General features: G+C 29.4%; 4 protein-coding genes and 1 long non-coding RNA gene across 5 annotated transcripts in view; all 5 read right to left on the bottom strand.

Moving 5' to 3' along the window:
• Positions 1-5,961: 5,961 nt before the first annotated feature.
• Positions 5,962-10,135, bottom strand: LOC126839840 (uncharacterized). Its single transcript, XR_007685977.1, has 4 exons — positions 10,070-10,135; positions 7,558-7,605; positions 7,009-7,098; positions 5,962-6,117 (listed from the first exon to the last, which is right to left on the bottom strand). It is a non-coding gene; the product is annotated as an uncharacterized LOC126839840 (long non-coding RNA).
• Positions 10,136-10,653: 518 nt separating this feature from the next.
• Positions 10,654-13,317, bottom strand: LOC126839805 (uncharacterized). The gene is made up of 9 exons (XM_050575220.1): positions 13,250-13,317; positions 12,517-12,586; positions 12,408-12,437; positions 12,265-12,312; positions 11,692-11,760; positions 11,519-11,548; positions 11,395-11,430; positions 11,211-11,264; positions 10,654-10,715 (listed from the first exon to the last, which is right to left on the bottom strand). The coding sequence occupies exons 1-9, from the start codon at positions 13,292-13,294 to the stop codon at positions 10,654-10,656; spliced, it is 444 nt and encodes a 147-aa protein (XP_050431177.1). The 5' UTR covers positions 13,295-13,317.
• A 2,086-nt stretch (positions 13,318-15,403) lies between these two features.
• LOC126839804 (uncharacterized) lies at positions 15,404-21,987 on the bottom strand. The gene is made up of 14 exons (XM_050575219.1): positions 21,848-21,987; positions 20,748-20,817; positions 20,641-20,670; positions 20,498-20,545; positions 19,906-19,959; positions 19,514-19,543; positions 19,390-19,425; positions 19,224-19,277; positions 18,780-18,809; positions 17,589-17,678; positions 17,217-17,246; positions 16,613-16,660; positions 16,026-16,127; positions 15,404-15,705 (listed from the first exon to the last, which is right to left on the bottom strand). Exons 2-14 carry the CDS (start codon positions 20,809-20,811, stop codon positions 15,404-15,406), a joined length of 918 nt encoding a protein of 305 aa, XP_050431176.1. The 5' UTR covers positions 20,812-20,817; positions 21,848-21,987.
• Positions 21,988-31,938: 9,951 nt separating this feature from the next.
• On the bottom strand, positions 31,939-42,097 carry LOC126839842 (uncharacterized). The gene is made up of 15 exons (XM_050575264.1): positions 42,063-42,097; positions 41,893-41,975; positions 39,979-40,048; positions 39,870-39,899; positions 39,742-39,774; positions 39,027-39,080; positions 38,610-38,639; positions 38,486-38,521; positions 38,305-38,355; positions 36,403-36,471; positions 36,041-36,085; positions 35,641-35,676; positions 34,779-34,826; positions 34,198-34,287; positions 31,939-32,228 (listed from the first exon to the last, which is right to left on the bottom strand). The coding sequence occupies exons 3-15, from the start codon at positions 40,040-40,042 to the stop codon at positions 31,939-31,941; spliced, it is 876 nt and encodes a 291-aa protein (XP_050431221.1). The 5' UTR covers positions 40,043-40,048; positions 41,893-41,975; positions 42,063-42,097.
• Positions 42,098-63,496: 21,399 nt separating this feature from the next.
• Positions 63,497-66,599, bottom strand: part of LOC126839803 (uncharacterized) — a 46,878-nt gene continuing 43,775 nt past the window's right edge. Inside the window, exons 14-16 of the mRNA XM_050575218.1 lie at positions 66,016-66,051; positions 65,426-65,527; positions 63,497-63,777 (exon numbers count right to left, since the gene is read on the bottom strand). Coding sequence (XP_050431175.1) covers positions 63,497-63,777; positions 65,426-65,527; positions 66,016-66,051 — 419 coding nt within the window. The remainder of the gene's footprint in view (positions 63,778-65,425; positions 65,528-66,015; positions 66,052-66,599) is intronic.

The raw sequence follows: 66,599 nt of genomic DNA, 5'->3' as shown, positions 1-66,599 counted from the left end.
ACAAAACTGATTCAAAATGCAGGTACAAAAATTCAGAACGAATTGTTTAAATTGGTTAATGACATCTATATAACTGGAGAAATACCAGAAGATTTTAAAAAAAACATTAAAAAAACATTATAATTACTCTCCCCAAGAAAGCAACGGCTGAAAAATGCAATGAATATAGAACCCTGAGTCTGATGATACACTCAGCTAAAATCCTAGTAAAAAAAATAGGTAACCGGATAGAACATAAAATTGAAAGACAATTAAGTAATGATCAATTCGGATTTAGAAGAAACAAGGGTACTAGAGAAGCGATCTTAAGCCTAAGAACATTAATTGAAAAACAGATCGAATTTAACAACGATACATTTATCGCATTTATCGATTTGGAGAAGGCATTTGACACAGTTCCCTGGAAGGAACTTTTTAAGACATTAGAAGAAATAGGCATTGATTATAGAGACAGACAGTTAATATAAAACATATACAAAGAGCAATTAGCTATAATAAAAGTGTCAGACAAGTCTGCAACAGCCAAAATAGGAAAGGGAGTAAAACAAGGGTGTCCACTGTCACCAAAATTATTCAATATTTATGTAGAACAATCTATCAATGAAATTAAAGAAACATTCACCAGAGATTAAATTGGAGTGATAGTAGGAGGAGAATTGATATCATTTTTAAGATTCGCCGATGATATAGCTCTTGTTGCAAGCAGCGAAAACGATCTCAAAAGAGCGTTAGAAGAAATAGCAAGGTGCTTCCAAAATTATTACCTTAAAATCAACTGGAATAAAACCAAGGTAATGATGTGTCAAAAAAAGAATCGTATTCATAGATTAAGAATTAAAATTGATAACCACACTCTCGACCAAGTGGAAAACTTTAGATATCTAGGTAGTATAATTAGTCAAGATGGAAAATGTACTATGGAAATAAAAGCAAGGATCGCTCAAGCAAAAACAGCATCCATGAACAAAAGAAACCTACTGTGCTCTAAAAACATGAGTATACGTATGAGGAAACGGCTGATAAAGGTATATGTGTGGAGTGTCGCACTTTACGGATGCGAAACATGGGTATTAAACAAAGCGGAACGAAAGTTCCTCGAAAGTTTCGAGATGTGGTGCTGGAGAAGAATGTTGCGAGTAAGCTGGGTAGAAAGAAGAACTAACGAAAATGTTTTAAACGAAATAAATGAAACCAGGAAGATACTTAGCACCATAAAAGAAAGAAGATGGAATATGATTGGTCATGTCTTAAGACACGAAGAAGAGCTCCTGTATATTATAATAGAAGGGAAGATGAATGGCAAAAGAGATCGAGGACGACCAAGAACGTCTTATATCAAAAGGATGATTTCCGATGCGGGTCTAGCAAACTATAAGGAGCTGAAGAGGTTAGCTGACAATAGAGATGAATGGAGAAATTTTGGAAAATTGCAAAACCAACCTTAGGGTTGATCACAAAAAAAAAAAAAAAACTGATTATCGACCAGTCAACATTTTTAGTACATTATTTTCAATTTAAAAAGGTAATAAAATATATACGTTACTATAAAAACTAAGTTTGGAGGGGGGTACAAACAAAAAAAAGTGAAAAATTGAGATCACATTGTATAACACCAATATGTAAAAAAATATTTAATTTCTTATTAAACCCTATGAGATATTGAGTGGTTCACGATAATAGAATCACTCTGTATATATAAGCAAACTTGTATGTATATATAAATTATGTAAACTAACTTTGCATCAACATGTTTTTATGTGATTCAGAACAATAAAACAACAAGCACCAAAGCATACGGCGTGAACTTTTATTTAGAGTATGTGCTGTTTGGACGAAAGCTTTTATCATAAACAAAGCAGCGAGAAACTACGAACAATTATTCTTTTTTATTTAAAACTACGAATACGTTTTACTTCTAAGTAAATTATGTTAGTTCATATATCAGCAATAAAATAAAATAAAAACATATTTTGCAGCGCAACATTGTTAGTTTATTTACAAAACTGTTTTTTAATATCGATGCCGTGCTACTATTCCTATGGTGTGTTTTTTTTGTATCTGCAATCACGATACCATGTTTTACTATGGCCGATTAACTTAAGATATCCAAAATTATATGTGATTTGGTAACTTTAGTAGGTCAAAAGTAGAAAAAGTCAACTTCTTTACCACCAGAACTGAGAAAAACCTATAAAAAAAAGTTGTCGGTTTTTCAACATTCTATAACATAGCGAAAAATAGTCAAAATCTAGACAAAATTGTAATAGAATGTTTATCAGCCATGCCCTTATACTCAAATAACCTCAAATCCAAGTTTCAATAATCCTGCACTCCCGCAGGATTTCATTTTTCAAAAATGGTATTTGATATTAAAAATAATTTAAAAAGAAAATCTGATAGTATTATACTTACTTATGGCTTTGATGTATAATGAAATGGACTAGTGGATTAAATGGTGTCGAAAGCGTATATGCTGAAAAAATATGAAAATTAGAAAAACATAGTTTTTCAAAGTTTAATAATATTTAATATTACATACTTAAACAATTGCAACGATAGTTAAACCGACTACTTAAAGGTTTTTTTACGACTAGTCGAATAGAATCAACTATGTCGACCGAAAATAAGCAATGCAAATGTGTTTTTCATTTTTGTTTTTGCGATTACTATTAACATAAGCAACATGGTCATTTTTCGTTTTGACTAACATATTTACATTACTTCTAAGCGTAGTTTAAACGTTTTACTAACCAGTTATTGATTTTACAAAACCCTGTGATCTTTAAAATCATAAAACAAAAGCCAGAGCAGAGGCGATAACTTTGATATTTAGGTTACTACTAAGAAGGCTATATTATTTTTCTCACATTGGACCATCGGTTGTTTTTAAATAATAAAATATGCAAATTGCAAAAAGTTTAAAGTTTAAGAAATTAATAACTTTAGTAAATAAGATAAAATCAGCACATTAGGGGAATAGACACTGTAAAAAGCTAGCAAATTTATGTCAAATCAATATTACTATTAAATATCAAATCAAAATGCGAATGCAGCAAAAAACCAGCGAAGCGATTTTAATTTTTATAAAATATACCAATTATAAGACAGTAATATTTATTTTAAAACACATAAGTTAACTTTGCACATGTTTTTTTTTTTTTTTTTTGTTATTGTTGTTTTTTAATTATCAAATTATATAAGAGTTTATTATTACTTTTTTTTTTTTAGAAATATTAACATTATTTGAAAAATGTATTATCCGAGCTGGGTGATAAGATTATTTGGATGTTTGGCTGTTCACTGTGGTATCTAGAGTAGTATAAAGAGGCAACTTCTGTAACGGTTTTTTTTTTAAGTCTTTGTGTTATTGTTTATTGGTGACAAACCAAGGCGCCTTAGTAACAATTCGCAGGCATATCGACTGAAATGCCTGGATTGTTCTCGAGTTAGATGACTTAGATGTACCCCGGAAGAGAACTCTGTAAGACCTATGTATGGGTTGGAGTAGACATTTACCCACCTTTTCCACAACGACCCATTTCACAATAATATATATTTTATTTATTTTTTATTCTTAGCGGAGAACATTTAATAAACGGGCTTACGCCCAGTACCACGGACCAAAAATTGTGTTAAATTGTATATATATTTGTTATTATTTCTCCTTGTCTCTCTTTTTTTTTTTAATTTGACGTGTGATCCGCTAAACATGTCTCCGTCAAAAATGGATCCCCGACAAATATCTAAACCGGTCTACTACTCCAGTGTGCGCTGAGTCATCAGGATGGTTTGTTGTTAAGGCTTCAAAATCTTGGAGTACTAGCTGAGATCTAAATGTTAGGTGTGTTCCGGTAATAATGACAATGTCTATATTATTCTCATTTAAGACTAATAGAAGTTCATTTAGTATATTATTTTTAATACCGTTAGCGTTCCATAAAAGTATGGCGAGTGAATTGGGTTGAGTGTTATTCACCATTTTTTTTTTATTAGTACCATTAAATGTTAAAAATAGTAGCTTCTTTTACACAAGTCACTCCATAATTATAGTTGACTATTAATTTTTTTAATTTAAAAAAAATTAAGATTTTATGATATGTGGTAGCTTTTGATTTCCAGTTTCTTACATGAATGAAATCATTTTAACAAAAAAAGTAGCAATATTTGTTTTTATCAATTAAGCAAATTGTATTCATATTTCGTTAATATTTGTATTTATGGTAGATCAAATGTCAGATTTAATTTAATTTAAAATGTCGAAACTCATGGTGACGTTTTTCTAGACTCGTGTATACATATACAATTTATACTGCACCAGTACAATGTACATGGAATTTGTATTATCTATTACACTGATGATACACAGTCATTATCATGCAAACGGTTTACACTAGACGTGCAATCAGATGGAAAACACTATAGTGTAATCAGTGTTCGATACTGATAAGCCTACTTCCCGTAGAATATTATCATTTATCAATTCAGTAATCAATAACAATTTATCAATCATACTTTCATCATTTTTCGAAGATTATTGAACATTAATTTAGTTATGATATTTACCAATCTTAAATAAATCATTTTTTCCGGGGGGCTTTTAAAAATAATTTTATGGGGACATGAGTCCGGAAATCCAATCGTTGAAAAACTAAAAAATAAAATAACTAACGTTTGTCAAAATATTTCAAAGGATATATTAAAAAATGTAACCTCTAGTGAGGTAAAAAAAAAGAATAGAGTTTTGTATGACATCAAATGGGCAGCATTTTGAACATTCAATCAAATACAAATAACTAATTATTTATAGAAATTTTGAATTAAATTTGTCGTTGTTTTTTTTTTGTACTTTTTTATGTATTTCTGTAAAAGGTAACAAAGTTACATAATATTATTATCTCCGTTAAGTGTCTACCGCGGTTATAAAGGTGGTATCTAAAAGTTTTTACTTTACAAAGTTGAAATGTTGATTAGCAAATCTTGATGATGTAATGGCACGTTGGAACAAAAGTCAATACGGTTTAGTATGAATAGCGAGGTAAAAAAAACTGGTTTTTATATGCCCAATCGGCGACGAAAATATTGCAGTGAGTATTATTTATGTCTTATTTTATTATTTCTGTAAAAATAGAAAAGGGAAGAATATTTCCTTTTTTAATTTTTTTACCGAAATTTAAAGTTAGAAAATTACACTAACGGGACTATAATCACATTATAATGAGTAATAACAAAAAAAAAAAAATCAGAAAATTAACTTTAACCGAGTACATTTCAATGTTGCTCTATGATTGTGAATCAACAAGTATGGACGTTTCAATTATACTATTCTATTATTAACTTGAAATTATTTATAGACTTCTGTCAAAACATCAAACAAATACAATTATGACCCTTACAATATCTATAGGGAAAACTAACGAAGACTTACAATAAATAATACATGTACGTTATTCAATTAATAGAATAACATAGATGCCTAGATGCGAATCTGTGGATAATAGGATCAAACCAGTACAGCTCAAACCGAGCACAGTATAAACCAGCACATCAAGAAAGTATTATACTAGGACATGAAGTCTACTTCCGGTCAAAATAAAACCATAGATACGCAATAATAATAATAACTCGCAACAAATGGGTTTTAAATCACGAGGAAAAGAGTTTATTTTAGAATTTTTTTTATTTATTTTTCATATGACAAATAGCTGATGATTTTAAAGATAATAATTCTAATATTACTGATAACTAAACAACAATACCACATAATAATACCAATAAATAAATATATGTAAAATGAAATAAATGAGTGCAATGTGCAAAAAGTATTTATTTATTTATATTCAGGTGTAAACTCAACTGGAATACCGGAACCCTCTTGTAGTTGTACATTTAGTTCTTTTATTTGACTATTAATGTCATTTGCTCTCACTTGATAATATATGCCTCCAAATGATCTGTATTTTAAAATATTTTTAAATGTACGCCCTAACATTTGTACTTCGCATACATCACCATTGCTTATATAGAACGTGTTTGAAGTCATTTTTAGACTAACCCATATTCCTAACAAAACACAAATCTTATCAGCAGGATACTTCTTGTCCTCCTTGACGATTTCAGCTAGAAAATCAGAATACAGTTGTTAAAAATTGCCAAATTTTCTTTTTTGTACAAGACACAATTACTAAACGTAAATAAAATAAGTAACACAATTACATATAATATGTATAATAGTAAAAACGCAGCTTTCTGAAAAAAACTATGTTTTTGTTTTATTTATTTTTGTTAATTGTCATTAAATATGAATTTTGTATTTTATAAATGTGTGTTTTTTGTGTTGCCCAAAATTAAAGAATTTCTTTTAGAAAGCTGAAAAAATGTATTTTAAATGTGCAAATTTCAAACTGGGGTCCCCACAAACAAGCTTAGAAAACCCAAAAAACGAGGTGAAAATTCATAAAAAAGTCCAAAAAGTGACTACAATAATCAAAATAGTTGAAAGAATTAAGAGTAACAATAGGACAAATTCCCGTTTAAGATAGTAGCAGAACAGAAGGGAGGGAAAATTAATTTAAAAATAATTATCCAAAACTAGTTCTCGACCAGTAACATTTGCAGCAAGTTATTCTTGTCATTAAAGCTCTTGAAAAAAGTTTAAACGTTATATTAAATTGTGGGATAGTTAGGGTATAGTTATTTTTCAAGCTATTGACAAAACGGAAGGGAGGGAAAATTAATTTGAAACTATTTATCCAAAACTAGTTCTCGACATTTGCAGTAATTTATTCTTGTTATAAGAGTTCTTGAAAAAAATTTAAACGTTGTATTAAATATTATGTATGTTACTAAATATTATAAAATAACAAAAAAACTACAAATTTTTAATTAGTTAAAACATATTGGTTGTGTTAAGTAGCCTAAAAACTACTGTGTTATCCATAGTGAATCATGCGGTAAAAAATATATGTTGTTGAAAAAAATATAGCATTAAAACTCTATAATTATTATCACCTAGTTTTTGGGTAAGTACTTTTATTATAACATTTCCAGTAATATCTCTTCTCGCCATTCCAAGTTTTTCCAATTGTGCAGTTTCAAGATCTGCATAAATGTATGTATAAATAACTGGTTTGAAAATATAATATTTAATAATATATCCGTATTTATTTTAAAATTAAATGTCTTAATAAGTACAAACAGAGTGGGAAGGAACGAAAAAATATATGGTAATTAGAATATCAGCAGTATTGATGGAGCCTAGAAGATCTGAACACATAAAATAGAGATCAGCCAAGGTAAAGAAGCTATTAAATAATGTTAAGAAAAGTTGAAGTCGATGAAGAGGGTGCTGTATTTTTAGTAAAAAGGCGATATAGGCTAAAAACGTATTCTGTATTCGCTCAATTCTTATCCTATCTTTAAAATGGTGTTAAACTACTACTCCATTCTAGAACCCTTAATGAAGTCTCCCCAAATAAAACTAAATTGTTGTATGAACAAAATTTTAAACAAAGCAAATTTTATTTTTCAAACAGGATATAAGTTATATTTACTACTAACCAGTAGCTTCGTAAATTCTATTTTTCTCATCGTCATTCGCAGTACTACCTGTAACAAAAAAACAAATCAATTATGTAGTTAATCGAATCGGTTTGATATATTTATCCATAACAGTGATAAAAATGAGAATAATATGAACAATTAATGAATGCGAAACATAGCATTAACATAAAACCCATGTCTTTTGAGGACCTTTTATCCTTACGCATTTGAGTGATCTCTAAAATGTTGAGAAGGTGAAAATACGATGTTAATATCTTTAACAGAAAAAACTTGTTGTAATGAAATACCATGAAAGAAATATTCGCGAAACTGATGTCAAAATATGACATTTTTTCAACATACAGTGATAGACGGTCTCATAAAGAAAAAAATTATGTTTAGTCTGTAGGAGGCAATAGTTTATGTTTATATTTATGCAAAAACAGTAACTTCTTATGTTTGCAAAATTCTCTCTGTTGAGTTTAATAAAATAAAGAGAATTATACATTTGGATACATGTTGCTATAAAATGTTATCCAAATTTTCAAACTGATATGTTAAAAACAGAATAAGAACTAAAATTTGAATGTTTGTTTGATTCATCCTGAAAAGTTGCAAAAAACTAGATACGACCCTTTTCGTTTGGGCAGTCGATATAGTTATTTAAACCCGGTTTGTTGTTTTCATTTATAACAGTTCAATTCATCAATACCAAATATAGTATTAACATAGAGCCGACAAAGCCCCCTCCCGTTCTAGAAATAAATTTAAATGTATCTGTTATACTGTAAAATAAAAAATTAAAGTATCACTAAAAAAAAAAAAACAAATTATCAGTATAATTAAAAATAAATTGATTGTATTATCCATAAAGAATCATGCTATAAAAAAAGTGTAAAAATGTAATATCTTTAAAATTGTATATTTATATTTACCTAATTTTTTAAATCTTCGAGTAAGACAATTTTCATGTTTGTTACTTTTGGAAATGTTTTTACCTTTAAAAAATTATATGGTATAATGAGACGTATGATACAAAGATAGAAAATATATAATATGAAACAAAACAGAAAATTACAATAAAAACGCTTGAGCTAAGGAATTTAAAATATATAAACAGCATTGGCACTATGCAACTTTCTATGAATACGATGGTTGCGGCCAAAAGAGAAGATGACACTAATTGGTTATTCATTTTATGTTTTGTGTTATCTCTCATACTAGAATATAACAAATCGGCGACTAAGAAAACTCTATATTTCTCATACAGACCATACTGTCTATTCAAATTAAATTTAAATTATTTACAGTATTCAGGTTATGCGTTTCAAGCACACCAGACACTCAGACTTATGCTACATTAATTGGCCTTTTAAATAACTACTATAAGCCAGTAAGGTCCTACATTGCTGCAAGACATGCGTTTTATTAAGCCAAAAAACGTACAGTTTAAACAGTTGCTGAATGGGGTGCTTTATTCAAAAACCATGCATCTAAATGCAATTTCTATCAACGCACGCCTATGTCATTTTCGTAGTGGGTATGGATCCAGGGAAAGTACAAACCCGACTACTTGAACAAGATGCTTCTAAAAAAAGCACGAAATTCACAAGCCTCTCAGAAAAAGTTACTGCCAAAGAGGCTACTATGAAAGATAAATATAATTGAGAAGACGAAGTCGACCAGAGGCAATAGCGCAAGTTCAAACCAGCTGATCGCCAGACAACTTCAAATAAACAAAGTTTTAGGATATGTGGTCGTACAAACTAACCACAAAGGGATTGTTGGTTCAAGGACTACAGCTGCATCATCTGTAATCAAAAAGGTCATTCGGCTCATATGTGCAAAGAAGCTTAGAATGATAAGCAAAATTACTGTCGCAAACTAAATTTTTATCTGAAAATTCAAATGATAGTGTTTCGATTATTATTTGACGCTGAATGCAAATTTCCACCTATAGAATTAAAAAGGACTTCTTATAATATTTGGTATTCAAAAATCGAATGATAATATGTATGGCAGGAAATCAATATTAATAACTGACCATAAACCATTTATAAACATATTCGGAGGGCAAAAGTGTATTCCAATTTATGCTGCCAATCATTTACAAAGATGGCAAGTTTTCGACATTAAATATGTAAATTCAGAAAACAAATGTTACAGTCTACTTAAAGACTAAAAATATAAAACATGGAACATGCTTTAGCCTGCTTGCTCCTGAACAGTGATGATTTCTGATCTATAATCTCCTAGCGACAACGCATTTTATATGTTACATACGTTTAAAGTAGGCGCGCTACTTTCGTATCGCAATCAATGCAAAATATAGTATTAATATTAAGCCGACGGCTCTTTAAGGACGTGTCAGCTACTGCATTTATGTGACAAGCATAATATACAGGAGGCCAAGATGTTCAATAGAAAAGTTTATTAAAAAAAGTGGATTGTGTTATCCATAAAGAATCATGCTGTAAAAAAAAAGTGTAAAAATGTTATATCGTTAAAATTGTATGTATTTTATACTTACCTAATTTTTTAAAACTTCGAGTAATACAATTTTCAGGTTTTTTTCTTTTGGAAATGGGTTTACCTTTTAAAATTATATAATATAAGCTGGTTAATAATACAATAATTAATAGTAGGTATATTCAGTCCTTATACGCATTTATTACACAAATAACGCATACAAAGTACAATATATGAAGAACAATAAACAGTATAATAAAAAGGATGATACAAATTTAGAAAATATAATATAATATGTAACATGAAATATATAAAGAATCGTTCGTGCAAACAAACAATAAGTTTTATTTACTACTAATGAATAACTTTGTAATTACTATGGTTTTTTTCATCACGCGGAATACAAGCTTTAACGAAAAAAATAATTCAATTATGTAGTTAATCCAACCAGGTTTGTTGAATTTATTCATAACAGTTTCAATTAATCAATGCCAAGTGTAGTATTAACAGAAACATAACCGTAAATATAATAGTTGTTATATGTTATTGAGTCTCCCCAACTAAATTTTACTAAATTGATTGTAATTCTTGTGTAAACTAAAGAAAATATAAAATAAATTATATCGTTCAATCAAGCCATAAGTTCTATTTACTACTAACAAATAACTGGCAATAACTTTGGTTTTTATCATCAGCCGCCGTGATACCTTTAAAAATAATTTAAAAAATGATTTAGTTAATCAAATCCGGTTTGTTGTATTTATCCATAACAGTTTCAATTAGTCAATGCCAAATATGGCGTTAATATTAATTAACTATTGAAAAACAGGAACATAAAACAGTTATACAGCTACTTAAATCCGGTTCTTGTGTTTATCTAAAACAGTCACTCGAAAAATTAAAAAACTTTGACCAGTTAGTAAATGCAACGTTTTTTTACTGGCATAAAATGCAAGTTGCAACGTTTGAAAAAATGCTTTCTTTACAATGAATTTCATAATAATCTAGTTTTTTTCATTACAAAAGTTCTTATGAACTATTATTCCTTGATGAACCTAATTCTATTCTGTATACAGTGAAATTGTTTAAAAATTTGCTTGAAATACCAAGAAATATAACAATCTAATATTTTTGTATATTGTTTACATTAACGGTTTAAGATGCTTATCAGTCTTAAAAAAATTTTAACTGAAAATATTCACCTATTGTTTCCAATAATTTCTTTTGCAAAGTATATTTTTCTGTGTTTATGGCATCTAAATTTTAAAATAAAATAAACTTGCATGTACATATTTGCTTGTAATAAAAACCAAAAATATACATGTAATTATTTGTTAAGCATTAAAAATATGAATTTCGAAATATATTAAAGTAAAAATTGATTACCTTGTAGAAGGTCAAAGTTGTGAGTTTGCGCACGTTCTGAAATTAAAACGAAAACTTTGTATACTTAATGATTATTAAAAAAATGTGTGGAAATGTTTCCATAAAAGGCTATTAAAAGTATTACCCGGTACAGTGAACATTTGATTGTAATGCTCTGAAATTAGTAATACAAAAGTTAATGGTATTGAATTTAATTTTCTATTCTATCCAAAGGGTTAATGATACATTTTTGTTTTTTATATATATATATTTCTTCTATAACCAAGATTTTTTTTCTTATCACATAATTATTATTACTCATTTCACAGTGTCCTGTATTTATCATGTCTGTAAGTACATGCTCCAATCCATCTATAAAGGTTTGACCTATAGAAAAGTTCCAAATAAAATAAAAAATTATTATAAAAATCATTTGAAATAATTACACTATACATTAAGCGACTACCCTTTTTGGGGTAAATTGTCAAGTTCTAGAGTCAGGTGTGTCACGGTAAATTATAGTAACTTTTATTGAAGGGTCATGTCCATGTGCGATAGTGCACAAACCCAATCGAGAATATAAAACTACTACTTTATGAAGATGCCACTCCGCTCATGTTTTAAGAAGTTGGGTGTTGGAAATTATTTACAACATTTTTACATAACAAAGTCAAAGTTCATAACTTTCAGGTGTTAGAGGTAACTTTTTTTTTTAGTCATTTTGTGAAAACACTGTATCATGAAAGCCACCTCATATTTTTATACCGTAAAAATGCATGGATGGAATCCTCTTAAATATTTAAATAAATTGATATTTGATTTACAAATAATTTGACACTTAGGCAATCATTGCACAACAATTTCATATTAGTATATTAATTATTATCTTACTTTCAATAATTTGAACTTTATGTGCAGAAGCTTTCCGGAGTTGCTCGTCTGTAGTAAATGTTTTTAAAAAATAAGTTTGTATAAAAATCGTACAATTTAAGAACTCACTAAGTTAGTCTGTATAATTATAAAATATTACTTACTTGAAATTTCAACCAACTCTATATAATCCACTGTAAAGAAAAAGTAAATAATTTTTTTTTTAGATTTTTATCTTCCTAGTGTGTGTAAGTATGAAAATAAAATACTTACTTATACTTATATCTGCCAAAACATTTACGCAGATAAATGATAATAAAAACCAGGAAATTTTCATTTTTATCTAGAAAAATAAATCTTAGGATAATTCGAGTTAATTTCAATTACTTAAGAGGAATTTTTTTAGATGTATTATGTAGTTGAATTGGGTGTATTCTGGGACGGTATAGTTAGAGGTCGAGTTAAACAAAAATATACAGGTTCCACCTATAGGCAGTTAGATGTATTTAAAAAAATAAACGCAAACATTTGCAGAAATGGAATTATAAACCAAAATACCATGTATTATGTAGTTAGTAGGTCGATGTAACACTTAGTAAGCATCTTTTATGTTTCGTGTACACCAAGTATTTAATTATTGTTATTTGGAGCCCCCCCAAAGTACCAACAAGATGAAATTTGTATTTTATAGAGTTGCTAATCGAAGGAATTGGTTCAGTATTAAACAAGTTACAGTGTATACAAATAAAAAAAAAGCCCACTCATAGTAAAACCAATACCTTCGCTGCTCTGCGTCGAATCTAAAATATATATTCTATGACTGTGCTAAAACAATTGCTACAAGTAATTTACTACAATGCTAAAAAACAATTTCAATCGAAGTTAAATACATTATATTACGATAATGTCTCCATAAACCACTTGTATTATTACAACCAAATTTAAAAAAGTGAGCCTACGCTTTTTGGATTCACAGCTGTTAGTGTACTATGTTATAATATATTACAGCGAGATCCATCTGGTTGAAGCCACTCATTTTTTTGGAAAACATAAAATGTTTTTAAATAATTTTTTCTATAATTTTAGGTGCTTGAGTATTTTTATTTAAAATTACGACTACGTTCGACTTCTATGTAAATTTTGTTTGTCCATATATCGGCAATACATTAAAACAAAAACATAATTTTCAGCAAAACGTTTTTGGTTTATTTGCAAAGCTGTTTTTTAGCATCGACGCCGAGCTAGTATTCTTATGGTGTGTGGTTTTATTTTATCTGCAATCACGATGCCATGTTTTACTATGGCCCGATTTACTTTGGATATCTGAAATTATATGTGATTTGGTGACTTTAGTGGGTTAAAAGTAGAAAAATTCAACTTCTTAACCACTAGAATGGAATAACTCTGGTTTTCAACTTTCTGTAACTTACATAAATATGAAAATTAGAAAAACATATTAAAAGTGTTTTAAAGTTTTAATAATATTACTTACTTAAGCAATTGCAACGATAGTTAAACCGACTACTTGAAGGTTTTTTTACGACTTGTCGAATAGAATCTACTATGTCGACGCAAACAATGCAATGTACATATGTTTTTCAGAATTGTTTTTGCGAATACTATTAACATAAGCAACATAGTCATTTTTCATTTGACTAACATATTGACATTATTCCTAAGCGTAGTTTCAACGTTTTACTAACCAGTTATTGATTTCCAAAAAAATTATACTCAAAAGAATGGGAAAATAAGCAATTACCAAGACGAATACCTGTTTGGATCAAATAAGCGACTTGCTGCTTAAACAAAAAATTAGTTAAGTAAAGTAAAGTGGATAATCCTATGAAGGTATTGGACTTCTTTTTAATTAGTTGATAAACAATAAAAACAAATCAGATTAAGGCTAGATACGTTTTCTTTATTTAATTTTTTTTACCGTAATTTTGGAAAATTAGACTAAAGGTAGAACTCAGATGGGACTATAACATAACAAATTTGCTCTTATATATGTATTTATATATACATATATTGAAACTTTTTTTAGTATTGAAAAATATAGTAAATTATAAAACAACCAAATAATTTTCATAATATTCATATTTTTTTGAAAAATTATTGTCTTACAGCAGAGAGATCCCCAGTATAATATGTAAATGTTTAGTTAAAGTATGTGTAGTATGGATGAAATACTTTTATCATAACAAAACGCAATTAACTACGAAATTTTTCTTGTAAAATTTACTATATTCAATTAATAGCAAAAAACAAAAAAACTGAATAATTTAGTAACATTCATGGTGTTGTCTCAAGTACATATTTCGACTGCCCAACGAAAAGGGTCGTATCTCGTTTTTTGCAACTTTTCAGGATGAACCAAACAAACATTTAAATTTAAATTCTTATTCTGTTTTTAACATATCAGTTTGAAAATTTAGATACATGTTATAGCATGTTATGATAATATTTAGCTGATATGTTGAAAAACAGAATAAGAATTTAAATTTAAATGTTTGTTTGGTCCATCCTGAAAAGTTGCTAAAAACGAGATACGACCCTTTTCGTTGGGGCAGTAAATTTAATTATTATGTTAATTGAAAATGTAATGTTTATGTTTTAATATATAAAAGTCGTGTCACCACCGAGATAATAATGTTAAATAAAAAAAAAATCTAAAATGTTTTACTTCATAATCGCACATTAACTCAAAATAATCGGGTTCATAATAGCATTCGAAGCGTTACCGATATGTCTGTATCTACGTCTACCTTATACACCCAAAACTTTTGTTTATTAAGGAAAACCCTAAAAACATTCAATAACAAATACAATAGTTCTTATAAAATTGAATATTGAACTGATAACATTATAAATTATTATCTTTCTTCGGGCAAAAAATAGTCAGGCGAGAGCCTACCGTCTTCCTCCTCATAGGTTACCAATCTAGACCTCAAAACTTATTCCCAGTAAAAAAAATGTATAGGTACGCAACAATAATAATAATAACTCTTAAGCAACAAATTATGAGTTTTTAATGGTGAGCAAAACAATTTATTTTAGAAAACACATTTAATTAATTAATAATTTAAATGTTAATGCAGTATGCAAAAATTATTTATTCATTTATTTATAATTTTAAAGTATTATAAATTTGATTACTAGTCTAAAAAGTTATACATGTTGCTTGTTTCTCAAATTTTGGGATACTGGAATCGTCGAGTAGCTGTACATTTAATTCTTCTATTTTAGTATCCATTTTATTGACATTTACTTGCCAATATATGCTCTTAAATGGTCTGTATTTTACAGCATTCCAGTCCTTATCATATACTATACAAATATCAATATCCTGCACATGACGTACACTATCAGCCGTTAATGAAGCTGTTTTTAAAGTAAACCACATTGCTATCAAAGTACAATTTCTATGAACTGAATACATCTTGTCATATGAAATCAGTCCAGCTAAAAATTAAGAAAATAGTTGTTAAAAATTTCCAAACCTTATAGAAAAAACAAAAAAAAAAAAATTTATAGAAAAGCTAAAAATAAATTGGTCAATGCCAGTATTATAATTATAACATAAAGCCAATAAAGCCCCTACGCTCTAAAAATATTTTTTTAATATTGTGTAACATTGAAAAAGAACAAAATTTAAAACGTCTCCAAAAAGAAAAACCACAAATTTTCAAGCAGTTAAAAAAAAATTGTTACTTTATCTTTAATAATTAATCACGCTGTAGAATTTAGCTGTTAATAAAAAACAAATACCATTAAAAATGTACATTTATATTCACCTAATTTTTGAGTTAGTACATTTCTTATAGCTTTTCCAGTAAGAAGTCTTCTCGCCTTTCCAAGTTCGGTCAATTTTAAAATTGCTCTACCTGCATAAATATGTATAGCTGGGTTTAAAATATAATATTTATTAATATATTCGCTTTTTTTTTAACTTAACGCCTTAATGAGTACAAAAAGAGTGGGAAGAAACGTAAAACGATATGGTAAAAAGAATATCAGAAGCGTTAGTAAAGTCTAGAAGGGGTGCACAAATAAAATGAAGATCAGCGTTAGTCCGAAAATTAGCTAAGGTAAGAATATTAAAGAAAGTGTGGACAGTGATGTAATTGTGAAGAGGGTTGTGTGTTTTTAGTAAAAAGACGACACAGGCTAAAAATATTTTCTGTATTTGCTAAGTTGTCCTCTGGATCTTTGTTTGGTAATGGTACTAAAAGACTACTCCATATTCTAGAACCCCTGAAAGAAGTCTCCCAACTAAAAATTTATTTTATTGTAATTATTGTGTAGACAAAAAAATATATAAAGCAAATTGAATATTTCAAAAAAGTCGTAAGTTCTATTTACTACTAACGAGAAGTGTTGTAAACTCTTTCAAATTTATCATCATGTGCAGAAATACCTGTAACAAAAAAACAAAACAATTATATATAATCATAATTAATCAAAACAGGTTGTTGTTTTCATACATAACAGTCACTCTAAAAATGACATAGTTTACCAATTATTTAATGTATAATGTTACGTGAAACCAAACACATTTAAGTGATCTTCAAAATTTAGGATATAACAAAGAAAATAATCTTGCAGGAGTGGTTTACGATTTGTTAAAAAATCTCACAATTTGACCAAGGAGATAAATCCAGTCAAAAAAAAAATTAAGTTCAGTTGTAGGAGGCATCAGTCCACAGATAGGGTAATACTGAATACAAATATTTATGTCGTAGTAGAAGGATCAGAAACCGCTTCGTGAGCTTAAGTGTATTGTTAAAAATTGATTCACGCCGTTTAAAATATTACCGTAAAAGTAATAGTCGTTATATGTTATTAAGTCTCACCAATTAAAATTGTATTTTATTGTAGTTATTGTGTAAACAGATAAATACATAAAAAACAAATGTATCTTTCAAACAAGATAAAATGTATATTTAATACTAACGAATTACGAATGTAATTACTTTGGTATTTATTATCAAATGCAGGAATATCTGTAACAATAATATATACAAATTTTTATTGTTAATCAATCTGATGTATTTTATATTTATATAAAATTATATTTATCCTTAACAGTTCTAATTAATCAATGTCCAAATAATATAGGTAGTATTAACATAAAACCAAAAAAAACCCTCAGCTATAGAAAACAATTTAAATATCGCGTAATATTAAAAAATAACATAAATTATAGTGTCTCCAAAAAGAAAAACCAAAAATTATCAATCAGTTAAAAAAATATTGATTATGTTATCAAATATTATGAAACACCTGTAAAAAATAGATGTTTTTAGAAAAGCAGTACCACTCAAACTCTATACATAAATACTCACAAAATATTTGCTTAAGTAAATTATGTAAAGCTTTTCCAGTAAGAAAACTTCTCTCCTTTTCACGTGTAGTTATTCTTAAAATATCATTACCTGCATAAATTTATAAATAACCGCGTTAAAAATACAATATAAATTAATATATTCGTATTTAAATTTTTATTTTAAAACTTAACGCCTTTATAAGTACAAAAAGAGCGAAAAGATATGGTAAATAGAATATTAGGAGCATTGATGGAGTTAAGATTGGTTGAAAAAATAAAATAGAGATCAGCGTTGGTCCAACGATCAGCCAAATTAGGAATGTTAAGAAAATAGTGGACAGCGATGCAGGCGTGAAGAGAGTGCTGTATTTTTAGTAGAAAAGCGGAATTGGCGAAAAAGTTTTGTATTCCTTCAGTTTTTATCTGGTCCTTTATTGGTAAGGGTACCAAATGACTACTCCATATTCTAGAACAAAGTGGACTAGAATATAATGCAAAGCACTGACTCTAGATAAAATATCATTTTATAAAGACTATGGCTTTTAAGGCCTTGTTAGTGATGCAGTACATCTTCAAAATTGAGAGGAGGCGTGCAAAGGAGGCCAAGAGCTTTAATATTGAGTACTGTAAAGTAAGTAATGATGCACGAGAGAATTGTAGCTGCTGCAGAATGTCAGAATATGACAGAATATTTTTCAAAAATACAATAACAGTTTAAGGAGACGAGTCCAGTCAAGAAAAAAATGAGCTCGATACCTAAGTAAATGTTCCTGTTATTGAGTTTACGAAATTAAATAGGATTAAGGTGGTCCTCCTGCGAGAAGCCTGGGGAGACAGTAGATGGATCAGAAACCGCTTTAGTGCTTCGTTTTCTATCGGAAAGGCGATATGTGATCCAAAAGATTAGGGGTTTCCAATGCCAATTGGCACAGGGTACTACTGTCAATGGAGCTACGACTCAAGTATAGCTTTTGGTCTGTCAAGTCACAGGTATTCGTTAAGAGGAACGGAAAGCGCCAAATTGCATACAAGTAAAGACTAAAACAATACCTAACCGTAAACATAATAGTTGTTATATGTTATATAAGTCACCCAACTAAATTTTAATTTATTACCAATATTGTGTAAACAATTTAATAAATAAAGAAAATTTGATCGTATAATTAAGCCATAACTTCAATTTGTAACTAACGAATACATTTGTAATTACTTTCGTTTGGAATAACCGGCATAGGAATACCTGTAACAAAAATATAAAATAATTACACAGTTATTCAACCCAGTTGTTAAATTTATCCATAACATTCAATCTGAAAACTAGACTAGTTTGCCAATTAGTGAATGCAAAATATATTATTAACATGGAATTATTGTTTAGCAAAGTTTGAATGATTAATTTATTAACATAGAATGTTATAAAAATATAATATTTATGTTTATTTTTTTTTTTTGTTCATTATATTTCAAAAAGAGTTCTTGTGATCTATTATTCCTTGATGAATCTAATTATAATCCGTATATTTTGAAATTGTTTAATTATTTGTTTTAAATCTCTAAAAAATGTAATAACCTAATATTTTTTGTAGTTTGTTCACACTCACAGTTCATGTCATTTAAAAAATTTTAACTACAAAATTGAACATTTTATATTTACCTAATGTCTCAAATATTTTCCGTTGCAGAGAATGTGTTTCTGTCATTATGGATGCTAAATTTGAAAATAATATAAACTTGTAATAGAAACCAATGTTGTACATATAATTCTGTGCGAAGTATCATAAATATGAAATTTAAAATTTATAAAAGTGGTAATTGATTACCTTGTAGATAATCAAAGTAGTTAGTTCGTGAAAGTTCTGAAATTAAAGCGAAAACATTATACACTTAATGATTAACAAACGACTGTAAGGAAGTATTTCCATAAAATGCGATTAATATTATTACCCGGTACAGTGAACATTTGATGAAAAGACTCTGAAATTAGCAATACATAAATTAATGGTATTAAGTTAACTGTCGAAGAATAGTAGTAGAAAAGTCGAAGTAGAAAAGTTAGGAAAAAGTAATATGTGTCTTAGTAATTCGGAACGGAATAAGATAAAATAAGATTTTTATCACTTAATATTTGTCCTAATCCTTTTACTATCGTGGACGTGCAATTACATCATAATCACTTAAAAAGTCTGAAACAGGTTACCATTACAGTGATGGATGGGACGTATTGCATTTGGAAAACTCAATGGCAGTGAAAAGGTTAAAATATCCTTTTTAATGTTATTCGTATACAATTATTGTATTAGCAAGATTTGTTTTTATTAAAATATAATAATTATTACTCGTTGGACAGAAATTTGTATCTAAAGCGTATATAATTACACGCTCCAATCCATCTAGAACAAACAAATGAAAGTTTGAACAGAAGAAAAGTTTCAAGTAAAATCAAATGTTCATAAAAATCATTTGAAAAAATTACACCATGTATCAAGCAACTCCCCTAATTGGGGTAATTATACCATTCCTAGAATCAGGTGTGCTATTAGTTAATTACAGTAACTTTCAGTGACGGCTCGTGCATATATGCGATGGAGCACGGCCTAAATAGAATGTATAATACTACAAATTAGACACTACCCATTTATTAAGAAGTTAGGTGTTCACAATTTTTAACAAAATCTTCACTTATATACCCAGATAAAAATTAAAACTTTCAGGTGATATAGGTAACTTTTTTGTAAGATAACCTTTGAAGTGCTCTATCACAAAAGCAAACTCGTGTTTTTTACCATAAAATGCCATGTGTGGCATAAAAACTAATTATTTTACTATCATAACTTAAAAAAAGTGTTTGGCACACTGGTAATATATTATAACTCGTGCAATCACTTATAAAATAATTATTATATAATAGTAGATTAGTTATTATATTACTTCCTATAGAACCATCGTTATAGTCACAAGCTTCCTTGATATGCATGTCTGTAGTAAATGTTTTTAAAAAATAGGTATGTTTAAAAACAGTAAAATTTAAAAACATACACGGTTAATCTGTAAGGTTAAAAAATATTACTTACTTGAAAGTTCAACCATATGTATATATTCTGCTGTAAAGAAAAGTAAAATATTAATTTTTAGATTTTTAACTAACTTGTATTGGTAAGTATGAAAATAAAATACTTACTTATACTGACATCTGCCAAAACATTTACGCAGATAAATGATAATAAAATGCAGGAAACTTTCATTTTTATCTGCAAAAATTAATAAACATAAATGCAATTTATACATGGCTCAGGCGCTACCGGTGTGGTCCAGATGAGAAGGTATTAGTTGAAAAAGATGTTTAATTTTATTAATTTTATGTAATTTGACTAGAGACATACCTACACAAAAGATACACTATACTTCCCAGTGGCAAAACTTAACCAAGCAAAGTGCTTATTACTCGTGGCCCATGATGATTTTTATCAAACATTTTTATAGTATAAATGAAAAAGAATAATGTTTTGGACAAAGAAGTCCTTAGAAAATAAATTATACATTTTTAGCTACTACTATTTATTTTTTTAGATATACTGCTTATACCAAAATTTTCTAACTAACTAGAAGATAATGTGTTCTGATATTACCGTTAATTTTCAAAAAATGTTATTTATATTTTAAACAAACTAAAATACAAGATAAAAAATAGGTTGAACTTGAGATGTGTTTTAAAGATACGAAATTGAAAATAAAAATTTTGCATCAGAAACGCGCATTTAAAATTTAGGTATATTATGATGTTTGTCTTTATTTCGGTAATACAGTAAAATAAAAACATATTTTGCAGCTGAACGTTTCTAGTTTATTGGCAAAGCTGTTTATTAGCATCGATGCCGAGCTAGTAATTCTATGGTGTGTGTTTTGTTTTTTTGTATATGTAAACACGATAACATGTTTTACTATGGCCCGATCTACTTTAGGTATCCAAAATTATAAATGCATTGGTGGGTCAAAAGTAGAAAAAATTAACTTCCTTACCCCTAAACCAAAAAATTACATACAACAATTTTTTTTTGAGTTTTTTGACTTTAACTTTCTAAAAACTTATAAAGAATGGTATTTGGTTTTAAAATTGATTTTGATATTATATTGTATAAAGAAACATAGACTTGTAAATATAATATACCATATATAAAATATAATATTTTTGTATACTATATTAGATAAATGTATTTAAAATTCACAAGTCTTAGTTTGAAAGCATATTTCCTTTTGAAGTCTTATACTGGTATTACTTACTTATGGACTTGAGGTATAATGAATCGAAGGTCTAGATGCGGATAAAAAATATTCTATAAGAAAAACATACTGAAAGTGTACAGTTTTAACTTTTTTTGAAGTTTTGTTAGTAATACTTACTTAAACAATTTCAACGATAGTTAAACCGACTGTTTCAATGATTTTCTTACGACTTGTCGAATGGCATCTGTTATGTCGACCGAAACAATGCAATGTAAATATTTTATAAAAATTTGTTTTCGCGAATTTATTAACATATGCAACATAGTCATTTTTCGTTATGACGAACATATTTACATAATTCCGAAGCGGAGTTTAAACATTTACGAATCAGATATAGAATTAAAAAAAACAAAAACCATTTTAGAGGTGGTGGGTCATATTAGGCATGGAAAAAATTAGGTATGCATCAATTTATTTTCAATACATATTTTTTATAAACTTGTTATTTGATTTTATAGGTCTCCGATAAAAATAAACAATACTATACATATATTGTTCATTGCTATCTATTAGAAATATATATATATATATATATATGATATATACAGGGCGATCCACTTATCGCGAACCACTTAATATCTCATAGGGTTTAATAAGAAATTACAATTTTTTTTTTCATTTTGTTTTTATACAATGTGATCTTAATTTTCGAGGGGACCTGTTTAGCGGATCATACGTCAAATTAAAAAAAAAAAAAGACAAGGGGAAATATTAAAAAAATATATTCTATTTAATACAATTTTTGGTCCGTGGCACTGGGCCCGTTTATTAAATGTTCTCCGCTAACACGAGAATAAAAATAAATAAAATATATATATTGTGAATAATATATATTTTATAATATGGGTCGGTTCGGGAAAAGATGGAGGAAGCGTGATTCCGCGGGCGAGGCGGAAACCGAACAGGCCGGGCAATGTCTACTCCAACCCACATTTTCTTACAGAGTTCTCTTTTGGGGTACATCTAAGTCATCTTACTCGAGAACAATCCAGGCATTTCAGTCAATATACCTGCGAATTGTTACTAAGGCGCCTTGGTTTGTCACCAATAAACAATAACACATAGACTTAAAAGAAAAAACCCGTTAAAGAAGTTGCCTCTTTATACTACTCTAGATACCGCAGTAAACAGCCAACCATCCAAGTAATCTTATCACCCAGCTCGGATTGTAAATTTTTCAAATAATGCAAAAACAACAATAACAAAAAAAAAAAACATGTGCAAGTTTTTCTGTTTTTATCCCCTCCCAACTTAGTTTTTTGATAGCAACTTTTGGAACTTAAATGGTAACGTAAATATTTTATTAACTTTTTAAATTGAGAATAATGTAGTAAACAATTTGACTGGTCGATAACCAGTTTCACAAAACTATTTTTCAAGTTATAATAGTTTTAAAGTTAGGACGGGAGGGGAAGAGCGGTTAGGAAATGTGCGCAGATAAAAATAATACTACACTCCACCTTTCCTCCTGCCCTTAGCTTGATACTTCAATGACTTCAAAAATAGTGTTGTTAGGATTGAATCACTTTAATTTCAATACATATGTCTTCTAAACGTGTTATTTGATTTTATAGGTTCAAAATGACATAAAGAACAAATAATATGTAGCATAGAAGTAAATTTGTCTTAATCAGCTATACATTTTTATAAACGGGCAATCAATCTAATCAGGTCTACCCTAACACAAAAAATTAATTTCTAAGCACATAATTGCCATTAGGTACAATGCTCTTGTTGATATTTGTATATTTATCTCTAAACATGGACCTCTATTACTTAATCACTTACTACTACTACTAGGTAAATGGACATATGTCTTTTTATCTGTGAACATGGACCTCCGTTATTTTTCTCTAAAACATAAAAATAAAATCTAAAGTAACGTTTAGTAGTTTTTTTATTAATACGCTCTATAAGGTATTGATGTAAGCAGACCAATCTAATGAAATACTACTACTAGGTAATACTCACTTACATATAATACCTACTTTCTTACTGTGCTTGGTTTGGACTGTACTGGTTTGACCCTACTGTCCACCGATTCGCATCGAAGCCTTTATGTTATTCTATCAATTGAATATCGTACATATATTATATTTTGTAAGTCTTCGTTATTTTTCTCCATTACATAAACATAAAATCGAAATTAACGTTTAGTACATTTTTAATATGCTCTAAAAGTAACTGATGTAAGCGGACAAGTCTAATGAAATTATTTTGTTTTTTAAGACGATGATTTATGGCTAAGTTCCACAATTAATCAAACTATAATATTTTTAAGCCTAAAAATTATTTTTAAATATTATTACTTCATTAATTGTTAGTTGTGATTTGGTTGAAACATATTCAAGGGGTCATATTTACAAAAATATATCAAAAAACATCACATTCGTTATTATAATCATCCATTAATATACTGTTTACATTTTTCTACATACACAAAATTTATTATATTCAAATGACTATAGTTTATTTGAAACATGTTTTTATATTTATAAATTATTCTCCCACTTCTTATTTAGTAAAATACTCGATGTTGCAAACATTTTTTATGTTAAAAAATATATATGGTTAAACTAGAATGTGTATAAAATGGGCATGGGCGGTAAAGCCCCTTTTTAGCTTCCATAAGGGTTCTTTGGAAACTCTCGACCATCATATTCGTCTGTGGGTGCTAAGGCGTTGTCCGTATGTGTTAGATACCAAATGAAATCGTTAGAGCGTTGAAAAGATGAGATCAAACTGCCGGCCTTTATTGGTAGTCACTACGTCGGGTAGGCCAAAACGTGTGAACCACTGGCTGATAAGGGTGAGAGCTAATATGTTGCTTAGCTTGTGTACACACGTCGAGAACTTGACGTGGCGAAAAGCATCGCAGCTTCCGCCGCCGCCATCAGTTTTCCGACTGAAAGGAACAGGGGTCCAGGCAGTGCCGTGCTTTCTCACCGAACCGTCGGTGGAAGATGCACCAAACGTCGTAGCGCAGTGGAGACCGTGAACGCAGGCGTGCAAACGAGCGAGACCGCCTGCCATCACGAGAGGAGCGGCTCCGGAGTGCCGGGGTTGCGGCCAAAGCGGCGATCTGTGTAGTGAGGTCGGCTATGGTGTTTTCGATCGCACGAAACCGGTCTTCCAACGGGTTCTCTGCCGCATCAGCGTGAACGTCAAAAGAAGCACTGGTGGCCTTCATGACCCGATCGGCTCGTGCGGCGAGCTCCTCCAAGACCCCGTCTTGTCCAGCAATGATAGCGGTAGTGGATGCTGGCAGTTTTTGCAGCCAAAACTGTTTAAGAGCGTATTCGCCGATGCCTTCTGGCAACAGATTGCGCATGTCACGGAGTAGTTGAGACGGTGAGCGATCGCCCAAACCACCTGGCCGAACGATGTTCCGGAAACGGGCGTCAGGTGACACGGTATAGGCCGCGATCAGCCGCTCTTTGATTGTTGAGTACAACGTATTAGCGCCGATTAGGTCGGACACGTTGCGCACGATTTGTTCGTCGAGCGCAACGAGCACGTGGTTGACCCGTAACGATTCAGAACGGATGCGTAGGATGTCGAAGATGGCTTCGGCGTGCACAAACCACTGTTGCGGCGAGTGGCGCCAAAACCCCGGCAGACGCACGTGCGCGATTTCGGTGATGTTATCTTGCGGCGGTGGCGTGGAGACCACTTTGTCTTCCACGTTAAAAGTATCAACAACATTGTTCGGCATGTTACCAAACGCACTGAAACGTACAAGAACACGAGCGAAGAGAGAAACGGAAAAAAATATACGAGTGTCGAGAAACCACGTGTGAGATGCGTGGTCACCAATTTAGAGATTATGGCTGGCACGTTGACGGTGGACAGACAAACAACTAATTATATGCTATTAAATTTAAAAATGACGCTAGTTCAGTAAAACAATGATTTATGAGAATTATAATAACACATGAAACATGACGACACAATATGCAATGAAATAGCGAACAAAATATAACCATAGATACGCAATAATAATAACAATAATTCGCAACAAATGTTTTAATAATCGTGAGCATAATGGTTAATTTTAGAATTTATTTACTGACATTTTCATGTCTTAGCTTTGGTACATAACCGTAAAAAGCGTTATTTACTTAGTGTTACCAAAAAAAGCGGTACGCTGTTATCTGATATGAGATAAGAGATATGTTGTACGTTCAACGTAAATAATAAATTCAAAATAGTTTAATTCTCTGTGTTAAGTTACTTTTGGCCAGATCATAAAAAAGATCATGAAGTTCCATGGAGCTACTAGTTACAACATAAGCCAAAGAGATTAAAAAATTATGTACAATCAAGTTTCTGGCTAAAATTGTAGTGTTTTCATAAAATCCGGCTTGAACAATTCGACCTCTTAAATTACATTGAATTTATTATTCATTTCTATTTTGAACGTTGAACGTACAACATAATTTAGCTAATACGTGCTTAACATAATGTAGCTAATAATTATTGTATGGTGTATAGTGTTTCTTACAAGATGGATTCTGACGAATTTTGGGCGTTTGTCAACAATACAGCGTTTTCGTCACAAACAACGGACGCTGAAAAATATCAACGCTTTCTACAACAGCAAAACCGAGTATGTAAGAAAGTAGATAATAGATCCGATCCATCCAACGAGGAAATTGACATCGATCCGATACCGAATTTGCAACTAACGAACCCTGATGCGGTGGAGCTAACGCCGACGCAGATAGATGAGCGAAAGGAACCACCGAAGACAAACACGGAAATACAGCGCGAATACCGAGCACGCAAGAAATTGGAGATTGTTAACCCTGATGCGGCGGAGCTAACGCTGACGCAGAAAGATAAACGAAAGGAACCACCGAAGACAAACACGGAAATACAGCGCGAATACCGAGCACGCAAGAAATTACAACCGGTTAAGAATGTCGCAGAAGAGATGGAAATTCGCGACGTAAACCATTCGTACGTTTCACTTCCTTGCTCTCCCGCCGATCTACAATTCGACGAGCGCTTCACGTCAAATCACTTCGGTTTCTCTTGTGCCGTCTGTGACCGCTTATGGTTTTAACGCGATTTGCGTCCGGTACCGGCTAATTTGCACGCTATGCTCATTTTCAGTAACGAATTTCACAACGAAAACGTATCCGCATTCCAAACTTGCGACAACTGCTACAGAAATATATGTGCCAACAAAATTCTGCGTTTGTCGCGCTCCAACGGATTTGCGTATCCACCGATGCCAGCTTATTTGCCTCCGCTGAATCCAATAACTGAACGACTCATCTCTCCACGACTACCTTTTATGAAAATACGTCGGCTTTGATTCGTAAAAGGGTCGAAAACGATAGTTGGCCAAGTCATAAACGTACCGGTCGAGGTGAATAACATGGTGACCGACAGCTCGATGACGATTACGCCTGCAACATGCATATTAAAAAACATCAAATACACAAATCTTCGGCGTACAGCGGATTCATCTACAGTTACTCCGTGCTCCCGATATAGCGGTGTGTTGACGAGATACCGTAGCCACGCTTTTACCTCGCTTTTCTTCCCGTTTATGACTTATCGTTTTCGACATTTTTACGAATCGAAGCAGACGTATTTGCATAAAAGGAAATCGTGGAGAGATGAGTCGTTCAGACAAACGCAGAATTTTGTTGGCACATATATTTCTGTAGCAGTTGTCGCAAGTTTGGAATGCGGATACGTTTTCGTTGTGAAATTCGTTACTGAAAATGAGCATAGCGTGCGAATTAGCCGGTACCGGACGCAAATCGCGTTGAAACCATAAGCGGTCACAGACGGCACAAGAGAAACCGAAGTGATTTGACGTGAAGCGCTCGTCGAATTGTAGATCGGCGGGAGAGCAAGGTGGTGAAACGTACGAATGGTTTACATCACGAATTTCCATCTCTTCTGCGTAATTCTTAACAGCTTGTAATTTCTTGCGTGCTCGGTATTCGCGCTGTATTTCCGTGTTTGTCTTCGGTGGTTCCTTTTGCTCATCTATCTGCGTCGGCGTTAGCTCCACCGCATCAGGGTTCGTTAGTTGCAAATTCGGTATCGGATCGATGTCAATTTTCTCGTTGGATGGATCGGATCTATTATCTACTTTCTTACATACTCGGTTTTGCTGTTGTAGAAAGCGTTGATATTTTTCAGCGTCCATTGTTTGTGACGAAAATTCATCAAAATCCATCTTGTAACACTATATACCATACAATAATTATTAGCTACGTTAGGTTAAGTACGTATTAGCTAAATTATGTTGTACGTTCAACGTTCAAAATAGAAATGAATAATAAATTCAATGTAATTTATTATTCATCGGTCAGCCCGGACAGTCAGTCGGGATGAAGGTTATGCGACTTCGGCCGTCCGACGGGATGCACCGTGTGTTTAAATCGACCGGCGACACGAGGAGCCTGACAAAAGCGCAAATGGAGGATAAAGAACGGATGGCGGTTTTGGTGGGGCAGAATTTCGCTTACCTTAAATCGATTCCCAATTCCGTACACTATTGGTCGGCACGTAAAAAAAACGTTTTCGCAATGATCCGTCAGCTCGGTAAGCCAACGATCTTTCTCACGATAAGTGCGTCAGAATACGAATGGAATGACCTGCTACGACTGCTATACCGCCTTGAAAACAACGGGCGTGAATGGACCGGCGAAGGCGAACCGAAACGTCGATGAGCAGTGATTTGCGCACGACACTTGTCAACGAAGACCCGGTTACGTGCTGTATTTACTTCGACAAACTCGTAGACACGATCATGTACATTCTGTCGAAATCTACGTGCAGTCCTTTTGGTGTAGTCGATTACTTTAAGCGAATCGATGGATGACAACAACGACGCAAAGGTGGACGAGTACGCAGCTTCGAAAGCGGTGCACAACGATTTCGTACAAAAAGTGCGTGATGTCGTCAATGACGACATGGTAGCGCGCATTATGGACCGTACGTTAACAAAAAAGTGAGTATAGTTATAAATAATTTTCTCAAATTATTATTATAATGGACTATAATTCTTTTTTCACAGCTCGTTGATACGAAAATTAAGTGGCACCAGAGTCGACTCAGCGCACTCTTCAAGAGTATAGATGAAGAGAAGAAATTTCTACGTATTTTAGAGTATATGAGCACCCTACTATCAGAGATGAGGCAATTATTTTAAGACCGTCAGGATTCAACCATCGCCTACGGCGTCCAACCAGTTCCGACGCCTGGCTCTCTTGCTCGTATAAATTCGCAACGACATTACTGTATCGCGCATATTAATTTTATGTATTTCATGCAATATAAAAACTACTTTCTTTCGTCAATAGTACTTTGAAATTTTTTTGGAAACTTTCGACTTGTGTGACTCGTTAACTAACCTAACCTATTTATCCTGAAATTTATTCGGTACTTCAACGCGACATGAAAATGTTCTATCGTGTTCAGACTAAAAAATGGCTGACTTTTTTATTGTGCATATGATAATCGGCTGATGATAATAAAGATAACTAATACTAATGATAATTAAACAACAATACTACATAATAATAATAAATAAATAAATATGTAATAAAATAAATTAGTGCAATATCCAAAATTTTTTTATTTGTTTAAATAAAGCTGTTAACTCAAGTGGAGTACTGATATCCTTGCGTAGTTGTACATTTAGTTTGTTTATTTGATTACCATGTCATTTTCATTTACTTGCCAATATTGCCCTTCAAATGATCTGTATTTAAAAAAATATTCGACTTTACCCCCTAATAGTAGGTATTACTAACGCATACATCATTATTGATATACAGGGTGATCATAAGCCAGTCAATATCCCACTGGTTTAAAATAATAATTCATTTTTTTTATAATGTTTTATAAAACGTGATCTCAATTTTTCACAATTTTTTTGTTTTTACCCCCTTCACAACTTTTTTTTGATAGCAACTTTTGAAACTTAAATGGTAACGTTTATATTTCATTAACTTTTTAAATTGAGAATAATGAACTAAAAATGTTGACTGGATGATATGTAATATATTAGATATATGTAAAAATAAATTTCTCAGATTTGTTTTTGCGAATACTATTAACATAAGCAACATAGTCATTTTTCGTTATGACTAACATATTTACATTATTCCTAAGCGTAGTTTAATCGTTTTACTAACCAGTTACAAAAAACATGTGTTACGATCTTTAAAATCATAACAAAAGCCATAGCAGAAGCGGTGGGGCATATTAGGCCTGGTAAGTATTAGGTATGAATCATTTTGATACTAAGGTTACTTTTCAGATAGATTTGTTATTTTTTTGACATTAGACCATACATTTTTTAATAACAAAATATGTAGATTGCAAAAATTTTAAAGTTTTAAGAATCAATGATAATAGAAAATAAGATAAAAATAGCACATTAGTAATAGATACTGTAAATAGATAGCAAATTTAGGTCTAAACTATATTATTATTAAATAGCAATACAAATTACGAATATGCAAACGAAACAAAAAACCAGAGAAGTGGTTTTAATTTTTATAAAATACACCAATTATAAAACAGTAATAATTATTTTTAAAACCCAATATTTAAATAACCTTAAATCCAAATTTTAACAATTCTGAACCTGCAAGATTAAATTTTTAAAAAATAGTATTTGGTATTAAAATGAATTTAAAACAAAAGTCTGATAGTATTACTTACTCATGGCCTTGATGTATAATGAATCGTTACAAAGTCAAAGATGACTTCGAAGATCAGCAAATAAACAGATAGGTGGAAATTAAAAATTAAACATTTAAAAAAAATTATTTACATTACTATGGTATTAAAAACATAAATGTTCTCATTTGGGAAAAAACGAAGTCCATATTCTTATACGTAAAATATCTTACATAGGATGGATCACCTGGTATAATATGAAAATGTTTATTTACAGTATATGTGGTACGGATGAAAACATTTATGTTAAAACGTTTATGCTGCTTCGTTTATGATAAATATAAACGAAGCATCAAGGACATACGAACAATTTTTTTTTTAATTTTAAATTATGACTACGTTCAATGTAGAGAAAAAAAAAATTTTGTCTAAAATTAAATTTTTTTCCATCTGTGAATTTAACTCAGTTTCCCAGACAGCACACAAATTTAAAACTCTTAAATATATTATTATCGATTTTCGCTTTTTAAATGGTTGTCCATCAATTAAATTTATTTAAGGTCCGACAATTGTTTAAAATTAATTTTATCCGGATTTACTTTGTTCTCAATTGCAATATATTTGGAACTTATCGAACGCTTTCAATTATACATCGAAATATGTATCACAAATGGTAACAAAACGATTAGCTTTACATCACTTATCTTTAAAAAAAAAACAAAAGTTATACTCGTAAGAATGGAAAAATAAGCAATTACCTATCAAAATACCAGTTTGGATCAAATAAGCGACTAATGCGAAAATTAAAAAATTAGGTATTTAAAACGTTTTAAATGGCATGTCATAAAGGTATTTTTTGTATTTACTTAAATTAGTTGGTCAACTAATTGTCCAGTAGATTAAAATTAAAAATGTTTTTTTTTGTCGAGCATGGTTAAAACGATGTTTTTTAGGACCACTCAAAATAATCATTTCCAAATATGTGACCAACAAATTATAAGTATTAAAAAAAAAATTGAATCTTGTCACGTGTTAATACTATATATTATCTTCCTTTGGGCAGAATACAGTCTGGCGAGAGTTTACCATCCTCTCTCTCTTAGGTAACCAATCTAGGCCATGAAGTCTACTTTCGGTCAAAATAAAACCATAGTTACGCAATAATAATAATAATAATAATTCGCAACAAATGTGTGTAAAATCAAGATTTTATTTTAGAATTTATTTATTTTATTTTGCATATGATAAATAGCTGATGATTATAAAGATAATATTGCTAATATTAATGATAGTTAAACATCAATACACCATAATAATAACATTACATACATCTATGTAAAATAAAATAAATTAGTGCATTATGACAAAATTGTTTATTTATTTATACATAATATTAAAATAAATAAACATTTGATTACTAATTACTAGTATCATTCGTTTTCAGGTGTTAATTCAAGTGGAATACTTAAATTCTGTTGTAGTTGTGCAGTTAGTGTTTGCATTTGATCACCAATGTCGTTTGCTGGTACTTGGTAGTAATTGTTGCTGAATCTTCTGTACATTACAGTATTTTTGACTAGATTCCCTAACAGTTGCACTTTACATACACCACTATAATATGTACAAGACGTGTTTGAAGTTGTTTTTAGACTAACCCATATTGCTATCAAAACACAAATTCTATGACTAGGATACGTCGGGTTATGCGAGTAGATTTCAGCTAAAAAATCAGAAAACTGTTGTTAAAAATTGCCAAATTTAACTTATTAGCTCCCATATTTCTTTTTTTTTTTGCATGATACAATTACTAAACGTAATGAAAACAAATTATACAATTATATACAAGGTGATTTTTTTATCATGAACCAGTCAATTTCTCACTGGGTTTAATTAGTAATTGAGTTTTTTTTTTAAATTGTTATTATAAAAACGTAATCTCAATTTTTTTTATAACCCTCCCAACTTAGTTTTTTCGATTACAACTTTTGAAACTTAAATGGTAACGTATACATTTTATTTACTTTTTTAATTGAGAATAATGTACTAAACATTATGAATGGCCGATAACCAGTTTCGGCTAACTATTTTTTAAGTTATAAGAGTTTAAAAGTTAGGATGGGAGGTCGGGAAATGCGCGCAGATAAAAATAAAAATACTCTCCACCTTTCCTCCTGCCATAAACTTGAAATTTCAAAAATAGTTATCCGAAACTGGTTATCAACCAGACAACATTTTTAGTACATTATTCTTAATTTAAAAAGTTACTAAAATATATACCGTACGATTTAATTTTCAAAGTTGCTACCAAAAAAAACAGTACAGTGGTTTCGGGGTATAGTGGGGACGAGTAGGTCACAGGTTTACAGGAATTTTTAAATTTGAAAGTGATAAAATCACTTTCGTAAAAACGCTTCGATGCAAATCGGTAGTTAGTATTTTTAAGCCAGTACAGTCCAGACCAAGCACAGTGTAAACCAGCAAAGTAAGGAAGTATTAAATTAAGGTGCTGTATTTACAAATAATCATCAAAACGTTTATTTGAAAGTGATTTTATTCAATTTTATCACTTTTCTTTATAATTATTCCTGTAGTCTTATAACCTCTCCGTCCCATCTATGCTTTCATTCCAGTATGCCTATAATCCACTGTACTACTCCTTTCGGGAAAAATCACTTTCGCTCTGACGCTTTGATGCTTATTTGTAAATACAGCACCTCAATTTAGTACTTCCTTACTTTTCTGGTTTATAATGTGCTTGGTTTGGACTGTAGTGACATGAGATACTCAGATTTAAAAATGTCTTTAAACCTGTGAACTCCCCTTCCCTACTATACCCCGACCCCACTCTACTGGTTATTTTTTTGGAAAAACATAGTGGCCCAAATAACACATAATCAATTTAAATTCAAGAAAAACTGTAGTGCCGAATTTTTTTTTTCGTTTAATATAGTATGGATACATATGAGTTCTAATTACTAACAAATTTTTTACTTAAATTCTTCGAACAACGGCCTAAAAAACTAAAAAAATTTGCACCGTCCCTAAAAGGATGGGAAATGGGTATAATTAAAATTTGATACAACTGACGTGTGCGGGCATACTAAATAAATGTTTCTTAAAAATTTTAACTAAGTAAGCAAGCACCAATGCATAGTGTGAATTTTAATATTTATTATAGCATCGAAGGTAAAACTAAGTTGGAAGGAGGGTAATAACAAAAAAAAATGTGAAAAATTGAGACCATGTTTTATAAGTACATTATTAAAAAATAAAATTCAATTATTAATTAAACCCATTGACATATTGACTGGTTCATGATAAAAGAATCACCCTGTATAACATGTATAACAGTAAAAGTCTCAGACATAGTTGAAATAATTATTAGTAAAAATAAGATTAGTTCCCGTTAAAGATAATTTTGAGTGAACGATAACTATTTGGGGATAGTTATTTTTTAAGTTATTAACAGAACGAAAGGTTAGGGAAGACTAATGGAGTGAACTAAGGGAGGGAAAGTTAATTCAAAACTAATTATCTAAAACTAGTTCTCGACCAATAACATTTTCAGCAATTTATTTTAGTTGTAAGAGCTCTTGAAAAAAATTCAAATGTTATATTAATTATTATTATGTTAGTAAATATTATAAAATAATAAAAAATTAGCATTAAAACTCTATATTTATAATCACCTATTTTTTTTTTAAGTACATTTATTATGACGTTTTCAGTATAATCTCTTCTCGCCTTTCCAAGTTCTTTCAATTGTGTAGTTTGAGAACCTGTATAAATGTATAAATGAATAACTGGTTTAAAAATATAATATTTATTAATATATTCGTATTTAAATTAAAATTTAATGTCCTAATAAGTACAAACAGAGTAGGGAGGAACGAAAAAATATATGTCAATTAGAATATCAGCAGTATTATCTATTCATGGAGTCTAGAAGGTCTGAAAAAATAAAATAGAGATCAGCGTTGGTTCGAAAATCAGCTAAGGTAAAGAAGCTATGTTAAGAAAACTTTGGATAGCGATGTAGTCGTGAAGAGGGTGCTGTATTTTTAGTAAAAAGGCGATATAGGCTAAAAACGTATTCTGTATTCTCTCAATTCTTATCTGGCCCTTTCCTTAAAATTTTATTGTACTACTACTCCATTCTAGAACCCTTAATAAAGTTTTCCCAACTTTAACTCGATTGTTGTGTAAACAAAACTGTATACAAAGCAAATTGTATTGTTCCAATAAGATATAAGTTATGTTTACAACTAACTAGTAGCTTCGTAAATTCTATTTCTCTCATCATCATTAGGAGTACTACCTGTAACAAAAAAAAAAGTAATTATATAGTTAATCGAACCTGTTTGTTATACTAATCCATAACAGTAACTTTAAAATTGAGATTGATTTGACCAATTAATGAATGCAAATTTAGTTTTAACATAAAACCCACGTCTTTTAAGGCCCTTTTACCTACCGAATTTAAGATCTTTAATAGAAAAAACTTGATGGGATGGAATACCATGAAGAAAGTGATCGTGCAGTAGCGGATTACGGTTCATGGAAAATGTTAAAATATAAAAATTATCAGTATACAGTGATTGACCATGGGAATGAGCCAAAATAAAGAAAAAAACTAGGTTCAGTATGTAGGAGGCAACAGTTAGTCCACAGTTAATGTAATAATAAAAAAAGGTTTATGTCTTCTACAAACAAAAGAAACTTCTTGTTTTTGCAAAATCCCCTCTAATGAGTTTTTTTTTCTCCTTTATTTTACATATACGATCTATACAATTTTAGTATAGTAAGTATATATGATAGTTAGTAATGCTATGATTCGAGTATAGAGTTTTGACTATCAAGTCACAAGTATTTATAAACTTAAAACGTCTTGACAACAAATAATAATTGTTACCTATGTTTATAATTATTGTATATTGTGGTAAATGTTAAAAATGTATATACACCGTTCAAAATATTACTTTAATATAATAGTCGTTCTATGTAATTAATTATACCCAAATAAATTGTACTTAAATGTAATTACTGTATAAACAAAAAATGTATAAAGAAAATGTTATCGTTCAACCAAGCCATAAAATCTATTTATAACTAACGAATAACTTTGTAATTACTTTTGCTTGAACTTGGAACAGCAGCCAGAGAAATTTCTGTATTATAAATATAAAACAATTATACACTTATTTGAACCCAGTTGTTATATTTATACATAACAGTCATTCTAAAAATAAAATTAGTTAGACCAACTAATCGAAGCTAAATTTATTAACAACATAAAATAACTCTGTACCAACGTTTGAATGAATGCCTTCATCACTCTAAACTTTATAATAATCTATTTTTTTATGTTTATTATTTTGTCTTTTCTATTTAGTTAGGTACCACTCTTATGTGTTTTAAACATTTACTTTATGGTCAAAATTGTGTAAGCAAAAAAAAAGATAAAGTAAAATTTATCTTAATTAAAACAAGCAAGAAGTTTTATTTACTACTAACGAATAACTTTGTAATTACTTTGATTTTTGTTATTATTCGGAGTACATACCACTCCATTGATACCTGTTATAAAAAAACAATTCAATTATATAGTAAATCAAACCCGGTTTGTTGTATTTATTCAAAACTGTTTCAATTAAATAATGCCAAATACTATATTAGAATAAAGCCGATAAATCCCTCTCCACTCCCGCTCAAGAATCAAATTAAAATGTATGTGTACTACAGAAAAAAAAAAAAAAAATTAATGTATCTCTATAACAAAATCATAAATTATCAATATAAATAAAAAAAATTGATTGTGTTTTTTCATAAAGAATCATGCTGTAAAAAAGAAGTATAAAATAGTAATATCTTTAAAATTGTATATTTATATTTACCTATTTTTTTAACATTTTGATTAATACAACTTTTCGCCTTTTCGCCAAATTCGTTGCGTTTTAAAGTTTCTTTACATTCATAAATATATAAATATATATATTAAATATGGTTAAAAATACAATATTAATTAATATATTCGTACTTATATGTTTTATATTGATATTATTCTTTTACGCATTTATTACACAAGTAACGCATACATAATACAATAGGTATATGAAAAACAATACAGGGTGATTATTTTATCATGAACCAGTCAATTTTTCAATGGGTTTAATAAATATTTGAATTTTTTTTTTCATACTGTTTTTATACAATGTGATCTCAATTTTTAACATTTTTTTTTTTGTTTTTACCACCTCCCAACTTAGATTTTTTGATAGCTATTTTTGAAACTTAAATAGTAATGTATATATTTTATAAATGTAGTATTACTTTTATCAGCGCGCATTTCCCAACCGCACTTCCCCTCCCATCCTAATTTTTAAACTCTTATAACTTAAAAAATAGTTATCCGAAACTGGTTATCGGCCAGTCAAAATTTGTAATAAATTATTCTATATTTAAAAAGGTAATCAAATATATACGTTACCATAAAAGTTTCAAAAGTTGTAATAAAAAAAACTAAGTTGGGAGGGTTATAAAAAAAAATTGAGATTACGTTTTATAAAAACTATTAAAAAAAAAAAAATTCAATTATTCCCAGTGAGATATTGACTGATTCATGATTAAAGAAACACCCTGTATACAGTTTAATAAGAAGTATGATACGAAGATAGAAAATATATAATATGTGACTTCATACAAAATAGAAAATTACAATAAAAAAGGGTAGAGGTAAGAATATAAATATAAACAAGAAACATTGGCACTATGCAATTTTCTATGAATACGATGGTTACAAATGATTGAAACCAATGTAACAATTAAATTCAATCAAGTAATTAGAATCCAAGGAACAATTAAACCTGAAATGGACGTAACCATATTCGAATCTATGATGACAATTTTTTTCCTGGCAAACGGAATCGAAAACGATGTTCAAAAAAAGCTATAGTGCTTTTATTAGAAAGTGAAAAAATTCATAAAATCGCATTCAGTATATGCGTTCCAAGTATACCAGACACTCGTAATTTCGCTACATTAATTAGCCTTTTAAATAACTACTATAAGCCAGTAAGGTCCTACATTGCTGCAAGACGTGCGTTTTATTAAGCCAATAAACGTACAGATGAAACAGTTGCCGAACGAGGTGCCTTAGTCTAAAACCTTGCATCCAAATACAATTTCTATCAATGCACGCCTATGTCATTTTCGTAGTGGGTATAGATCCAGGCAAAGTGCAAACCCGACTACTTGAAGAAGATACTTCTAAAGAAAGCACGAAATTCACAAGCCTCTCAGAAAAAGTTTCTGCCAAAGAGGCCACTATGAAAGGTAAAAATAATTGAGAGGACGAAGTCGACCAGAGGCAATCGTGCATGTTCAAACCAGCTGATCGCCCGACAACTTCAAATAAACCAAGTTTTAGGATATGTGGTCGTACAAACTAACCACAAAGGGATTGTCGATTCAAGGACTACAGCTACAACGTCTGTAATCAAAAAGGTCATTCGGGCTCATATGTGCAAAGAAGGTTAGAATGATAAGCAAAATTATTGTTGCAAACTAAATTTTTATCTAAAAAGTCAAACGAAAATTCAACTTGTCCGATACATGTCCAATGTACTCATTTGTAAAAATAAAATTGAAAAATAATATAATATTGAAATATAAAAAAATTGTTTAGTTAATCAAACCCGGTTTGTTGAATTAACCAGTTTCAATTATCAATGCCAAATATAGTATTAATATAAAGGTAAATTACCTAATGAATAACTAATAATTAAATTTTTATTCACCTATCTTAATTATTTCCTGTTGTAAAGTATGTTTTTCTGTCATTATGGCATCTAAATTTGAAAAAAAAATAAATTGTGATGTACATATTTACTTGTAATAGAAACCTATATTTTACATATAATTCTTTGTGAAGCGTTAAAAATATGATATTTGAAATATATAAAGGTGAGAATTAATTACCACTTAGACAGGCATAATTATGTGTATCTGCAAGTTCTGAAATTAAAGCGAAAACTTTGTATACATAATGATTATCAAACGACTGTGTGGAAATATTTTCATAAAATGCGATTAAAATTATTACCCGGTACAGTGAACATTTGGTTAAAAGACTCTGAAATAAGCAATACAAAAATTAATGGTATTAAATTAAATTTTCTCTTTTATCATAAACTAGAGTAGAAAAGTTAAGAAAAAATAATACCCATGTGTATTAGTAATTCGAAACAAAAGAACTATTAAATAATAACAATTATATTAAATAAGTTTGAAACCTGATGAAAATACAGTGGCTGAATTGAATTATATGGAGGAGTAGAATAAGATAAAATTAGATTTTTAAAAAGTCTGAAACGGGTTACCATTATAATATTGGTTGGGTCGTGTTGCAGTGTGTAAAACAATTTGGCAGTGTAAGGGTTAAAGATACATTTTTGTTGTTTTTTGTATAAATTACTTCTATAACCAAGATTTTTATTTGTTATAACATAATTATTATTACTCATTACGTAGCAATCTCTATTTATCATGACTGTAAGTACTTGCTCCAATACATCTAGAACAAACAAATAAAAGTTTGATCTATAGAAAAATTCTAAATAAATTCTAGTAAATGTTCGTTTTCATGTGCGATAGTGCACACACCCAATGGAAAATATAAATCGACCGCATTAAGAAGATGCCACTCCACCCATGTTTTAAGAAGTGGAGTGCAGGAAATTATTTATAACATTTTAACATAACAAAGTCAAAGTTCACATTTTTCAGGTGTTGGAGGTACATTTTTTGTAAGTCATTTTTTGGAAACACTGTATCATGAAAGCAAACTCATATTTTTATACAGTAAGAATGCATGTGCGGCGTCCGCTTAAATATGTAAATACATTTATATTTGATTTGCAAATAATTTGACATTTAGGCAATCATTGCACAACAATTTTATATTAGTATATTAGATATTATTATCCCTGTGGACAGGGGAGGAAGAATTCTTCCAAGGGCCTCACACCTGTCGTAAAAGGCGACTATAGTGACGTTGAGCCGAACGTTAAGTAGCCTTCTATGGGACCACTTCTCTTGCGACATACCTTCCCCGGCCCGCAGTTAGCGCCTAGCGCTACTAGTCGGTCCGTGGTCGTAGGGGACCCCATTTGGGGAGAACCACAAAAGCCAAGGTACGCCCATATCAGATATTATCTTACTTTCAAAAATTTTACCTTTATGTTTAGAAGCTTTCCGGAGTTGTTTGTCTGTAGTAAATGTTTTTAAAAAATAGGTTTGTATAAAAATCGTACAATTTAAAAACTCACAGAGTTAGTCTGTATGATTATAAAATATTACTTACTTGAAATTTCAACCAACTCTATATATTCCTCTGTAGAGAAAAAGTAAATATAAATTTTTTTAGAATTTTATCTGCTTTGTGTGTGTAAGTATGAAAATAAAATACTTACTTATACTTATATCTGCCAAAACATTTACGCAGATAAATGATAATAAAATACAGGAAATTTTCATTTTTATCTGGAAAAATAAATCTTAGGATAATTCGAGTTAATTTAAATTACTTGAGTGGAATTTTTTTTAGATGTGTAATGTAGTTGAAGCGGGTAGATTTTGGGACAAACATTTTTATGGTATAATCGAAAAAGAATAATGTTTTGGACAAAAAAAAATCCTCAGATTAATTATAAAAATATATTTTTTTTTAAAACAACTAAAAGTACAAGTTGAAAAACAGCTTGAACTTGACTTGTATTTTAAAGATACAAAATTGTATTGTAAGCCTACAGATATTTGAGATAATTGTATATGCTATAGTTCCATTTTAGATCTACCTTCGTTCTAATTTTCAGATCTAAATCTCTAAAACTGCTTGAAAAGTGAAATAAAGAAAATGTTCTATCCCTTCTAGAATATAGGGTTTATGGTATTTTGTTGGTTTGTCGATAGTACTATGTTAGAAGAACAAGTCATATGAATTTAGAACTTTTTTGACTATTTTTAAAAAAGTTATAGACCATCGTAATTTTAAGTTGAAAAATTTGTACAATTTTTGGGTGTTTTCTCGATTTCGATAGGGAAGGGGTTACTTTTTTTAATTTTTGACCTATTAAAGTGCCTTCCAGGTATGATTTTTGATCTATAGAGATGCTACACGAAGAAATCGGTTCTGTGGCTTACGAGATATTGTGGGTCCAGACACAAAAATAAAAAAAAAAAATAAAATAAAAATAAACACATTAATGTAAAAACAATACTTTATCAGCTCCACACCGAAGCTAAAACAACCCATTTTCTAGCGTAATGTTGTTAGTTTATTTACAAAGCTGTTTTTTAGCATCGATGCCGAGCTAGTATTCATATAAAATGTGTTTTGTTTTTTGTATCTCTAAACACGATACCATCTTTTTCTATGGCCTATAGGTATCCGAAATTATATGTGATTTGGTTACGTTGGTGGGTTAAAAGTTCGAATTGAGTCAAAAATGTAATAGAACGTTTATCAGCCATGCCCCTATACTTGAATAACATCAAATCCAAATTTCAATTTCATCCATCTGATTGGAGACACCCATTTTTTTGGACAATATAAAATGATTGAAAATTAATTTTTCCTATAATTTTAGGGGCTTGTATTTTTTTTTATAGTTTTCAATACTTAGAGAATTTTTATAATAATTTAATATGGTTTTTATTCCATAGTATTGTAGACAAAAAACTAAGATGTGTCTTAACTCTTACATAAGTCGGGTCACCCGGTAAAATGTTTATTTAGAGTATGTGTGGTATGGATGAAAACTTTTATCATTAACAAAGCAGCAAGATACTACGAACAGTTTTTTATTTTTATTTTAAATTACAACTACGTTCTACTTCTACGTACATTTTGGTTGTCCATATTTCGACAATACAGTAAAATAAAATCATATTTTGCAGTGTAACGTTGTTAGTTTATTTACAAAGCTGTTTTTTAGCATCGATGTCGAGCTAGTATCCTATGAAATGTGTTTTGTTTTTTGTATTTGCAAACACGAAACCATGTTTATCTATGGCCCGATTTACTTTAGGTATCCGAAATTATATGTGATTTGGTAACGTTGGTGAGTTAAAAATTGGAAAAATCTACTTAATCACACACAAAACCGAGAAAAATCTGGAAAAAATTGTCGGTTTTTCAAATTTCAACTTTAAATTTCTCTACTCAAAAATTGGTATTTGGTATTAAAAAATTGATTTATTATAAAATATTATGGAGTAACATGGATTCATATGTTTAGTATATCAAGTATGAAATATAATTGTGTATATTATTCTTAGATAAACGTATTTAAAATTCATCCATCTCTGTTTGAAAGCGTACTTACAACTTTTGAAGTCTGAGAGTATTACCTACTTATGGTCTTGATGTATAATGTAATAAGACAGGTGGATTAAAGTAATCGAAGGTCTATATGTTGAAAAAATATGAAAATTAGAAAAACATATCGGAAGTGAACAATTTTATTAGTTTTAAAGTTTTGATGATATTACTTACTTTAACAATTGCAACGATACTATTAACAATTGCCGACTATTTCAATGGTTTTTTTATGCTCGAATGGCATCTGTTATGTCGACCAAAACAATGCAGTGTAAATATGTTTCTCAGATTTGTTTTTGCAAATACTATTAACATATGCAACATAGTCATTTTTCGTTTTGACTAACATATTAAACTATTCCTAAGCGGAGATTAAACGTTTTACTAACCAGTTGTTAATTTTACAAAAACCGTTGTATAAGGCGGTGGGGCATACTTTATTTTCAATTCATATTTTTTATAAACTTATTATTTTTTTTATATTGTTTTTATACAATTTGATCTCAATTTTTCACAAAACTATTTTTCAAGTTATAATAGTTTTAAAGTTAGGATGGGAGGGGAAGTGCAGTTAGAAAATATGCGCAGATAAAATTAATACTACGTTCCTCCTTTCCTCGTGCCCTAAACTTGTAACTTCAATAACTTCAAAAATAGTTATCCGAAACTGGTTATCGACCAGTCATCTTTTTAAGTACATTATTCTTAATTTAAAAAGTTACTAAAACATTTTACTTTAATTAGTTACCATTTAAGTTTTAAAAGAGGTTATCAAGAAACTAAGTTGGGGGGGGGGGCAAAAACAAAAAAAAATTGTGAAAAATTGAGATCAAATTGTATAAAAACAATATGAAAAAAAAAATTGTAATTTTTTATATGAAACCTGTATATATAATATAGGGTGATTTGTTTATCATAGGCCACTCAATATTACATAGGGTTTTATAAATAATTAATTTTTTTTTATGTTATTGTTTTTATTCAATGGAATCTGAATTTTTAAATTCTTTATTTTCACCTCCCTCATAGTTTAGTTTTTGTGACAGCAACTTTTGAATTTTAAATGGTAAAGCATACATTCCATTAATTTTTTTAAATTGAGAATAATTTACTAGTCGATAACTAGTTTTTGATACCTATTTTTTATCGACTTTTGAAATTTTTGAAGTTTAAAGTTACAGTTGTGGGACCTATAATATTATTTTATTTCAACACAAACCCGCAATGCAAATTTGTTTTTTTCAAATAAACCAATTATAATTTTATTTTATTTATTTATTGTAAATTAACGCCACGGGAGCAACAAAAACTAATATGACTAAATATTAAATTAAAGTATAACCTAGTTATAATAAAGAAACAATACAATTATAATTAAGACTATACTCATAAATAATATCAGTTTTATTTAGACAAAATAAAACACAGAGAATCGAAGATTATACCAACGTGCATGGCATTATTTATTGTGCGTAGGGCTCGGTCTAAGGGGGTTGCGTGACCATAGTAATTAGTCTTATGAAAATTTATTTTGAAGGTAGATGGTTTTATTTAATTAAATGAAGGTGTTGTAAAAGATAACTTTACAAGTAATTCCGGTGATGAAATGATATACTTATGGTAGTTCAAATGTCATTTTTAGTTAATTAATATTTTGTGATCCTACCAACATTTTACATTTTATAAGCATTACGGACATTCGGTTATATAATATAAAATCAAACTTAAAATTAAAGGTGTTTGACCATCGTCAGTATATTACGCATCAGAAATTTCTTTTCAAAATATATGGTCTAAAAACGGTATATAAATAAAGGGATGATGAAATAAATGACATTTTATATGTTAAATTCTAAAATACCAAACAACAACAAATCTAACTTATATATGTTTAATTTTTTCAATTTTAACAAGCAAATCTTTATAAAGAATTATATAAATAATAGATGGTGTTTTATGTTAGTTTTATAGAGAAAACTAACGAAGACTTCTTCTTCTTCTTCCAGCTTTAAAGGCCATTAAGGCCCATCGCTGCAAAACAAATCTCCTTCCATCTGTCTCTGTTCAGAGCTGCTTCAATAATATTATCTATTCCAAGTTGATTTAGTTCTTTTTTATTTTTGTCCATCCACCTCTGTTTCGGTCTTCCAATCGGCCTTCTTCCCTGAGGAATCCAGCTTAATACATCATTTTATATTGACTTAGCCCTTAGAACATGTCCAAGCCAACTCAGTCTTTTGTGGCGTATTTCCGCTATTATGTCTGGTTTTCCGAATAATTCCTGAAGTTCTCTGTTAGACCTAATTTCGTATGTTTGGTCTTCGTTTCTTTTTGGTCCGTAAATCCTCCTAAGGAATTTCCTCTCCATGATAGCTAGTCTATTCTCATCTCCTTGGGTCGTGGGCCATGTCTCACATGCATACATTATCACTGGTCTAGCTAGTACTATGTAAAGTCGTTCTTTTGATTTTTTTGACAGTAGCTTCGACCCCAATAACCCCGAAAGGGCGTAAAAACATTTGTTTCCCGATGTAATGCGTTTTTTTATTTCTTCGTGGTTGTCGTTTGTGCTACTTAAGTTAGTGCCTAAATATTTAAAATCATCTACCTCCTCAAACATATATCCTCCGACCTGTAGTCCAGCTGCATTTCGCATCTGACCTTTGTTCCTACCGATTCGCATGTATTTTGTTTTAGTCTCGTTAATGTTGAGTCCCCGTTTTTTTGCACTTCGTATCAGCAGTTCCGTTGCTTTTTGAATGTCCTGCTCACTTTCGCCTAATATTACAACGTCGTCGGCATATGCTAGTAATGGAAGATTTCGGCCGCAGTTAATTCCTTGATATTCTTCTTGTACTTCCCTTACTGCCATCTCTAGTACGACGTTAAATAGTATTGGTGACAGTGCGTCACCTTGTTTTAATCCTGTTGTTGTTTGGAATTCTTCTGATTTTTCGTGACCAAATTTAACTGCACATCTTGATCCTTCCGTACTCACTCTTATCATCGATATTAGTTTTGAGGGGACTCCTAACAGCTTTAAGCATCTCCATATTTCTGCTCTTTGTACGGAGTCATATGCCTGTTTAAAGTCTATAAAAATTAAGTGTAACGGCCTGTTGAACTCATAGTACTTTTCTATTACTTGTTTGAGCGTGAATATATGATCTATTGTAGATCTGCCTGACATGAAACCACTCTGATATTCTCCTATGATGTTATTGGCGTATGGTCTTAATCGGTTTAGTAGAGTATTCGATAGAATCTTGTATGCGGTGTTAAGTAGGGATATCCCTCTATAGTTCTTTACATCCATGTGGTCCCCTTTTTTATATATGGGGCATATTATCGCTAGGTTCCATTCCGGTGGAATCCTTTCAGTTTTCCATATTTCTTTTAATAGGTCCCATATTTCCTGCGTTAGTTTTTGTCCACCGTTCTTCAGGAGTTCAGCCATGATCGAGTCTTCTCCTGGGGCCTTATTATTTTTAAGCATTTTAATGGCCGCTTCTATTTCTTCTTGACTTGGTTTTTTATCCTCTGGTTCTGCAGTTAGATATGTTATACTCTCTACGAAGACGAAGACTTACACTAAATAATATGTGTACGTTTTTCAATTGATAGAATAACATAGATGCCTAGATACGAATTTGTGTATAGTAGGGCCAAACCAGTATAGCCCAAACTAAGCACACTGCACAGTATAAACCAGCACAGTAAGATAGTATTATACGTAAGTGAGTATTACCTAGTAGTTGTAGTAGAAGTAGTAAGTGATTAAGTAATGGAGGTCCATGTTTAAAGATAAATATACAAATACCAACAAGAGCATTGTACCTAATGGCAATTATGTGTTTAGAAATTCACTTCTAGTATTAGGGTGCACACGATTAGGTTGATCGCCCGTCTATAAAATGAATAGCTGATCATTACAAATTTACTTCCGTACTACATACTACCTTTCTTTATTTCATTGTCCGGTAGTTTGAAATTAAAAATATTTTTTTTATCGAGCATGGCTCAAACGATGTTTCCTTAGGACCTTTATTATAACCGTTAGACCTCGATTAAACACAAAACAATCATATCCAAATATTTGACGAACCTTATCTCCCATTGGGCAAGATGCAGTCTGATTAGAGCTTACTATCCTCTCCCTCTTAGTTAACCAACCAATCTAGGTCAAGAAGTCCACTTTTGGTCAAAATAAAACCATAGATATGCAATAATAATGATAATAATAAAATTAATAATAATAATAATTTTGCAATAAATGTGTTTAAAATCGTGAGTTTATTTTAGAATTTATTTATTTTATTTTGCATATTATGACAAACAGCTGATGATTATAAAGATAATAATGCTAATATGAATGATAGTTAAACATCAATACACCATAATAATAACAATACATAAATCTATGTAAAACAAAATAAATTAGTACATTATGACAAAATTGTTTATTTATTTATACATAATATTAAAATAAATAAACATTTGATTACTAATTACTAGTATCATTCGTTTTCAGGTGTTAACTCAAGTGGAATACTTAAATTCTCTTTTAGTTGTGCAGTTAGTGTTTGCATTCGATCATCAATGTCGTTTGCTTTTACTTGGTAAAATGCGTCGTCAAATTTCCTGTATTTTACAATGTTATTGCCTTCTTCCCCTAACACTTGTACTTCACATACATCACCATTTATCATAGACCATTTTGTGAACGAAGTTGTTTTTAGACTAACCCATATTCCAATCAAAACACAAATTCTTTGAACAGGATACGTCTTGTTATTCGAGTAGATATCGTCTAAAAAATTAGAATACGGTTGTTAAAAATTTCCAAATTTTACTTATTAGTCACCATATTTCTTTTTTTTGCAAGATACAATTACTAAACATAATGAAAAAAAGTTATACAATTATATACAGGGTGATTATTTTATCATGAACCATTCAATATCTAACTGGGTTTAATTAATAAATAAGTTTTTTTTAAATTGTTTTCATAAAACGTTATCTCAATTTTTCAAAAAAACAATTTTTATCCCCCTCCCAAATTAGTTCCTTCGATAACAACTTTTGAAACCTAAATGGTAAAGTATATATTTTATTTACTATTTTCTATTTTATTTACTTTTAAATTGAGAATAATGTACTAAACATTTTGACTGGTCGATAACCAGTTTCAGACAACTTTTTTGAAACCTATAAGAGTTAAAAAGTTATGATGGGAGGGGAAGTGCGGTTGGGAAATGCGCGCAGATAAAAATAAAAATACTCTCCACCTTTCCTCCTGTCATAAACTTGACATTTCAAAAATATCTATCCGAAACAGGTCATGGACTAGTCAAAATTTGTAATACATTATTCTTAATTTAAAAAGTTACTTAAATATATACGTTACCATTTAAGTTTCAAAAGTTGCGAAAAAACGCTTCGATGCAAATCGGTAGTTAGTATTTTCAAGCCACTACAGTCCAAACCAAGCACAGTGTAAACCATCAAAGTAAGGAAGTATTAAATTAAGGTGCTGTATTTACATATAAGAATCAAATCGTTTATTTGAAAGTGATTTTATTCAATTTTATCACTTTTCTTTATAATTATTCCTGTAGACCTGTAGCCTCTTTGTCACCTCTATACTTTCATTCAAGTATGCCTATAATCTACTGTACTACTCCTCTTGGAAAAAATCACTTTCGCTCTGACGCTTTGATGCTTATTTGTAAACACAGCACCTCAATTTAATACTTCCTTACTTTGCTGGTTTATACTGTGCTTGGTTTGGACTATAGTGGCATGGAAATACTAACTACATACTTAAATTTATAAAGGTCTGTAAACCTGTGACCTCCCCGTCCCCACTATGCCCCCACCCCATCATGCCTCGACCTCACTGTACTGGTTTTTTTTTTGAAGCGTCCGGTACTATATGGTCGAACGCAGCCGTGTCACCCTGGACACTGATAACGATTACTAAGAAGACATTTATCACATTAAATCACGGCGGAGACCGTCCACCACTATAATGTTATTTTAAGATTTAATGTGTATATGTCACAAAAGAAAAAGTTTGACCTAACATGGAGGTCTGCGAAAAGCACAGTTTTCCGACAATTCAAGAAAAACTGTAGTGCTGAATTAATTTTCCTTTTAATATGTTATGGATATATACAAGTTTTAACTACAGACAAAGTTTTTACTTAAAGTCTTCAAACAACGGCTAAAAAACCAAAAAAAATTGCACCCTCCCTAAAGGGATGGGAAATGGGTATAATTAAAAAATGATACAACTGACGTGTGCGGGCATACTAAATAAATATTTCTTAAAAACTTCAACTCGATCCGACTCTTTTTCTCAAAAATATAACCAGTAAAATTTCTAACTTAAAAACTAGTACGGATTTGTTTTTTCAAATTTCGTCTGTGAAGAAGTAAACTTTTTCAACTTTTACTCCCCTCCCCCAAGTACCAACTAGATGAAATTTGCGATTTATAGAGTTGCTATTACAAGGAATTAATCCAGTATTAAAAAAGTTACAGTGTATACAGATAAAAAAAAAGTCCACATCATAGTAAAACCAATACCTTCACTGCTCTGCATCGAAGCTTAAATACATAATACAAAATTTTAATTTTGCATCATAAACGCGCATTTTAATTTAACTAAGCAAGCACCTATGCATATTGTGAATTGTTATATTTATTATAGCATCGAAGCTAAAACAAGTTGGGAGGAGGGTAAAAACAAAGGCTGGATATTAAATATTATTATGTTGGTAAATATTATAAAATAAAAACCACACATTTTTAATTAGTTAAAAATTATTGGTTGTGTTAAGTAGCCTATAAACTACTGTTTTATCGATAATGAATCATGCTGAAATATGTTTTTAAACAATAAAACATTATATTTATAATCACCTAGTTTTTTGTTTAGTACATTTATTATGACGTTTTCAGTAATAAGTCTTCTCGTTCCCCCAAGTCCATTCAATTGTACAATTTCAAAATCTGTATACATTTATGTATAAATAACTTGAAAATTTGAAAATATAATATTTAATAATATATCCGTATTTGTTTTAAAATTGAATGTCTTAATAAGTACAAGCAAAGTGGGAAGGAACGAAAAAATATATGTTAATTAGAATATCAGCAGTATTATCTATTCATGGAGTCTAGAAGGTCTGAACAAATAAAATAGAGATCAGCGTTGGTTCGAAAATCATCTAAGGTAAGGAAGCTATGATAAGAAAACTTTGGACAGCGATGTAGTCGTGTAGAGGGTGCTGTATTTTTAGTAAAAAGGCGATATAGGCTAAAAACGTATTCTGTATTCGCTCAATTCTTATCTGGCCCATTCTTTAAAATTTTGTTAAACTACTATTCCATTCTAGAACTCTTAATGAAGTCTCCTCAACTTAAACTCAATTGTTGTGTAAACAAAATTGTATACAAAGCAAATTGTATTTTTCAAACAAGATATAAGTTATATTTACTACTAACGAGTAGCTTCGTAAATTATCCTTATCTCATCATCATTCGCAGTACTACCTGTAACAAAAAACCAAATTAATTATATAGTTAAATGAACTTATTTGTTATATTTATCCATAACAGTAACTCTAAAAATGAGATTAATTTGACCAATTAATGAATGCAATATTTAGTATTAAAATAAAACCCATGTCTTGTTAGGCTCTTTTAGCTACCGCATTTAAATGATCTCTAATAATAGAGAAGGCGCAAATAGCAAATTAAAAAAGAAAATATTTTCTTTAATAGAAAAACTCGTTGGAATGGAATACTATGAAAAAAGTAATCGTACAGTAGCGGATTACGGTTCCTGGAAAATGTTAAATATGAAATTTATCAACATACAGTGATTGACCATGTGAATGAGCCAAAATTAAAGAAAAAAATTAAGTTCAGTATGTAGGAGGCAACAGTCCACAGTTAATGTAATAATAAAAAATGGTTAATGTCTTCTGCAAACAAAAGAAACTTCTTGTTTTTGCGAAATGCCCTCTAATGAGTTTAAGGAAATAAAGAAAACTATGATGGCCAACCTGCGAGACGCCTGAGTAAATAGTAGAAGAACAAGAAATCGGAATGTGCGCTTTAGTGCATTGTGATCTTTCGAAAAGGTCAGATGTAATTCATGAGAGTGGGTTTCCCAATGCCAATTAAAAGTGAAACTAATCCTCTCATTCGAGTATAGCGTTTTGTCTTACAAATAACAAGTATTTGTAAACTTAAAACGTCTTGACAACTAATAATTTTTACCTATCTTTATAATTTTTGCATTTTGTGGTGAAATGTTAAAAATGTATAAACACCGTTCAAAGTATTACTTTAATATAATAGTCTTTTTATGTAATTAAGTATCCCCAAATAAATTTTACTTTATTGCAATTACTGTGGAAACAAAAAAATGTATAAAGAAAATGTTATTGTTCAACCATGCGATAAAATCTATTTATTAACTAACGAATAACTTTGTAACTACTTGTGCTTGTATAACGCCATCTTCACTCTGCATTTTATAATAATCTAATTTATAATGTTTATTTTTTTTCTTTCTATTTAGATAGCTAGCTATCGCACTTAAGTGTTTTAAAAATTTACTTTATGGTCAATATTATGTAAACAAAAAAAATATACTATGTAAAATTTTGTCTATTAGAACAAGCAATAAGTTTTATTTACTACTAACGAATAACTTTGTAATTACTTTGGTATTCATTATCATGCGGAGTACAACCTGTAACAAAAAAACAATTTAATATATAGTTAATCAAACCCGGTTTGTTGTATTTATTCAAAATAGTTTCAATGAATTAATGCCAAATATTGTATTAACATAGTGCCGATAAATCATCCCCCCCCCCTCTAGAAACAAATTCAAATGTATGTGTAATACTGTAAAATAAAAAAAAGTATCTATATAATAAAAACACAAATTATCAATAAAAATAAAAATAAATTGATTCATAAAGAATCATGCTGTAAAAAAAAAGTGTAAAAAAGTAATATCTTTAAAATTGTATATTTATATTTACCAAATTTTTTTAGACAATTTATCGCCTTTTCACCAAGTTTGAAGTTGCATTTTGAAGTTTCTTTACATTCATACACACATATATATATATATATATATGTATGGTTAATAATACAATGTTAATTAATCTATTCGTACTTATGTTTTATACTGATATTATCCTTATACCTACGCATTTATTACACAAATAACGCATACATATTACAATACATAAAAAACAATATACAGTTTAATAAAAAGTATGATATAAAGATAGAAAATATATAATATATGACTTCATACAAAATAGAAAATAACAATAAAAAAGGCTCGAAATAAGAATATAAATATAAACTGACGCCAATGTAACAATTAAATTCAATCAAGTAATTGGAATCCACGGAACTTTTGAACCTGAAATGGGCATAACCATATTCGAATCTATGATGGCAAATTTTTTCCTGGCAAACGGAATCAAAAATGATGTTCAGAGGAAATTATAGTGCTTTTATCAGTAAGTGAATAAATTAATAAAACCGTATTCAGTTTATGCGTTCCAAGCACACCAAAATTTCGGTATTTTTAATAATCACTATTAGCCAGTAAAGTCCTACATTGCTGCGAGACATGCGTTTTATCAAGCCAAAAAACGTACAGATGAGACTGTTGCTGAATGGGGTGCCTTAGTCAAAAACCTTGCGTCTAAATTCAATTTCTTATCAGAGTTGTCTACCGTCGTCTTTGACATTTTTGTAGTGGGTATGAATGGATCCAGAGAAAGTGCAAGCTCGACTATTTGAAGAAGATGTTTCTAAAGAAAGCTCAAAATTCATAAACCTCTCAGAAATAGTTACTGCCAAAGAGGCTACTATGAAAGATAAAAATGATTGGAAGACGGACGAATTCGATCATAGGCAATCGCGCAAGTTCAAACCACCTGAACATCAGACAACTTCAGATAAACCAAGTTTTGAGATATGCGGCCGTTCAAATACCTAAAAAGGCCATTTATCTCCAATGTGCAAAGAAGGTATGAATAATAAATAAAATTATAGTTGCAAACTAAATTTTTATCCGAAAATTTAAACGAAAGTGTCAATTTCGATGAAATTGTGTACAACTTATCCGATACATGTTCAATGTAAACATTTGTGAAACATTAAATATAAAAAAATTGTTTAGTTAATCAAACCCGGTTTGTTGAATTAATCCATAACAGTTTCAATTATCAATGCCAAATATAGTATTAATATAAATTAACTAATGAATAACTAATAATTAAATTTATATTCACCTATTTTAATTATTTCCTGTTGCAAAGTAGGTTTTTCTGTCATTATGGCATCTAAATTTGAAAATAAAATAAATTTTGATGTACATATTTACTTGTAATAGAAACCTATATTTTACATATAATTCTTTGTGAAGCGTTAAAAATATGATATTTGAAATATATAAAGGTGAGAATTAATTACCACTTAGACGGGCATAATTATGTGTATCTGCAAGTTCTGAAATTAAAGCGAAAACTTTGTATACATAATGATTATCAAACGACTGTGTGGAAATATTTTCATAAAATGCGATTAAATTTATTACCCGGTACAGTGAACATTTGATTAAAAGACTCTGAAATTAGCAATACAAAAATGAATGGTATTGCATTTAATTTTCTCTTTTATCATAAACTAGAGTAGAAAAGTTAAGAAAAAATAATACCCATGTGTATTAGTAATTCGAAACAAAAGAACTATTAAATAATAACAATTATATTAAATAAGTTTGAAACCTGATGAAAATACAGTGGCTGAATTGAATTATATGGAGGAGTAGAATAAGATAAAATTCGATTTTTAAAAAGTCTGAAACGGGTTACCATTATAATATTGGTTGGGTCGTGTTGCAGTGTGTAAAACAAATTGGCAGTGAAAGGGTTAAAGATACATTTTTGTTGTTTTTTGTATAAATTACTTCTATAACCAAGATTTTTATTTGTTATAACATAATTATTATTACTCATTACGTAGCAATCTCTATTTATCATGACTGTAAGTACTTGCTCCAATACATCTAGAACAAACAAATAAAAGTTTGATCTATAGAAAAATTCTAAATAAATTCTAGTAAATGTTCGTTTTCATGTGCGATAGTGCACACACCCAATGGAAAATATAAATCGACCGCATTAAGAAGATGCTACTCCACCCATGTTTTTAGAAGTGGAGTGCAGGAAATTATTTATAACATTTTAACATAACAAAGTCAAAGTTCACATTTTTCAGGTGTTGGAGGTACATTTTTTGTAAGTCATTTTTTGGAAATACTTTACCATGAAAGCAAACTCATATTTTTATACAATAAGAACGCATGTGCGGCGTCCGCTAAATATGTAATTACATTTATATTTGATTTGCAAATAATTTGACATTTAGGCAATCATTGCACAACAATTTTATATTAGTATATTAGATATAATTATTCCTGTGGACAGGGGAGAAAGAATTCTTCCAAGGGTCTCACACCTGTCGTAAAAGGCGACTATAGTGACGTTGAGCCGAACGTTAAGTGGCCTTCTATGGGACCACTTCTCTTGCGACATACCTTCCCCGGCCCGCAGTTAGCGCCTAGCGCTACTAGTCGGTCCGTGGTCGTAGGGGACCCCCTTTGGGGAGAACCACAAAAGCCAAGGTACGCCCATATTAGATATTATCTTACTTTCAAAAATGTTACCTTTATGTTTAGAAGCTTTCCGGAGTTGTTTGTCTGTAGTAAATGTTTTTAAAAAATAGGTTTGTATAAAAATCGTACAATTTAAAAACTCACAGAGTTAGTCTGTATGATTATAAAATATTACTTACTTGAAATTTCAACCAACTCTATATATTCCTCTGTAGAGAAAAAGTAAATATAAATTTTTTTAGAATTTTATCTGCTTTGTGTGTGTAAGTATGAAAATAAAATACTTACTTATACTTATATCTGCCAAAACATTTACGCAGATAAATGATAATAAAATACAGGAAATTTTCATTTTTATCTGGGAAAATAAATCTTAGGATAATTCGAATTAATTTCAATTACTCGCGTGGAATTTTTTTTAGATGTGTAATGTAGTTGAATCGGGTGTATTTTGGGACCAACATTTTTATGATATAATCGAAAAAGAATAATGTTTTGGACAAAAAAAATCCTCAGATTAATTATAAAAAAATATATTTTTTTAAAACAACTAAAAGTACAAGTTGAAAAACAGCTTGAACTTGAGTTGTATTTTAAAGATACAAAATTGTATTATAAACCTACAGATATTTGAGATAGTTCCATTTTAGCATTCGTTCTAATTTTCAGATCTAAATCTCTAAAACTGCTTGAAAAGTGAAATAAAGAAAATGTTCTATCCCTTCTAGAGGATAGGGTTTATGGTATTTTGTTGGTTTGTCGATAGTACTATGTTAGAAGAACTAGTCATATGAATTTAGAACTTTTTTGACTATTTTTAAAAAAGTTATAGACCATCGTAATTTTAAGTTGAAAAATTTGTACAATTTTTGGGTGTTTTCTCGATTTCGATAGGGAAGGAGTTACTTTTTTTAATTTTTGGCCTATTAAAGTGCCTTCCAGGTATGGTTTTTGATCTATAGAGATGCTACACAAAGAAATCGGTTCTGTGGCTTACGAGATATTGTTTTTTGTATACATTTCTTTTATAACCAAGATTTTTTTTTTGTTATAACATAATTATTATTGCCTATTGAGTAGCGATCTTTATCTACCATAACTGTAAGTACTTGCTCCAATCTATCTAGAACATACAAATAAAGGTTTGGCCTATAAAAAAGTTGATAGTGATCCATGTGTGATAGTGCACAGACCCAATCGAAAATTTAAATCGACCACATTAAGAAGATGTCACTCTGCCCATGTATTAAGAAGTTAAGTGTTGGACATTTGTTTACAAAACCTTAACTTAAAGACAAAGTTAAAGTTATAACTTTCAGGTGATGTAGGTAACTTTTTTCTAAGACAATTTTTGGAAACTTTATCATGAGAGCCAACTCATGTTTGTGTACCGTTAAAATGCATGGGTGGCATCCTTTTAATATATAAATAAAATTATATTTTGTTTACAAATAATTTGACTCTTAGGCAACTATTGGGACCAAACTACACACAGTGTAAAAAATATCATCAAGATCAGTTAGGTTAGGTTAGATGTACTTTCGTAGTTCATCGCAGACAAACATCGTGACTCGAGATTTTTATATATAAATCAAGATAAAGATTTTAACTATTATCTTACTTCCATTAGCGATTTTATGGTAATAAGCTTCCTCCATTTGCGTGTCTGTAGTAAATGTTTTTAAAAAATAATTATGTAAAAAAATCGTTCAATTTAAGAACTCACAAAGTAAGTCTGTATTTTAAAAAAATATTACTTACTTGACTTTAGAACCAACTCTATATAATCCACTGTAAAGAAAAATTAAATATTATTATTTTTTTTAGAATTTGATCTACCTAATGTTTGTTAGTATGAAAATAAAATACTTACTTATACTTATATCTGCCAAATCATTAACGCAGATAAATGATAACAAAATAAAGAAAATTTTCATTTTTATCTGGAAAACAAATCTTAGAATAATTCTTGTTAATTTAAATTACTGACTAAAAATTTTTTTTAGATGTATAATGTAGTTGAATCGGGTGTAATTATACAGGTTCCACATATAGGCAGTTACACGTGTTTATAAAAAAATAAACGGATGATAATAACGAAAAATAATAATGTTTTGGACGAAAAAGTCTTAGAAAATGAATTGTATAATCGGTAGTTAGTATTTCAAGCCAGTACAGTCCAAACCAAGCACAGTATAAACCAGCAAAGTTAGAAATTATGAAATTAAGGTTCTGTATTTACAAAATATAAGCACTAAAGCGTTTATTTGAAAGTGATTTTATTCAATTTTATAACTTTTATTTATAATAATTCCTGTAGATCTTTGACCTCTCCGTCCCCTCGTTTCTTTGATTATATTATGCCTATACTCTGCTGTACTAGTCCTCTTGGATAAAAGTACTTTCAAATTAACGCTTTAATGCTTATATTTTGTAAATATAGAACCTCAATTTAATACTTTAGACTGTTTTGGACTGTACTGGCTTGAAAACACTAACTACCGATTTGCATCAAAGCGTTTTTTCGAAAGTGATTTTATTACTTTCAGATTTAAAAATTTCTGTAAATCTATGACATCCCCGTCCCCACTGTACTGGTTTTTTCGTTTCAGTTTTTCATAAATTGCAAATCTAATTTGTTTCATGGGTTATAGTCTAGCATTTGTGCTTTTCCATTTTTTAGTTCTCAAAGAACACTTTGAATTAATTGTTTAAATCATCATTATCATGCAGCTTAACAAGCCACGAAGACCCAACACTGCACATCGTAAGATGGTTACTAGATGGATTCACTATCCATAACAGGTTGTCAGTCCATCGCCAGAGAGAAGGTTAATTACTTATTTTTTGAGCTGAAATTTTAGTAAATTTTTATATTGTTATTAATATTTGGGTATTGAACAAGTTACTTTACAGTATTTCGAGTACTATTTCTATTGGTTATAACAATAAGTCAGTATGTGCCTTTTAATTTGCTTAACGTGTAACAAGCTCTGTTACTAGTGATGTATAATATAAAAATAGTAAAATCTATCTTTAAGTTGATTAAACAAAGTAAAGATAGAAAAAAAATTATCGTATTCCCTTGATCAATTAAAAAAAAAAATGTTTTTATTTATAATAATATTTCGTTACTGTTTAAATTTGTTTATATCGGTATTGAATTAGTTTTGATGCTTGCATTGATATTACACGGATTTTGCATTATTATTATGCATTATGGACACTTTGTAATATGCATATCATTGAAATTAGTTTGACATCGGTGTTGACTAATTAAAGAGTTAAAAGCGACCTGATTTTCATTTTTTAAACATTAAAATATATTGTATAATTTATAAAGATTTAATATTTTTTGTACAATGAAGTATACATTTTTTATCAGAAAACTAAAAACAAGTACTTGACAGTTATGTATTTTTCTTTTTTTCTTACCACTGAAGTAGGCATTTACGATAAATTTGTGTATTTGCTATTATGAAAAACATGATACTAAATTGGTATAGAACACTTCTTGGATCAATAACTAAAAAATGATAGCGTTAATAGGTGGGTATAAATGTATGGTAATGACCAAAAATCTATTTTGGTAAACTAAGTATTAACTAAGTAAATATATAGCAGTTGAGTGTTGACTTATTGTCTAAGTCTGTTTTTTTTTTTGGTATTTATTTTTTAATATGTCTCGTTACAAATAATATTTAATTAGCGTAAATGGCATATTTTCAGAACCAATGTCTGAAACAGACTATTATGAAAGTCTCTTTAATGAGTTGGAAGACTTAATACAAGTTTGTTATAAATACTCGTTTATAAAAAAAAATTAAGTTCTTTAATATGTAATTATTATCAGTAACAAAAGTGATAACATAAAAAATTTAACTGAGATTTATACGAAAAAAGTACAAATAAAAAATAAAACAATTTCATAACTATTCATTTTTGTATTATATTTGTAAATAAAACTAAACAATTTTAATAAATAATAATATACAATTTTATTTTATGATTGATAAATGACAATGTTATACGGAAAATGGGTTATCAGTTTTTGTCTTTTGAACAACGATTGCACTTAATAAAGCCATCCGACAAAACTTCACTGGACAACGATTACAACGTGAAAAATATTTAATAAAGCTTTTGTTTATCACTGTCGGAATTCAAAGAATGTTCTCTATTCTGTTTTAAAGTCTATAAACTCCCTGCAAAATATGTCCATGCGAGTGTGGTTAGTCCAATATCAATAATTTTTATATTGTAGGTATCCGTTTAATCAGTAATAAAAAGATTTGGTAAAATGTAAAAATGAACAATGGTGATTTAATAACACGTTCAAATGGCCGACACAATAAACGCGGAAAGAAATTTTCAAATTTTCATCAATTTCAAATGAGTATAACTTTTAAATGTAAGAATAAAAATACAATTTTTGTTCACTAATTCTTTTATAAAAATTATTGTAAATGGAATGAATATCTTGAAAATAAAAAAAAATTATTTAAAAAAGTAAAACAGCAAGAGCAATAAAAAACGTGGTGCTTATATCGTAAATAAATATAAATTATAAAAAAAAAAAAAAATTTTTTTTAATATTCACTACAACAAAAAATTCTAACAAATTCCAATGAAATGTGTTTTATTTTTTGATAGGTTAAAAGTTGAAAAAATCTACTTATTCACACACAAAACCGAGAAAACCTCAAAATTATTGTCGGATTTTCAACTTTCAAATTTTCTATAACTTGTTGAACATTTTTCGAATTGAGTCAAAACTGTAATAGAATGTTTAATAGCCCCATGTCCCTGTACTTAAATAACCTCAAATCCAAATTTCAATTTCATCCATCTGGTTGGAGACCCAATTTTTTTGGGCAATATAAAATGTTTGAAAATTAATTTTTTCTATATATTTATGGGCTTGTATATTTTACTGTAGTTTTCAATACTTAGAGAATTTTTATAATAATTGAATATGGTTTTTATTTCATAGTAATGTAGACCAAAAAATACATAAGAAATGTTTTACTTAAGATGGATCACCCGGTATAATGTTTATTTGGAGTATGTGCGGTATGGATGAAAAACTTTTAACATAAGCATAGCAGGAAGAAACTACGAACAATTTTTTTTTTAATTTAAAATTGCGACTACGCTCTACTTCTATGTACATTTTGGTTGTTCATATTTCGGCAATACAGTAAAAAAAAACATATTTTGCAGTGGACCGTTGTTAGTTTATTTACAAAGCTGTTTTTTAGCATCGATGCTGAGCTAGTATTCCTATTATGTGTGTTTTTTTGTATCTAGAAACACGATAACATGTTTTACTATAGCCCGATTTACTTTAGGTATATCGAATTGCCTATATGATGTCGACCTATAGAATGCAATGTAAAAATGTATTTGTAAATTTATTACCATACGCAACATAGTCGTTGTTCGTTTTGACTAACATATTTACATTATTCCTAAGCGTTTTACTAACCAGTTATTGAACTTACAAAAACAAAAGCCATCGTTGAGGCGGTGGGACATATTAGACATAAGAAGTATGAGGTATGAAACACTATATTTTCAATACATTTTTTTTATAAACATGTTTTTGGTTTTATGGGTTTCTCCGATAATAACAATACTACAAATATGTATACATACAGGGTTATTTTTTTTATCATAGGCCACCCAATATGTCATAGGGTTATATAAGAAATTTCATTTTTTTTTTTTGTGTTGTTTTTATACTTGTACCTAATTTTAATTTTTCACAATTTTTTTTGGTTCAACCCCCTTCCTAACTTAGTTTTTTTTTTTAGGGGTTTTTGAAACTTAAACGGTAACGCATATATTCCATAAGCTTTTTAAATTTAGAAAACGTACAAAAAAATTGAATGGTTGATAACCAGTTTTGGACAAGTATTTTTAAAGTTATAAAAGTTTAGAAAATAGGATGGGAAACTAAGTGGGTTGGCGAAATTCAGGCAGTTAAAAAAATACTACACTCTACCTTTCCTCCTGCTCTGATAAAAAATAAGCCTGTATATAATATATATTAGCTAACTTGTATGTACATATATCTAACAAACTTCGCGTCAACATGTTATTATGTGTATACGGACAATAAAACAACAAGCGCTTATGTGAACTAAGTGTATCACTTAGTGTAAACTTATATATATATATATATATATATATATATATATATATATATTCATTATATATATTTCATCTATACCGCACATACTCTAAATAAACATTATACCGGGTGATCCATCTTATGTAACACACATATTATGTAATTTTTTGTCTACATTACTTGTAGAAAAAAAAAAACCATATTGCGCTATAATTATAAATAAATATATATGTATATCAGCCATGCCCCTATATTCAAATAACCTCAATTCTAAATTTCAATATTTCTACATTCCTCCGCAAGATTTAATTTTAAAAAAAATGGTATTTGCTATTACAATTGATTTTAAGTAAAAGTCTGATAGTATTACTTACTTATGGCCTTGAAATACAATGAAATAGGACTAGTGGATTAAATGTTATCAAAGGTCTATACGCTGAAAAAATATGAATATTAGAAAAATATATTGAAAGTGAACAATTAAACTACCTTTTGTACTTTAACATTAGAAGTTTTGATAATATTACTTACTTAAACAATTTCAATGATAGTTAAACCGAATGTTTCAAAGGTTTTTTTATGACTTGTCGAATAAAATCTTTTATGTCGACGGAAACAACGCAATGTAAGTATGTTTTCCAGAATTATTTTTGCAAATAATATTAACATAAGCGACGAGTCATTTTTCGTTTTGACTAACATATTTACATTATTTTCAAGCGTAGTTTTAACGTTTTACTAACCAGTTATTGATTTTACAAAAATCATGTGTTATGATCATTAATATCATTAAACAAAAGCCAGAGCAGGAGCCGTGTGGCATATTAGGTCCAGTAAGTATTAGGTATGAATCACTATGATACTTAGGTTACTTTTTAAAAGAATATTTTATTTTTCCGACATTGGACCATCGGTAGTTTTAAATAATAAAATATGTAAATTGCAAAAAGTTTGTAGTTTTAGGAATCAATAATAATAGTTAATAAGATAAAAACAGCACTTTAGGAATAGATACTGTCAAAAGTTAGTTAATGTATGTCAAATCAATATTATTATTAAATATCAAATCATAATTTTTTTTTTATAATATTATTATACAAAAACTAGAAAAGTCTCAAAAAAAACTGTCGGATTTTTAAATTTCAACATTTGAACCTTTCTCTATCTTAAAATATGGTACTTGGCATTAAAGTTGATTTAAAATAAAATATTATACAGAAACATGGATTCATATGTTTAGTATATTAATTATGAAATAAATTTGTGTATATTATTTTTAGATAAACGTATTTAAAATTCATCCATCTCTGTTTGAAAGCGTACTTACAACTTTTGAAGTCTGATAGTATTACCTACTTATGGTCTTGATGTATACTGGAATAGGACAAGTGGATTAAAAGTAATCGAAGGTCTATGTGATGAAAAAATATGAAAATTAGAAAAACATATCGGAAGTGAACGATTTCATTAGTTTTAAAGTTTTGATGATATTACTTACTTTAACAATTGCAACGATACTATTAACAATTGCCGACTAATTCAATGGTTTTTTTATGCTCGAATGGCATCTGTTATGTCGACCAAAACAATGCAGTGTAAGTAAGTTTCTCAGATATGTTTTTTCAAATACTATTAACATAAGCTACATAGTCATTTTTTGTTTTGACTAACATATTAAACTATTCCTAAGATGAGATTAAACGTTTCACTAACCAGCTATTAATTTTACAAAAACAAAAGCCATTGTAGAGGCGGAGGGGCATATTAGACACGGGAAGTATTCACTTTATTTGCATCACATTTGCAGCACTTAATGTAAGTACTGTTTATAAAAAATATGACAATTTTAATTTATAAATTTATATTAATAAGTTTCTTTTATTTAGGAAAAAATATTGGGAAAATATCAACGTTCTGAAATCATTATGTACAATTTGTCACTGATATTATTACAGTGTTTGATTGCCAAACAATACAATGGCATACGTTTAGGATATTTCATATTAATGCTTCAAAATATCATATGTACTTTGCAATACATTGAATTGAAATACAGTAATATTATCAATTGATTAAATTACAATTTTTAATTTTTTGGTTGTATTTGGCTATTTGTGTAAATAGATAATTGAGAACATAAAAAATAACCGTAATATTACTATAGGTTAAGTGTTTTTTAGGAATTGAGAGATATTTATGTTAAAAGTCATTACATTTATTTTGTTTTAGATCATCTTGATGAACCTGTGAGATCATGAGAATCACAGACAAATTGGCTAGCGGAGCGGACTGTATTTCACTGGACAATAATTTGCCTGAAATAGATATAGCTGTTGCTTTCTACTTGAAGTCTAAACAAATACAAAATCAACAATAAACTTGCATAATTTTTATGCCAAATAATATTAACTTATGAAATATTTTTTGATTATCATTGCTATTAAAATTTTAAATATTCGGCAGTTTCTTTGAATCGAACATCACTTCAATTTATAGTTGACTGTCCATTTTATTAAATATGGGTTGGACTAATCAAATGAAAAGATTTATTTGTTAAATTTGATGTATTGAGGATGTTGTGGATTTTCAATTTTATACGCAAATAAGATAATTATCTAAAAATAATGTTTTTATATATTTTTTCAATCAAATGTGCAATTTGTACTTATGGTACTTCAAATGTCATTTTTAGTTATTTTAATATTTTGTGATCCTACCAACATTTTACATTTTATAAGCATTACGGACATTCGGTTATATAATATAAAATCAAACTTAAAATTAAAGGTGTTTGACCATCGTCAGTATATTACGCATCAGAAATTTCTTTTCAAAATATATGGTCTAAAAACGGTATATAAATAAAGGTATAAAGACATTTTATATGTTAAATTCTAAATTACCAAACAACAACAAATCTAACTTATATATTATTAATATTTTTATCATTTTTTTCAATTTTAACAAGAAAATTTGTATAAAGAATTGCACAGTATAAACCAGCACAGTAAAAAAGTATTATACGTAAGTGAGTATTACCTAGTAGTAGTAGTAGTAAGTGATTAAGTAACGGAGGTCCATGTTTAAAGATAAATATACAAATATGAACACGATCATTGTACCTAATGGCAATTATGAGTTTAAAAATTAACTTTTAGTATTAGGGTGGACACTATTAGATTGATCGCCCGTCTATAAAAATGTATAGCTGATTATAACAAATTTACTTCCGTACTGCATATTACTTTTCTTTATTTCGTTGTCTGGTCGATTGAAATTAAAAATATTTTTTTTTGTCGAGCACCGCTCAAACGATGTTTTTTAGGACTTTTAATATAATCATTAAAACTAGATTAAACACAAAACAATCATATCTAAATATTTGACGAACCTTATTTCCCATTGGGCAATATGCAGTCTGATTAGAGCTTACCATCACCTCCCTCTTAGTTAACCAATCTAGGTCAAGAAGTCCACATTCGGTCAAAATAAAACCATAGATATGCAATACTAATAATAATAATAAAGTTAATAATAATAATAATTTTGCAGCAAATGTGTTTAAAATCGTGAGTTTTATTTAGAATTTATTTATTTCATTTTGCATTTGACATAAAGCTGATGATTATAAAGATAATAATGCTAATATTAATGATAATTAAACATCATAACACCATAATAAAAACAATAAATAAATCTATAAGATATAAAAAAAATTAAGGCATTGGGACAAAATTATATATTTATTTATTCAAGTGTAAACTCAAGTGGAATACTTAAATTCTCTTTTAGTAGTACAGTTAGTTTTTTCTTTACAATATGAATTGCGTTTACTTCTAGTTGATAATATATGCCTTCAAATGATCCGATTTTTACAATACTATTGAGAGGTATTGTAAATAGTACTTCACAAATATCATCTTTGTTTATAGGATACGTGTTTAAAGACATTTTTAGACTAACCCATATTCCAATCAAAACACAAATCTTTTTAACAGGATACTTCCGGCCACCCGATTTAAAGTCAGCTTAAAAATAAAAAAACAGTTGTTAAATATTGGCATATTTAACTTATTAGCCATCTTTTTTCCTTTTTGTGCAAGACACAATTGAAGGGTTCAGTGGATAAAGGTGTTAACTGACATTTTTGAAATTGTTCAGGAACGCCACTTTTGTAACTAAATATTACAAGAAAGCTATGGAACTTTTGTACATTCAATAGACGAAATAACTTATAAGAGGAAACATAGCGGTCTAGAGATCCTCTATACTATACTATAACACTATAACCCTTTTATTCATGCAATAAAATGCATTTTCGAAAAAAAATTTAGTTAACACCTTTATCTACTGACCCCTTTAATTACTAAACGTAATTAAAACAAGTTATACAATTATTTATATAATATGTATATTAGAAAAAGTCTCAGCTTCCTGAAAAAATATATGTTTTTAATTTTTAGTAACACAGTCATTAAAAATGAGTTTATAATTTATAAATTTGTTTTTATTTTTAGTTGCCAAAAATTTAACACTGCAATAGTCGTGTCATTTGGTGTAACACCGGTTGACACGCAGTATCTGTTGGATACACGATTAACTTTTTATAATTACCTGTAATTGACTTCAAGTATGGGAGTATATAAGTACACAAAACTTAAACAGCATATATATTAAATTAATCATTCGCAATTTAACATATTTACTTATAAAATTAGGTATTTGTACCTACATATCGTGTGGAACATTGAAATACGACGCGACTATTGGAATAAAATGACCTATTCTAATTTAAAAAATTACCTAATTTTACCTAACCTAACGAAATATTATTTGAGAATAAAATAAATGCAATTGGGAGGCATCACTGTATACAAACGACATAAATAATACATAAAAATAAAAAATCAGAAAAAGTTGACTTTTTAGATGATATATGATGCCCTAAACCTAAACCCCAAATGATGGACAAATTTATCGGCCAATTGTCATCTACCTTATACCTAGTCTGAGGAAAAGTCAAAAGTGTAAATTGATAACAGTGTGCGCGATTGTTTTATTACAAAAACAATAAGCCGTGTATCTATTAGATTTGGCGTGACTATTGCAGTGTTAAGAAATTTTTTTAGAAAGTTGAAAAATTTCTAACATGTTTAAAAGAACCAAAACACGAGGTTAAATTTCATGGATAAATCGAAAAAGCGACCAGAGTTATCAAAATAATTGTAATAATTATTATGAGTGAAAAAAAGAAAATTTCCCGTTTAAGATAATTGTAAGTAATCGATAATGATTTGGGGATATTGAAGTTATCAACAGAACGGAAGGTTAAGGAAGATTAATGGAGGGAACTAAGGTAAGGAAAATTAATTTAAAATGAATTATCCAAAAATATTTTTCGACCAGTAACTTTAACCAAATTATTCTAGATGTTAGAGATCTTGAAAAAATTATATATAAAGTTATATAAATATAATGTATGTTAATAAATATTATAAAAAACAAAAACTAAAGGGTCACAAAAAGAAAAAAAAATACAAATTTTTATTATAAACCAATAATAAAAAATATTGGTTGTGTTAGGTAGCCTATAAAATATTGAGTTATCCATATTGAATAACGCTGTAAAAAATGTATGTTGTTAAAAAATAATTAGCATTAAAACTCTATAATCACCTTCATAATCACTTAGTTTTTGGGTAAGTACATTTATTATAGCGTTTCCAGTAATATCTCTTCTCGCCTTTCCAAGTTCTTTCAATCGTGAAGTTTGAGAACCTGTATAAATGTATAAATGAATAACTCGTTTAAAAATATAATAATTATTAATATATTCGTATTAATTTTAAAATTTAATGTCCTAATAAGTACAAACAGACTGGGAAAGAACAAAACAATATATGGTAATTAGAATATAAGGAGCATTAATGGAGCCTAAAAGGGGTGAACAAATAAAATAGAGTACAGCGTTTGTCCGATGATCAACCAAGGTAAAGAAGCTATGTTATGAAAAGTGCGGACAGTGATGTAGTCGTGAGAGGATGAAGTATTTTTAGTAAAAAAGCGATGTAGGCCAAAGTGTATTCTGTATTCGCTCAATAATTGTGATCTAATCCCTTTTTTAAAATGGTGTTAAATTACTACTCCATTCTAAAACCCTTAAATGAAGCTTCTCCAACTTAAAGTCAATTGTTGTGTGTATAAAAAATAATATACAAAGCAAATTTTATCTTTTAAACAAGCCATAAGTTCTATTTACTACTAACTAGTAGCTGTGTATGTTTTTTTGTATTGGGGATCACCTGTAACAAAAAAACAAATTAATTATATAGTGAATCAAACCTTTTTGATATATTTATCCATAACAGTGATAAAAATGAGATTAATTTGAACAATTAATAAATGCAAAATATATTTTTAACATAAAACCCATGTCTTACAAGGGCGTTTTAGCTACCGCATTTAAGTGATCTCTAACTATAGAGAATGCGTAAATGGGTTATTAAAAAAGAAAAGATTTTCTTCAATAGAAAAACTCGTTGGAGTGGAATACTATGAAGAAAGTAATCGTACAGTAGCGAATTACGATTCCTTGAAAATGTTAAAAATGACATTTTCCAACATACAGTGATAGATCCTGGGGATGAACCAAATAAAGAAAAATATTTGGTTCAATATGTAGGAGGCAACAGTCCACCGATAAGGTAATACTACAAAATGTTAATGTCGTCTGCAAAAAAAAGGAACGTCTTACTTTTGCAAAATTCCCTTTAATGAGATTAAGAAAATATAGAGGACAACGGTGGTCCCCTTGGGGACGCCTGAGAAAATAGTAAAAGAAACCGAACTG

The sequence above is a fragment of the Adelges cooleyi genome, unplaced genomic scaffold (genome assembly GCF_023614345.1).
Source record: "Adelges cooleyi isolate 19-005CV unplaced genomic scaffold, UGA_ACOO_1.1 ACOO_flye_CR_arks_rails_tigmint_CR_PRNA_308, whole genome shotgun sequence".
Taxonomy (NCBI): Eukaryota; Metazoa; Arthropoda; class Insecta; order Hemiptera; family Adelgidae; genus Adelges; species Adelges cooleyi.
This window is presented reverse-complemented; position numbering and strand designations above follow the sequence as displayed.

Coding starts and splice junctions, on each gene's coding strand:
- LOC126839805 (XM_050575220.1), bottom strand. CDS start 13,294: ATGTTTTCCAAAAAAATGAGTGGCTTCAACCAGATGGATCTCGCT. Junction 12,313..12,407: donor AGAGTTGGTTGAAATTTCAA/GTAAGTAATATT, acceptor CATTTACTACAG/ACGAGCAACTCCGGAAAGCT. Junction 11,761..12,264: donor TAAAGTTCAAATTATTGAAA/GTAAGATAATAA, acceptor ACTTTTCTATAG/GTCAAACCTTTATAGATGGA.
- LOC126839804 (XM_050575219.1), bottom strand. CDS start 20,811: ATGAAAGTTTCCTGCATTTTATTATCATTTATCTGCGTAAATGTTTTG. Junction 20,671..20,747: donor TTTGGCAGATGTCAGTATAA/GTAAGTATTTTA, acceptor TTTTCTTTACAG/CAGAATATATACATATGGTT. Junction 20,546..20,640: donor ACATATGGTTGAACTTTCAA/GTAAGTAATATT, acceptor CATTTACTACAG/ACATGCATATCAAGGAAGCT.
- LOC126839842 (XM_050575264.1), bottom strand. CDS start 40,042: ATGAAAATTTCCTGTATTTTATTATCATTTATCTGCGTAAATGTTTTG. Junction 36,472..38,304: donor ACAGGAAATAATTAAGATAG/GTGAATAAAAAT, acceptor ATGAATGTAAAG/AAACTTTAAAACGCAACGAA. Junction 34,827..35,640: donor TGTTCCAAGTTCAAGCAAAA/GTAATTACAAAG, acceptor TTTTTGTTACAG/GTAGTACTCCTAATGATGAT.